The sequence below is a fragment of the Arachis stenosperma genome, chromosome 9 (genome assembly GCF_014773155.1).
Source record: "Arachis stenosperma cultivar V10309 chromosome 9, arast.V10309.gnm1.PFL2, whole genome shotgun sequence".
NCBI classification, from domain to species: Eukaryota; Viridiplantae; Streptophyta; class Magnoliopsida; order Fabales; family Fabaceae; genus Arachis; species Arachis stenosperma.
The window spans coordinates 142,948,362-143,020,450 of NC_080385.1; the positions used below are offsets into that span (position 1 = coordinate 142,948,362).

At 37.1% G+C, this 72,089-nt stretch overlaps 3 non-coding genes and 2 pseudogenes across 3 annotated transcripts; 2 read left to right on the forward strand and 3 right to left on the reverse strand.

Moving 5' to 3' along the window:
• Positions 1–2,882: 2,882 nt before the first annotated feature.
• On the reverse strand, positions 2,883–2,990 carry LOC130953426 (small nucleolar RNA R71). The gene has a single exon (XR_009075597.1). It is a non-coding gene; the product is annotated as a small nucleolar RNA R71 (small nucleolar RNA).
• A 23,075-nt stretch (positions 2,991–26,065) lies between these two features.
• Positions 26,066–40,196, forward strand: LOC130950005 (uncharacterized; annotated as a pseudogene).
• On the reverse strand, positions 30,317–30,424 carry LOC130953755 (small nucleolar RNA R71). Its single transcript, XR_009075917.1, has one exon. It is a non-coding gene; the product is annotated as a small nucleolar RNA R71 (small nucleolar RNA).
• Positions 38,785–38,892, reverse strand: LOC130953756 (small nucleolar RNA R71). Its single transcript, XR_009075918.1, has one exon. It is a non-coding gene; the product is annotated as a small nucleolar RNA R71 (small nucleolar RNA).
• A 14,626-nt stretch (positions 40,197–54,822) lies between the features above and the next one.
• Positions 54,823–56,283, forward strand: LOC130950006 (uncharacterized; annotated as a pseudogene).
• Positions 56,284–72,089: the final 15,806 nt, after the last annotated feature.

Here is a 72,089-nt window from a genome sequence, read left to right on the forward strand (position 1 = left end):
CCCAAGCACACACCAAGTGGGCCCGGAAGTGGATTTTTATGTCTTTTACTCATCTTTGTAATTCTTAAGCTACTAGTTCCCTATAAATAGGACCTCTTACTATTGTATTTTCATCTTTGGACATCTAGTTCTTAGATCATGGGGGCTGGCCGTTCGGCTATGCCTAGACCTTGTTCTTATATATTTTCAATGGTGGAGTTTCTACACACCATAGATTAAGGTGTGGAGCTCTGCTGTACCTCGAGTATTAATGCAATTACTATTGTTCTTCTATTCAATTCAGCTTGTTCTTATTCCAAGATATTCATTCGCACTCAAGAACATGATGAATGTGATGATTATGTGACGCTCATCATCATTCTCACTTATGAACAAGTGACTGACAACCACTTCTGTTCTACAAGCAAACAAGGCTCTAATGTTTATCTCTTGGGTTCTTTAACCGGAATCTTCGTGGTATAAGCTAGAATTGATGGCGGCATTCAAGAGAATCCGGAAGGTCTAAACCTTGTCTGTGGTATTCTGAGTAGGATTCAATGATTGAATGACTGTGACGAGCTTCAAACTCGCGATTGTGGGGCGTTAGTGACAGATGCAAAAGAATCACTGGATTCTATTCCGACATGATCGAGAACCGACAGCTGGATAGCCGTGCCGTGACAGAGTGCGTTGAACATTTCCACTGAGAGGATGGGAGGTAGCCACTGACAACGGTGAAACCCTTGCATACAGCTTGCCATGGAAAGGAGTAAGAAGGATTGGATGAAGACAGTAGGAAAGCAGAGAGACGGAAGGGACAAAGCATCTCCATTCGCTTATCTGAAGTTCTTACCAATGAATTGCATAAGTATCTCTATCTTTATCTTTTATTCATATATCATCCATAACCATTGAAGTCTGCCTGACTGAGATTTACAAGGTGACCATAGCTTGCTTCATACCAACAATCTCCGTGGGATCGACCCTTACTCGCGTAAGGTTTATTACTTGGACGACCCAGTGCACTTGCTGGTTAGTTGTGCGAAGTTGTGTTTATGCCATGGTATTGAGCACCAAGTCTTTGGGGCCATTACTAGGGATTATTTGAGTTGTGAAAAGTAGTGATCACAATTTCGCATACCAAGTTTTTGGCGCCGTTGCCGGGGATTGTTTCGAGTATGGACAACTGACGGTTCATCTTGTTGCTTAGATTAGGTATTTTTCAGAGTTCTTAAGAATGAATTCTAGTGTTTCAAGGTGATGATCTTATCATCACCAAAGCTGATTGATTCTCATCAATTTAGCTCTTGAATGCAATGTCCTGCTGAAGCTTGGCCATCCATGTCTAAATCCTTTAGACTGAAGCTTTAGACTAACATTGCATGATTCCTGGAATTCTCATTAAGAATTTTGATACCTTTATTTTCTTTTCCACTTAATTTTCGAAAAAAACCAAAAAAAATTACAAAAATCATAAAAACCAAAAATATTTTATGTTACTTGTTTGAGTCCAGTGTCTCATTTTAAGTTTGGTGTCTTGCATGCATTGTTTATTTGATCTTGGTTCTGTTTTCAAGTCAATAATACAGGGAACTGAAGATTCAGTACATGCAGCAGAGGAATTATACAGAAAAAGCTGGGCGTTCAAAACGCCCAGTGAAGAAGGAAAAACTGGCGTTTAAACGCCAGCCAAGGTGCCTGGCTGGGCGTTTAACGCCCAAAAAGGTAGCATTTTGGGCGTTAAACGCCAGAATGAATACCATTCTGGGCGTTTAACGCCAGGATGGCACAAGAGGGAAGAATTTTGTTTTTAATGCAAATTTTTTTCAAGTTTTCAAAGTTTTTCAAAATCAAATCTTTTTCAAATCATATCTTTTCAATCAAATCTTTTTCAAAATCAATTTCTTTCCTTTTTCAAAAATACTTTCTATCAATTAATGATTTGATTCAACATTTCAAGTATGTTGCCTTTTCTGTTGAGAAAGGTTTAATGTTTGAATCATATCTTTTCTTGTTAGCCAAGTCATTAATTTTTAAAATCAAATCTTTTTAAATTGTTTTTCAAATCAAATCTTTTAAATCACATCTTTTTCAAAAAGTTTTCAATCATATCTTCTTCAAAATCTTTTTCAAAATGTTTTTAAAATTTTTTACTTAATTTTCGAAAAATTTCTTCCCCTCTTCTCACATCCTTCTATTTATGGAGTACCACTCCTCCTCAATGCACAATTCGAACTCTATCTCACTAAGTTCGAATTCTTCTACCTCTTCCTTCTATTTTTCTGTTCCTCTGACACCTCAAGGAATCTCTATACTGTGACATAGAGGATTCCATATTTTCTTGTTCTCTTCTCTTTCATATGAGCAGGAGCAAAGACAAAGGCATTCTTGTTGAGGCTGACCCTGAACCTGAAAGGACCTTGAAGCGAAAGCTAAGAGAAGCTAAGGCACAACTCTCTGTAGAGGACCTAACAGAAATCTTCAAAGAAGAAGAACCCTGGGCAGCCGAAAACAACAACAATGCCAACAATGCAAGGAAGGTGCTGGGTGACTTTACTGCACCTACTCCCGACTTCTATGGGAGAAGCATCTCTATCCCTGCCATTGGAACAAACAACTTTGAGCTTAAGCCTCAATTAGTTTCTCTAATGCAACAGAATTGCAAGTTCCATGGACTTCCATTGGAAGATCCTCATCAGTTTTTGGTTGAATTCTTGCAAATCTGTGACACTGTCAAGACTAATGGGATTGACCCTGAGGTCTACAGACTTATGCTATTCCCTTTTACTGTAAGAGACAGAGCTAGAATATGGTTGGACTCACAACCTAAAGAAAGCCTGAACTCTTGGGAAAAGCTAGTCAATGCCTTCTTGGCAAAGTTCTTTCCACCTCAAAAATTGAGTAAGCTTAGAGTGGAAGTCCAAACCTTCAGACAGAAGGATGGAGAATCCCTCTATGAAGCTTGGGAAAGATACAAACAATTGATCAGAAAGTGTCCCTCTGACATGCTTTCTGAATGGAGCATCATAGGTATTTTCTATGATGGTCTCTCTGAACTATCCAAGATGTCATTGGATAGCTCTGCTGGAGGATCTCTTCATCTGAAGAAGACGCCTACAGAAGCTCAAGAGCTCATTGAAATGGTTGCAAATAACCAATTCATGTACACTTCTGAAAGGAATCCTGTGAACAATGGGACTAATCAGAAGAAAAGAGTTCTTGAGATTGATACTCTGAATGCCATACTGGCTCAGAACAAAATATTGACTCAGCAAGTCAATTTGATTTCTCAAAGTCTGTCTGGAATGCAAAATGCACCAGGCAATACTAAGGATGCTTCATCTGAAGAAGAACCTTATGATCCTGAGAACCCTTCAATGGAAGAGGTGAATTACATGGGAGAACCCTATGGAAACACCTATAATTCTTCATGGAGGAATCATCCAAATCTCTCATGGAAGGATCAACAGAGACCTCAACAAGGTTTCAATAATGGTGGAAGAAATAGGTTTAGCAATGGCAAGCCTTTTCCATCATCTTCTCAGCAACAGACAGAGAATTCTAAGCAGAACCACTCTGACTTAGCAACCATGGTCTCTGATCTAATCAAAACCACTCAAAGTTTCATGACTGAAACAAGGTCCTCCATTAGAAATTTGGAGGCACAAGTGGGACAGCTGAGCAAGAAAATTACTGAACTCCCTCCTAGTACTCTTCCAAGCAATACAGAAGAAAATCCAAAAGGAGAGTGGAAGGCCATCAACATGGCCGAATTTGGAGAGGAGGAAGAGACAGTGAACGCCACTGAGGAAGACCTCAATGGACGTCCACTGACCTCCAATGAGTTCCCCAATGAGGAACCATGGGAATCTGAGGCTCACACTAAGACCATAAAGATTCCATTGGATTTACTTCTGCCATTCATGAGCTCTGATGAGTATTCTTCCTCTAAAGAGGATGAGTATGTCACTGAAGAGCAAGTTGCTAAATACCTTGGAGCAATCATGAAGCTAAATGACAAGTTATTTGGTAATGAGACTTGGGAGGATGAACCCCCTTTGCTCACCAAAGAACTGGATGACTTGTCTATGCAGAGTTTACCTCAAAAGAGACAGGATCCTGAAAAATTTTCAATACCTTGTACCATAGGCACCATGACCTTCAAGAAGGCTCTGTGTGACTTAGGGTCAAGTGTAAACCTCATGCCTCTCTCTGTAATGGAGAAGCTAGGGATCTTTGAGGTACAAGCTGCAAGAATCTCACTAGAGATGGCAGACAATTCAAGAAAACAAGCTTATAGACTTGTAGAGGATGTTTTGGTGAAGATTGAAGACCATTACATCCCTGCTGATTTCATAGTCCTAGAGACTGGGAAGTGCATGGATGAATCCATCATCCTTGGCAGACCCTTCCTAGCCACAGCAAAGGCTGTGATTGATGTTGACAGAGGAGAATTGATCATTCAAGTGAATGAAGAATCCTTTGTGTTTAAGGCTCAAGGATATCCCTCTGTCACCATGGAGAGGAAGCATGAAGAGCTTCTCTCAAATCAGAGTCAAACAGAGCCCCCACAGTCAAACTCTAAGTTTGGTGTTGGGAGGCCACAACCAACTTCTAAGTTTGGTGTTGAACCCCCACATTCAAACTCTAAGTTTGGTGTTGGGAGGTTCCAACATTGCTCTGAGCATCTGTGAGGCTCCATGAGAGCCCTCTGTCAAGCTACTGACATTAAAGAAGCGCTTGTTGGGAGGCAACCCAATGTTATATTTTAATCTATTTTCTTTGGATATTTTATGTTTTCTTTAGGTTGATGATCATGAGAAGTCGCAAAATCAATTGAAAAAGAAAAAACAGAATGAAAAACAGGAAGAAAAACAGCACACCCTGGAGGAAGATCCTGCTGGCGTTTAAACGCCAGTAAGGGTAGCAGTTGGGCGTTTAACGCCCAGTCTGGCACCATTCTGGGCGTTTAACGCCAGAAAGGGGCACCAGACTGGCGTTAAACGCCAGAAAAGGGCAAGAACTTGGTGTTAAACGCCAGAAATGGGCACCAGCCCGGCGTTTAACGCCAGAATTGGTACATAGTGCATTTTTGCACAATGCTTGGTGCATGGTTGAATTTGCCTTGACACCTCAGGATCTGTGGACCCCACAGGATCCCCACCTACCCCACCACCCTCTTTCTTCTTCTTCACCCATTCACCAATCACCTCAACACCTCTTCCCCAAAAACCCTTCACCTATCAAATCCCATCTTTCTCTTCACCACTCACATCCATCCTTCATTAAACCCCACCTACCTTACCATTCAAAATTCAAACCACTTTCCCTCCCAAACCCACCCATAATGGCCGACCCCTACCCTTCTCTTCACCCCTATATAAACCCATCTTCACTCCTTCTTTTTCACACACCCTACCCACTACTTCTTCCCCCTTTGGCCGAATCACAAAGCCACCTCCATCTCCTCCATTTCTTCTTCTTCTACTCTCTTCTTTCTTCTTTTGCTCGAGGACGAGCAAACCTTTTAAGTTTGGTGTGGTAAAAGCATTGCTTTTTGTTTTTCCATAACCATTTATGGCATCCAAGGCCGGAGAAACCTCTAGAAAGAGGAAAGGGAAGACAAAAGCTTTCACCTCCGAGTCATGGGAGATGGAGAGATTCATCTCAAGGGTGCATCAAGACCACTTCTATGAAGTTGTGGCCTTGAAGAAGGTGATCCCCGAGGTCCCTTTCAAACTCAAAAAGAGCGAATATCCGGAGATCCGACATGAGATCCGAAGAAGAGGTTGGGAAGTTCTTACCAACCCCATTCAACAAGTCAGAATCTTAATGGTTCAAGAGTTCTATGCCAATGCATGGATCACCAAGAACCATGATCAAAGTGTGAACCCGGACCCAAAGAATTGGCTTACAATGGTTCGGGGGAAATACTTAGATTTTAATCCGGAAAATGTAAGGTTGGCATTCAACTTGCCCATGATGCAAGGAGATGAACATCCTTACACTAAAAGGGTCAACTTTGATCAAAGGTTGGACCAAGTCCTCACTGACATTTGTGAAGAGGGCGCCCAATGGAAGAGAGATTCAAGAGGGAAGCCGGTTCAATTGAGAAGGCATGACCTCAAGCCCATGGCTAGAGGATGGTTGGAGTTTATCCAACGCTCAATCATTCCCACTAGCAACCGGTCCGAAGTTACCATAGACCGGGCCATCATGATTCATAGCATCATGATTGGAGAAGAAATAGAAGTTCATGAGGTTATAGCCCAAGAACTCTATAAGGTGGCGGACAAGTCCTCTACCTTGGCAAGGTTAGCCTTTTCTCATCTCATTTGTCACCTCTGTTATTCAGTTGGAGTGGACATAGAAGGAGACATCCTCATTGATGAGGACAAGCCCATCACTAAGAAAATGATGGAGCAAACAAGAGACCCCACTCATCATGAAATCTCTGAAATACCTCAAGGGATGCACTTTCCTCCACAAAACTATTGGGAGCAACTGAACACCTCCCTAGGAGAACTGAGTTCCAACATGGGACAACTAAGGGTGGAGTACCAAGAACATTCCATTCTCCTCCATGAAATTAGAGAAGATCAAAGAATCATGAGGGAGGAACAACAAAGGCAAGGAAGAGACATTGAGGAGCTCAAGCACTCCATAAGACCTTCAAGAGGAAGAACAAGCCGCCATCACTGAGGTGGACCCGTTCTTTAATCTCCTTGTTCTTTATTTTCTTGTTTTTCGAATTTTCATGCTTATGTTTATCTATGTTTGTGTCTTATGATCATTAGTGTCTTAGTGTCTATGCCTTAAAGTTATGAATGTCCTATGAATCCATCACCTTTCTTAAATAAACAATGTTCTTAATTGAAAAAGAGAAGAATTGCATGAATTTTAAATTTTATAACAGATTAATTATTTTGATGTGGTGGCAACACTTTTGTTTTCTGAATGTATGCTTGAACAGTGCATATGTCTTTTGAATTTGTGGTTCATGAATGTTGGCTCTTGAAAGAATGATGAAAAAGGAGACATGTTACTGAGGATCTGAAAAATCATAAAAATGATTCTTGAAGCAAGAAAAAGCAGTGAATACAAAAAAAAAGAAAAGAACGAAAAAAGAAAAAAAAAACAAAAAAAGGGGAGAAAGAGAAAAAGAAAAAAAGAAAGAAATAAAGTTGTGATCCAAGGCAAAAAGAGTGTGCTTAAGAACCCTGGACACCTCTAATTGGGGACTCTAGCAAAGCTGAGTCACAATCTGAAAAGGTTCACCCAATTATGTGTCTGTGGCATGTATGTATCCGGTGGTAATACTGGAAGACAGAGTGCTTTGGGCCACGGCCAAGACTCATAAAGTAGCTGTGTTCAAGAATCATCATACTTAACTAGGAGAATCAATAACACTATCTGGATTCTGAATTCCTAAAGAAGCCAATCATTCTGAATTTCAAAGGATAGAGTGAGATGCAAAAACTGTTCAGAGGCAAAAAGCTAAAAGCCCCGCTCATCTAATTAATACTGATCTTCATAGAAGTTTTTGGAATTCATTGCATATTCTCTTCTTTTTATCTTATTTGATTTTCAGTTGCTTGGGGACAAGCAACAATTTAAGTTTGGTGTTGTGATGAGCGGATAATTTATACGCTTTTTGGCATTGTTTTTAGTATGTTTCTAGTAGGATTTAGTTAGTTTTTAGTATATTTTTATTAGTTTTTAGTTAAAATTCACTTTTCTGGACTTTACTATGAGTTTGTGTGTTTTTCTGTGATTTCAGGTATTTTCTGGCTGAAATTGAGGGACCTGAGCAAAAATCTGATTCAGAGACTCAAAAGGACTGCAGATGCTGTTGGATTCTGACCTCCCTGCACTCAAAGTGGATTTTCTGGAGCTACAGAAGCCCAATTGGCGCGCTCTCAACGACGTTGGAAAGTAGACATTCTGGGCTTTCCAGCAATATATGATAGTCTATACTTTGCCCAAGATTTGATGGCCCAAACTGGCGTTCAAAGTCACCTTCAGATTTCCCAGCGTTAAACGCCGGAACTGGCACCAAAGTGGGAGTTAAACGCCCAAACTGGCACAAAAGCTGGCGTTTAACTCCAAGAAGAGTCTCTACACGAAAATGCTTCAATGCTCAGCCCAAGCACACACCAAGTGGGCCCGAAAGTGGATTTTTATGTCTTTTACTCATCTTTGTAATTCTTAAGCTACTAGTTCCCTATAAATAGGACCTCTTACTATTGTATTTTCATCTTTGGACATCTAGTTCTTAGATCATGGGGGCTGGCCATTCGGCTATGCCTAGACCTTGTTCTTATGTATTTTCAACGGTGGAGTTTCTACACACCATAGATTAAGGTGTGGAGCTCTGCTGTACCTCGAGTATTAATGCAATTACTATTGTTCTTCTATTCAATTCAGCTTGTTCTTATTCCAAGATATTCATTCGCACTCAAGAACATGATGAATGTGATGATTATGTGACGCTCATCATCATTCTCACTTATGAACAAGTGACTGACAACCACTTCTGTTCTACAAGCAAACAAGGCTCTAATGTTTATCTCTTGGGTTCTTTAACCGGAATCTTCGTGGTATAAGCTAGAATTGATGGCGGCATTCAAGAGAATCCGGAAGGTCTAAACCTTGTCTGTGGTATTCTGAGTAGGATTCAATGATTGAATGACTGTGACGAGCTTCAAACTCGCGATTGTGGGGCGTTAGTGACAGATGCAAAAGAATCACTGGATTCTATTCCGACATGATCGAGAACCGACAGCTGGATAGCCGTGCCGTGACAGAGTGCGTTGAACATTTCCACTGAGAGGATGGGAGGTAGCCACTGACAACGGTGAAACCCTTGCATACAGCTTGCCATGGAAAGGAGTAAGAAGGATTGGATGAAGACAGTAGGAAAGCAGAGAGACGGAAGGGACAAAGCATCTCCATTCGCTTATCTGAAGTTCTTACCAATGAATTGCATAAGTATCTCTATCTTTATCTTTTATTCATATATCATCCATAACCATTGAAGTCTGCCTGACTGAGATTTACAAGGTGACCATAGCTTGCTTCATACCAACAATCTCCGTGGGATCGACCCTTACTCGCGTAAGGTTTATTACTTGGACGACCCAGTGCACTTGCTGGTTAGTTGTGCGAAGTTGTGTTTATGCCATGGTATTGAGCACCAAGTCTTTGGGGCCATTACTAGGGATTATTTGAGTTATGAAAAGTAGTGATCACAATTTCGCATACCAAGGATACATGAAGATAAACTGTACTAGTGATTAATAACCGTCTTATGCCTCTTTTTCAAAAACAACATTTTGCAATGGAAGAGAAATCCGAAATCTTTTCTAAAAGAGGAACCGTTCAATTCTCAAAACTCAAAAGCCTTTCAAAAGGTTTATCTATACTGAACCAAAATAGCCTTTCATATTTTTCCAAATCAGAACCACAAAACCGAAACCAACCGTCGGTCCATCTCAATTCAACCACGGCTAGCCACTGCTTTCTCCCAGGGAAACTCGCATCTCCGATAGTAAAAGTGCAACATCACAACTTATCAATACCTCAGCAAATATGCTTTCATTCTCAGTCATGGATCAATATCCATATCAGCCATCCGGCTCACGGTTCAATCCAGAACCAGCCAATATTCATATCATAAACAGCCATTCTGGCTCACGGTTCAATCCAGAACCAGCCAATATTCATAATCATACACAGCCATTCCGGCTCACAACAAAATAGCACTTCTACCATTCAACATCATCAAATTCATAAAATTGGCATTTAAGCCATAAATAACTTTTTCTCAAATCATTTCACTTTGAAATCAAGTTTCAACTCTTTTTAGTTTTGGCTTTAAAAATCTCATTTCTCAAATCATCTCAGGCTCATAAGCCAAATTTACTCAAAGTGAGTTTCCTTTTTAAAACAAAGCCACTCTCGGCATTCTCTTTCCAAAACTTCCAAAACCATGGCAAGTTAAAGATTTATTTCAAAGTATTCAAAATCACCCATCCAACAATGGAATTTTATAACAAAAGTTTCTCGACAAAGTCCCAAGTCTTTAGGGAAGGTCAACCTATATCAATTCCTTAAAATTCATTGAAACTCTTAAAATCATAGATTCTTGGTTCAAGTAAATAAAACTGAATTTATTATGAAACCGACCATACAAAATCACAAGTTCTAACCCGTTCCAAAAATAAACTCATTTGAAACGGAACCGGTTCATTTGAATCAAACCACTTTTAGGTTTCTTTTTGGAACCCATTTTTCTAACTCTTCCAAAATGCCTCAAACTTAATTACTCAATCAAAAGTCTAGATTCTTTTAAAATCACTAAAAGCTCCTTTTTATATTGAAATCAATATTAGAACATCATTCTTTCCTTCAGTGATTCAAACGGTAAAAATAGTTCATTTCTAAATAAGCCGAACTCAACGCATAAAGTTCATTAAATAAATTAAGCTTGAAAACAAATATTCTCTTAATAAATCAAATAATACAATTTCTCAAATCAAACCCTTTTTAAATAACTTTTCAAACAAGACTAGGATTTTATAGAAATTTCGGCAACACCTCCCCTAAAACTTGGACTTTTGCCACCCGGTTCGGGTCCCAACTAAACCGTTCTACAATCCTTTTCAACAACCCAAATTCCAAAATCAGTTCAAGGCAAGCCAAATCCAACAGTCATCTCAATTCCATATTTCAAAGAAATTGTTTCAAAAATCAAATCGTTATCAGCCGAATAAACTCATTTCTAAAGCTTTAAAGAAACGGTTCAGCAACAGTCATTTATCAAACCAGATCATTTAAAGTAAACCAGGCTGAATTCAAGAGTATATTCTATTTTTCACATTATCAAGAAAATCAACTCAACTCAAATCAATTCCCAACAGATTAAACTCAATTTCAAAGCTTTAAAAGAATCAACTTCAAAAGCATTTCATTTCACAAAACCGCACAACAATCCATTCATCAAAACCAAATAATAATCCATTCAAACATATAATTACATTCATCCAGGACAATCAACATCACATAAGACTTATACAATCTCCAAATACATTATCTCATATAAGTATCCATATGTAATAATTCCATTATATAAAATATAGTTTTCGGAAAGCGCCCCTACCTCAAAACGCAAATCCATAACCCAAACGTCTCACAGAGTCATTTCCGCCTCAATCGGAACTGATGGCAACCAAAACCTCAGCTCCCAGCCACTTGCGCAATATCCATAGCAACACTAATCGCAACATCCACTAATCAGGACTTGACCCCATGTTACCAAAACTCATATTCATTAACCAAACACAACCGAATACTAACGCGAGGCTTTTCGAACCATAAAATACTTACTGCAATACGAAAATGAAACAGCAACTACCTCTAAAACGGTTTGGCGGTAGCCTCGGTAGCCACCTCAGGTGGCAGCGGCGACGAATAACCCCGACAACCGCGACTGCACAACAACGTCATGACGATAAAAACCCAGGAATAGGAAGGAATGAAGACCAAATGCAAGGACCCTTACCGGCAGTGTTTTTTCTGGCGACTGAGCTGCATTCTTCGGCAACAGAGGCGGCGGAGCAGCTTGAAACAGCCAGCAGCAGTGGCGGATGAAGCCCCGTCAGTGAACGGCCACGATTCTGGCTCCCTCTTCGTGCATCCCCTCTCTCCCGGCGAAACCCCTTTAACAGCGTCGACCTCCACAATCGGCGAGCTCGGCCACGCGGCGGCGCCGGCAACCCCGCGACGGCTCCCTCTCGCGTCTCATCTACCTCGGCGCGCGAGTTCAATGATGGCGTTACAACCCCTGCCAAGATCCGTTTGCCATCTAAAGAACGCCTCTCTTCCCGATCTCCTGCAGCAGATCCGGCTAACACGGCTCCACCGACGGCACCAGAAGGCGTGAGGCTGACAGCGACGCGACTGGAACTAGGTGCGGATCCACCAACCTTGCGTCTTCTCCCTCAGCGACGTCCATGGCTCGCGCCTCCAACAGTGACAGGCAGATCGACGAGGAGGCCCGGCGGTGTGACACTGGCAGTGCTAGCTTTCCCCTGGCGATGTCAAGGACGCGTGGACTGCCGCGGTGGCTGATGATTGAATTTTTGCCGGTATAGAAATTATCAAGTAATCAATCGTAGTATAGTCTAAACCGACGCAAAATCCATCATCAAACAAATCTACAATCTATAATCGAGAGTATCAGTCCCGAGTCGTTCTTCCCTAGGAATGTTACAAGGATGCATGTTATTGGTTAAGTGGTCTTTTGTGGCTTGAAGAGTGTGGCATAAAAATGCTAATAAAAGAAAACAACAATCAATCAATATTAAAAGCCTTGGCCAAGGTTGAACATCGGAAGTCCTATCACTATAGCTTCCTTCAATTGTGATAACAAAGGAGTGTTGCTTCACTTAGTTAACCCCTAATTATAGAGGAAAGTCAAGTAAAAGTAACTAACTTGAGTCACAAGTCCTAGTCTTACCCTAGGGAAGTCTAGCTTTAGTGCACTCTAAGTCAATTAGCAATTCTCAATTCTTAATCAATAATTGACATCCATTATTCAAGTGTCTCCAATGACTCAACCACTAGGCCAAGTGAGGGGATGCTACTCCATATCTAAAGTTGGCATTTTCTCAAACACTTAGAGAGCAAGAATGAAAGACATAGTAAAATTGAGAAGAGAATTAGAATCAAGGTAATTCAACACAAGAGATTAACAAGAATCAACAATGAACAACAATGAAAATGAGATCTTCAATGAATTAATAGAATCCAAAAACAACAAAGTTAAACCTAAGATCTATGAGAATTGAACAATTACAAACACTAATTGAGATTAGAGAAGATGATCTACAATATGAACAAAGTAAATTGAGTGTTGTAATAGATCTCACCAAGAAATGGTTGAGAATTGACAAAATGAAGATGAATCCTAGAGAGAGGTTGGAGTCTCTCTCTCTACAAATGTAACTAACTAAAAATATCTACAAAAGATGTAAAAAATGAGTCTATGGATGTGAATGTGTCTCAATCCCCTTCAATCCTTGGTTCTTATATGCAAATAGGCGCCAAAGTTGGTTGCTGAAACCTTCCAAAATCGCCAGGCACGTGTTGCAATAACAAAATCACGTGCGGACTACGACGCGTGCGCGCACGGTACGCGTGCGCGTCCCTGGCTTATTCCACAATGTGCGCGCGAGCGCCTTGTGGGCGTGCGCGTGCTTGGCCGAGATTAATTCTTTGGCTTTTTGTGCTTCTCTCCACTTGCATGCTTCCTTCCTTGCTCCTTTGATCCATGCCTAGCCTATTTCAACCTGAGATTACTAGCAAACACATCAAGGCATCTTATGGAATCAAGGATGAGTTAGAATTCATCAAAATAAGGCTTAGAAAGCATGTTTTTACACTTAAGCACAAATACGGGAGAGATTACAAAACCATGCCAATTCATAGGTTAAATGCGAGAAAAGGTTATCAAAATACTCTAAATTCAATACAAGATAAACCCTAAAAATGGGGTTTATCAACCTCCCCACACTTAAGCCTTAGCATGTCCTCATGCTAAAATAAGAAGGAACTAAGGGGTATGACATTTATCAAATGCAACTAAGCTATATGAACTTATCTAAATGCAGTACCTAAAGCAATTGGAAATGCTTAGTTCAAACAAATCAATTCCCAAGAGACATGCATAAGCACAAGAGCTAGGGCAATAGGAATTAAGTCCCAACCACAATTGTATTGAATTATCAAAAAGAGTTCAAGCTTGCAAGAATATAGATAATATGGGTGAACACATGTTATTGAACTTTTGAACCCTCACTGGATGTGTATCCGCTCTATTCACTCAAGTGTTTAAGGGTTAATTCACTCAATTCTCTTCTAATCATGTTTTCCAAAATTTGGTTTTCTTCTAACAATCAACACCTATTCCATGCATGAATACATTCATCATGAGGTCTTTCATTTAGGTTGTAATGGGGCTAGGGTTAAGGTAGGATCATTTATGGTTAAGTGGACTAGAATTTGAATCTTTGATTAGTATAGACTTTCCCACTAACCTACATAATGACCTATACAAATTCAAACTACTCTAACCACCCATTCTTCACTTTTTCTTACATACTCATGCATTCTTAATTGATTCACAACACCTATGCATCGATTCCCCCTTTTTTTTATTGACTTCACTTTGGGGCATTTTGTCCCCTTTTATTATTTTTCTTTCCTTTTCATTCTTTTTTTTTTCTTTTTTTTCTATATACATTTTTTTCTTTTCTTTTCTCTTTTTTTTCTCTTTTTTTTTTCTTTTAAACTGTATACAAGAACATCAATGCATAAGGTCTATACATTTAATCAATACATGAGTATGTACCCAATTCCTAAACATGAAAGTGTACTACCCCTTTATCCCATCCAATGTTCCCAAGCCTCACCAACTTTGAATAATAAACACTCTCACTAGCCTAGGCTAATCAAAGATCCAAACAAGGACTTTCATTGGTTTTCCGCCTTAGGCTCGTAATGTGCTAAAATGAGAATAAGTTGGTTAATCATAGGCTCAAATTGGCTAACAAAGGAAGATAAAAGGGTTGGCCATTTGGATAAGTGAGCTAATGAAGTGATGGCCTCAATCATATAAATGCATAAATACAAGAAATAAATGGACATATAGAATCAAGCAAATCAAGGATCATAATCATAGAAAGAGAACAATTTCACACAAGAATGGAAGATAAATGGTCATAAAATGTAACCACATCAATAGGCTCAAGTCTCACAAGCTTGTGTTCTCAATTCAATACATGCTTCACAAAGTATGAAATTCAAGCAAGTTTCAACAAAAATTTTCTTTCAATCAATTGGGTTAATGCCCTATGTTTAAACTTCTTGAAAAATCTCAATGTTTGACTAAGCATTGTTGTGATTGAAAAATCCAAAAATTTCCTTAGTTTACCCTTTCCTTTTGCTTAAAACCAATTTCTTATGCAAAAAGGGTGACACTAAGTTTGCAATTCAAAGCATGATTTCTAATCACAACCACAAACTAAAAAAAGAAAGATAAGCAAAAATGCATAAAGAAAAATCCAACTAAAAGTATGAAATCTATCATCTAAAACATCTAAAAATATCCATAAGCATCAAAAACATCAAAATATCTAAAATCCAAAATAAGCAGTAAAGGTGTCCAAAATAAACTCAAAATGCATCAAAATATATACAATAGGTATGCAAAATGCATCAAAATATATACAATAGGTATGCAAAATAAGATAACTAGGAGAGTAGCCGAAAAGTTCACCGGTCCCCAAATAATGCTACCGGTGCCCTCCCCACACTTGAAATCAAGCATCGTCCTCGATGCTAAACCGGCGGATCAGTGGGATGTACAACGGTAGGCTCTGGCTGTGGCTGTGGGACCGGCTCCGCATGAGTCTGAGCCGTCTCTGTGGTGTCCAGAGCAACTGGAGGGGCATCCTGCTGAATCGGTGCCTCCCCATCCTCCTCCTGATGATCCTGCTCATCGGAGGCTGGAGAGTCGGGAAGCGGAGGTAACTCAGCTCCCAGAGAAATGAGCGCCTGGTCCATCCGATCCAGTCGGCGTCTGACATGGCGCCTCTCGCGCTCTAAAAACCGAAACAAACGCTGGACCAGTAGGTAAGTAGGCTCAGGTACTGAAGGTGGAGCTGTCGATGATGAGGGAGCTGCTGGTGTAGCAGAGGATGGGGCTGCTGTAGGGGCTGATGGTGAAGGTGTCCCCACTACTGCTCTAGCCCTAGAACGACGTCTAGCTGGCGGCCTCTCGTGTACCCAACCACCCCAAGGAATGGTAATCTCTCTGTCATCTGCATCAGGTGGTGGTGGTAACACGTCATCATCGTGGCTAGGAACATCCGCCAGTGATGCCATGCTGGTAATCAGGACAGGAAAAGGTAGGAGGCCACGAATATGGGCTCGCCACATGCTCTGTCGGATCAATCGGGGAAAATAAACTTCCTTTCCCTCCATAACACAGCCAATCAAGAGTAGCATCTCCATAGGGATCTCAGAAAAGTGAGTGGTGGGCAAGACGTAGTGAGCGAAGATCATCTGCCAAGTCCTGGCCTCTCTAGTCAAGTGAGCAAATAACATCCCCTTAGGCTTGGTGTTGGTCGCATCCATGACCCATGCAGCATCCGGTAACCCAATCACGCGCCTAAGCGCCTCATAATCAAAGGTCATGGTATGGATAACCATCTTTGCCTGCTGATGGGCACACATGTCATCAGGAATGTGTCGGCACTGTAATGCCTCCCCAATGGCAGTCTCCGTAATCATGATCTCTCTACCCCTCACCTGAACCGAATCCAAAGTGGGACGGAAGAAGTTGCAGTAGAATTCCTTCACCCAAGAGATGTTAATATCCCCCAAATCTCTGTCAACAAAATCGAGACCCAACTTAAGGATCCGGCTAGTAATGGACTGTCGGGCATCATTGGGTAGGAGCAATTTCTTCTCGATATTCAGCATTGTTGTTCGATATTTGGAAAATCGAAGCTCACAGTAAAGATTGGGAAATTTGGTTGGATCGGTAGAAGGTAACTGCTGATTTTCTTTTTCTTCGTCATTCAGTGGATTCTTAGCATAATGCTTGTAGATGGAGGGAATGGAGGGGGTAGAGTGTTTCCTCTTCTTGGAAGAGGTGGCAGTGGCTATAGCCTTTCCTTGTCTGACATCCTGAAAAATATGATAGAATATAAGCAATGAAACACTTAGCATGTAACAGAGAAGGGATGTTCAGGATATCAATTGGCTAATAACAATCATGATGTTGAAATGAACTTGAAAAGAATTTATAACAAGTAAGCATAAGTGAACAAGTAAACCAAGAATGTAATCTTCATTAAAGTCAACAACTCCTATTCATGAAGCATAAAATCATCATACTTTAGAAAGAATGGTTAAAGATGGTTAAAAATGAGTAGAAGTTAAATGGTTAAAGAAATTAGCGAGTTAGAAAAGTGGATTAGTGGTATGACGATATTTAGGCTCAATTAAAAGGGAAGTTGTGGTTCATGTTCACAATGAATGATGCAAATCCGGGAAGTGGAAAGGCAACGGAAATTAGCCCAAAATTGAAATAAAGACCAAAATGAAACTAATTTTCTTGAAAATCGGGCAGTATTCCGGCTTAAAATTGGACATTTTCGGATAGCAAAATAGCACAAATAGCAAGAAGGCAACATCAAATAAACACAGCAGCAGTGAAATAGTATGCAGGCAACACAAATTGCACAAAATAGTACCCCAAAAGCAGCATACACACCCAAGGAAACAGACAGCAAAGATGCACATACGGAGCACTTATCAGGCCTAGAATCCTCTATCCAGTCCTAGCTACCTAACAGCAAATATTTCTATCTACTCCTAACATGCAACATTTGAATTCAACTAACTAATAGACAATTACAGTAACTAACAGAAATGAACAATTAAAAAAGAAAAACAGAAAAATAGAAATTGAGCAGGAACCTGGGAGCTGGGATGAACTGAGAATAGTAAGGGGGACTAGGGAGGGGTGGTGAATTGTGCCGCCGTGGGTGGTGGCAGTGGGGATGGCCGGCTGCGGTGGTTTGGCCGAAAGGAAGATGAGGTAGGGAGTGATAGGGGAATTTGAAATGATGAAAGAGAGGGAAGGGGGCCACCGAGTGTTGCCGCCGGCAGTGATGGTGGAACGACGGCGGTGGTGGCTAAGGACAGCGGTGAGGGTGAGAGACTGAGGCGGAGAGAGAGTGGATGAGAGAGAGAGAACGAAGTGAGTGGAGGAGAGAGAGAGGGTCGATGGGAACCGGTGGTGGTTGCCGCTGCTGCGCGGCGGTTATGGCAGAAGAGGAGAAGAAGATGAAAATGGAGGTTGGGAGGGGGAAGAGAGAAGGTGCGCGACTGCGCAGTGTGCGTCGCGCATTAGGGTTGTCCTATGTTTTGAATCGACGCGAGCGCGCACCTTGCGCGTCCGCGTACATTGAGGAAAATGGAGATCCACGCGTGAGCGTGGAGTGCGCTCTAGCGTGGGTTGGCAGATCATGCAAGGGCGCGTGCGCGTACAATGCGCGCACGCGTACATGGGATTGGGCCTGAGGCTTAGAGTGGGCTTGAGGCACGCCCAACTCTCGGGTCAGAAGCCTAGAGTGGTGGCAGCATGTAAGGGACGCATGCGCGGCAAGCGCGCGTCCGCGTATATTGGTAATACGTGATAAGGCGCGTTAGCGCAATGCGTGCGCTCGCGTCTGTTCCTTCCTGGCCACATGGGTGCGCACGCGGCAAGTGCGCGTCCGCGCAGATCGAATTGGGCCAGGGGCTTAAAGCTGGCCCAGATCCGGCTCAACTCTCTGTGGCTTGGCTCAAAAATTTGCAGCAGCAGATCGACGCGGGCGCGGCAGGTACGCGTCCGTGTACATGTCCTTGTTCTCATGATCGGCGCGCACGCACGTAGTGTGCGTCCGCGTGGGTCATGTTGGGCTCAGGGCATAATGTTTGCCCAAGAGGGGCCCAACTCTCGGTTACGTGGGTGATGATGCATCTGCACAGGGACGCGTGCGCGTACATGGTGCGCACGCGTCCACCCTTTTTTTTTTTTTAAGAAAATGCCTAAAAGTTCTAAATTGCCCAAAGACTCCCCATGATGCCTACAACTCCTTATTTAGTTAAAAACCACACACTTTCTAAAATGTAAGTTGGTTTTGAGATTTATTCCATTTCTACTAAGCACAACATACATGTTAATATGCTAGCAACTAATGTACACAAACAAGCTAATTATGAGATGAAAAACTACCTACAATGGTAACTCAAATCATTTATTAAACAAAATTAGAAGAGAGTGGAAAGAGTTTACCATGGTGGGGTGTCTCCCACCTAGCACTTTTAGTTAAAGTCCTTAAGTTGGACATTTGGTGGAGTCCTTGCTAGGGTGGCTTATGCTTGAACTCTTCTTCGAATCCCCACCAATTTTTACACTTCCAATAGCCTCCGGGGTCCCAACTTAATCATACAAGGCTTCCAAGGGGGCCTAAGCAAGTAACAAGGCTCCTAAGTTGATAGTGGTCTATGTATGTTCCAGGGTCCCATACTTTATTTGTCAACCCCTTTTCTTCTTGATCTTTATGCTTCCAATAGGGTGACAAACTTATTGAATTCTCTTTTTGACTCATACTCATCATCCTAATTCCATTGAATTTGGCTTCACTCCACTTTTGAAACTCTAAGTTTGATCTTCCATCCTTTATGCACCTTGATTTAAATTGTCCACCAACATCTAATCCGTTCTTACTCTCTAGCCCACAAAGAGTTCTAAGTTGACCATCCGTTTCTAACAACGCATATTGATATGGCCCAAGAAAATTAAAGGATGAGATGATTGCCCACTCAATTTGTAATTGGGATGACGACTTAGCAAGGAAGATATCCAATGGTCTTGACATTGTAGGTTCCACTTCTTTTGGCTCCTCCATGATGATTCCCATCTTTTGATAACTTTCTTTAAATTCTTCTTGTTTGCCAACTTCCTCCAAACTTTTATCATTGATCAATTCATGTGTTAGAGGTTGCGCACCCTCCTCAACATTGGTTTCACATTCGATGGGAGAAGCTTCAACAAGATCACCATTGTCACTTGATGTAGAGTTATTTTCGTTGATGGAGCTTCCTTCTTGTTCAACCTCCTCTAGGTCTTCTTCCATTTCTTTATCTTCAACAATCTTCATTTCCTCCGCTTGTTGCAACACACACTCCATTTCCTTATGCTCAACTTGAGACTCTAAAGTCTCCCTCCTACCTCCCTCTTAGGTTGCTTTTTCACAATCATCCGTGAACCCATTTTGCTTGTGATATGAATCCCAAGAATCCATCTTTTGACGGATGGTTGCTTGAAGCCGATCCATTTCTTCCTTGAGAGGATCCTTTGACTCTTGTTTCTCTTCATGAACATAAGTAGGATCATACGGCTCTTGGATTGATGGACATGGATTTCTTTCCGTGGAGGTTTGTGGCGAAAAGGAGAAATCATGATATGGTTGGAAAGGAGGTTGATCAAAGCTTGGCGGTGGAAAGGCATCTTGGTTGTTGGTAGAAGGTGGGATTATACGGGACATAAATTCTTGGAGAGTATAGGTGAAACAAGTGAGTGCGGTTTGGAGCTCTTCTTGCTCCTGAAGAATGATACCAAATGTATCATCCATGGGAACTTGGTGTGGAGGGTAAAGATGTTGGAGTGGTGGTGATTCAAGGGTTGCTTGCTCATAATCGTCACAAGGGTATGCATAGGGGGAATATAGATTTGGATCATATGTAGGAAATTGGTGGAAATAAGATGTGGGTTGAGAATATGGTGTATAGAATGATGGTGGTTGAGTGGTATAACCATGATAAGAATCATCATGTCCATAGGAATGATATGCATTATAGGAAGGATTACCATCGTAGTAACTTGAAGGGGAAGGTTGCCATGATGATTGCTCATATGGATATGGCTCCCTTCCTAAGAATTCATCTCTCCCATAATGTGAGCCATCATTCAAGTTTTCATCGCCTACAACATAGTCATAGTCATATCCAAAACCACAAGGATGAGAACTCATAGTGGCAAATAGGAACAAAACTAGTAGAGATCTAAAACTAATGAAGACTAACAAATAAACAAAAGAAAAGCATATTCACAATATTCACATATTTACATTAACCAAAAATATGGCACTCATGTGCATTCCCTGGCAACGGCGCCATTTTGATGATTGAATTTTTGCCGGTATAGAAATTATCAAGTAATCAATCGTAGTATAGTCTAAACCGACGCAAAATCCATCATCAAACAAATCTACAATCTATAATCGAGAGTATCAGTCCCGAGTCGTTCTTCCCTAGGAATGCTACAAGGATGCATGTTATTGGTTAAGTGGTCTTTTGTGGCTTGAAGAGTGTGGCATAAAAATGCTAATAAAAGAAAACAACAATCAATCAATATTAAAAGCCTTGGCCAAGGTTGAACAACGGAAGTCCCATCACTATAGCTTCCTTCAATTGTGATAACAAAGGAGTGTTGCTTCACTTAGTTAACCCCTAATTATAGAGGAAAGTCAAGTAAAAGTAACTAACTTGAGTCACAAGTCCTAGTCTTACCCTAGGGAAGTCTAGCTTTAGTGCACTCTAAGTCAATTAGCAATTCTCAATTGTTAATCAACAATTGACATCCATTATTCAAGTGTCTCCAATGACTCAACCACTAGGCCAAGTGAGGGGATGCTACTCCATATCTAAAGTTGGCATTTTCTCAAACACTTGGAGAGCAAGAATGAAAGACATAGTAAAATTGAGAAGAGAATTAGAATCAAGGTAATTCAACACAAGAGATTAACAAGAATCAACAATGAACAACAATGAAAATGAGATCTTCAATGAATTAATAGAATCAAAAAACAACAAAGTTAAACCTAAGATCTATGAGAATTGAACAATTAGAAACACTAATTGAGATTAGAGAAGATGATCTACAATATGAACAAAGTAAATTGAGTGTTGTAATAGATCTCACCAAGAAATGGTTGAGAATTGACAAAATGAAGATGAATCCTAGAGAGAGGTTGGAGTCTCTCTCTCTACAAATGTAACTAACTAAAAATATCTACAAAAGATGTAAAAAATGAGTCTATGGATGTGAATGTGTCTCAATCCCCTTCAATCCTTGGTTCTTATATGCAAATAGGCGCCAAAGTTGGTTGCTGAAACCTTCCAAAATCGCCAGGCTCGCGTTGCAATAACAAAATCACGTGCGGACTACGACGCGTGCGCGCACGGTATGCGTGCGCGTCCCTGGCTTATTCCACAATGTGCGCGCGAGCGCCTTGTGCGCGTGCGCGTGCTTGGCCGAGATTAATTCTTTGGCTTTTTGTGCTTCTCTCCACTTGCATGCTTCCTTCCTTGCTCCTTTGATCCATGCCTAGCCTATTTCAACCTGAGATTACTAGCAAACACATCAAGGCATCTTATGGAATCAAGGATGAGTTAGAATTCATCAAAATAAGGCTTAGAAAGCATGTTTTTACACTTAAGCACAAATACGGGAGAGATTACAAAACTATGCCAATTCATAGGTTAAATGCGAGAAAAGGTTATCAAAATACTCTAAATTCAATACAAGATAAACCCTAAAAATGGGGTTTATCAGTGGCGCGACGCGGTGAGGGCGATGGCTGCGCAGTGAGCTCCCCTCCCCCTCCACATCGACGAACCCCTTTTTCCTTCTCCCTCAAGTTCATTTTCTGCTTCTATTTCTTGTTCGCGTGGAAGGAGGAAAGAAAGAAACCGTGTGAGCTGCTGCTGGGTTGAGTGAGAAGGGAACCGGGTCATGGTAACAGGTTACTGGGTTAGGATTTTCTTATTTTGAAAAGTAGGGTTAGGAGGATTTTAGTAATTTCACATAAAATTAGAAATAACATAGTAATTGAAACTCAATTAAATACAAAACTAATTATATATTGAAAATACTATTTGTTCATCACTTTCAAATTATTTTCAATAAAATGTCTAAATCAAATAATTAGAAATAATATACTTAATTTATCTATTTTCCAAAATAGCAATATCAATATATTAAAATATTGATTATTTAGTCCATGTCATATAAAATTCCTATTATTTCATAACTGCCGACTTTATAATTTAAATATAGAAAATAATCTAATAATTGTAAAATTGGATAATATTCTCAATTTATTTCAAATTCAATAAATCAAAACTTGCTTTAATTTTCTTTAATAGAGAAATTTCTGAAATTAAAACTACAAAAATACTGAATTTGAAATTAGCTAATGATAGCCCTTTTTCAAAGGTTTTGGGTCTTACAAAAACAAAAGCTGAAAATTGCTATACCTACAATACATGTGTCATTATAGTAAGGTTCTGAAGCTAAATCGGACATCGAATCGCTCTAACTACAAATTTATTGGTTCAACTAATTCGATCGTAGTTCAACCAAAACCCCATTTTCAATAATATATACATATACACACACACATACAGTAAAACATAATTATAGTCTAATATAAACTTTAAAATATTATCCAAAGTAAAAATATTACATAAACCACATTGTAATATTCTCTTTCAAATACAAACTCAAAAGTCAAATTATATTAAAAAAAAACTCAACCATAAATTGCCATATGATAAACTATTCAAGATTATTCACAATCCTACACCACACAGTAATGAAAAATCAGAGTTCACGGATTGACTAACAACAATGACAATTAAAATAAATACCTAAAAGAGAGCAGGCTGAGTAGTGAACACACAAGGGGACAAGGCACGACTGGAGGGGCTAACGCGGCTGAAGGGGAGGAGCGCGGTGGAACAGAGTTGGTGCTAGCAGGACAGTGCTACGTGAGGGAGGCAGGAAGTGAGACCAGTTGTAGCAGTAGCAATGGTTGCGCGATGAAGACAACATCCAGAAGTTACGATGGCAACCGTAGCAGGGTGGTGGCTGGACGGAAGTGAGGGAGTGAGGGAGGAGATCGATGAGAGGAAAGAGATGGAGAATGAGACTATGAGATAGGCGAGGCACGAGGGTGTTACTGAGCGTTTTGGACTTTGGTTGTTTGGTTAGAGTTCCTCTCCTCTAATTCAAACAGCGGGATTTTGGACTTTTGAAAAAAAAAACAGCTGAATCTCAGTTCAGTTTGACTGACCGACTGTGGTTTCTGAATCTTCCAGTTATAATATTTAACTGATTCGTTGTTTCCACCTGTTTACGGCTCGATCGGCCAATTTGAACTGATTTTCAAGACCTTACATTACAATAATAACTAAATGAGAATATCTGTATATTTATACAAAGTTACCTCTTTATCTTATAATTCTTCATCACCATCATATATATATATATATATATAATGTTTAATATTGATAATAATAATAATAATAATAATAATAATAATAATAATAATAATAATAATATTTTATGAATTCAGCTATGAAGTATACTTGAAACTTAACATATGTTTAATTATTCATGTACTTAATTTAATTACATTTTTTTATTGATACTTTAAATATTTCTAATAGTATGTTTGATAATTTAGTTTTCATGTTAGTACACATATTAAAATGGCTTAAAAATTAAAAAGAATTGAAATGGTGGTTTATTTCAATGTTTATTTTTGAAACACAGATAAATAAATTAAATGAACACTATTTTGATACTAACGTTTTGTAGCAGTGAAGCAATGCGTTTTTTCTTTAGTATGTTAATAGAGAAATAAAATAAATGAACAATTAATTAATTATAATTAAATTTTTATATAGATTTTACAAGTATTTCGTATATATATAGTATTTTCATATGGATGGATTTTGTATATAAATTTTTAAATTTTTTTCTAATAAAATAAGTTTGAGAAAATAAATAAATTTAATAACTTTATAAATAAATAATCTTTAAATAATATTAGTCAATTTTAATATTGATTTTGTTCATATAATAACAACCTATTTTCTTAATTTTATTTTTTAATTTAAATTTTTTTATTTTATATATTTTACATGTTAAATAACTTTGAATATTTTATTTTTTAAAATTTATTTTCAATTTTAATATTAAATTTATAATTTTAAGAATTAAAATATAAAATTCATTGTTTAAACTCAATAGAAAAGTGGTAGAATCTATTGAGTCACTAATAAAAAAAAATAAAGCCAATTAAGTGTGTTACATATCTAATTAATTCATTTAAAAAAACTAATAACAAAAATAGAACATTTTAATCAAAAAATGCATATAAAAATTATTGATATAATTTTTAACAAATTTTTTTTTGAAATATGTTACTTTACTATATTTAAAATATACTATTTAGAATAATTATATTATTTTAATTAATATATATTATTTAAAAGAACATTTAAAATTTATTATTTTGTATTAAAAGTATTAATAAAAATAATTTATTAATTTTTTTTAAAATAACATTTTCTTTTCTTTTTCATAGATGAAAGAAGTACTCTTAATTATATATTAAAGAAAAATTTTCAAATGTACCGGTGCATTGGTATTTCAGTAATTTTTTAATCATTGATCTTAATTATAAAAAATATATATAATATATATAATTAAGATCAACGGTTAAAAATTTTTTCTATATTAACTAGAATAATTATTTAATTTTATATTTGTAATATTTTATATTAATTAGCTTCAAATTTTAATAACTTTTTGAATAAATTAATAACAACGTAATGCGAATAATTGTTTAATATAATTTCATTTTAATTTTTGATTCTATTACCCACTTATGTGAACGTTGAGGATATTCTGAAATTAAAAATAATAGACTTGTTGTAACTACCATATATTCTGTGCTTTGACTGCGTCATGCGCTTCATGTAACTGTCGCTCGCTCTTAGTGGGCAGTATCATAACTCTGTATACATAAGAACCCCTTAACTGTGAAAAATATTTTCATTTCCGTTGATAATTGACTATTATCCTCTTAAGAATGGAAGTGGACAATAATACCTCCAAGTGTGTTGATAAGAGCATCAATAATAACCAATCTTGTTAGGTTGAAACCCTCCACTCCAACACTGTTGTTGATGGCATAGTTGCCTCTTTGAAGGTGAGATGTGTTTCAATCTAAGTGTATCTGTTATGCATGATTGCAACTAAATATTCTTTAATATTCATATACTATTTTGCAGGATTTATTTGCACATTAAAATAACGAGTTAATACTCAAATTGGTCCCTGAAATTTAACTCCTGACTCAATTTAGCCCTCAAGGCTTCAATTGACTCTAATTGTACCTTGAAATTTTTGCTCGTGCCTCAATTTGGCCCTTCCATCGTTATCCTTCACCAGAAAGCTGTCCTTCAAATTTTGGTTGACACCTAGCACCCTAACAGTTAGATGACGTGGCAAAATATTTGAAGGCATCAATTTATCCCCTAAAAATTTCAAATAAAACCTAAAAGTCCCAATTTCTCCAAATCGCAAGAGTGTCTCCAAGAGTTGAGAAGAATGTTAGAAAGCAGCAGCCAAGGCTCAGGTAGCTCTAGTAGAGCTCGTTCGCATGGTGGCTGGGTGATGAACCCATACCGTGACAGAGGTGGGAAGGTTTTGCATTGGTGTGGTTGTGGGTTGCATCCTATTCTTCGGTGGTCTAGGACGGATTCCAATCTAGAAATACCCTTCTATGGATACTCTAACTATAATGTGAGTTGGTTGAATTGTTGCAAGTTGATTGTGTGTCTTATTTCTCAAATGCTTGTTGGTTTTGTAGTTGTTCTTCCTCTCAATTTTTTTTAGATTTTTGGTGTTGTAGACTACCGGTAAGAGATATTGCGACTTTTTTAAATGGGTAGATGTTGAAGAAAAAGAAGCCATAGTTGGTAGAAATGAAAGTTCAGTTAGTGAAGACCATTGGAAAATATCTCTAGAATAAAAAATTAGTGCAATTGAAGCTGAAATTAGAATATTAAAATGTGGAACATTATGTTGTCTGTGTTTGTTATTATTATTTGGAATTGTGATTGTAGCTTATGGATTAGTGATGAGCGGATAATTTGTACGCTTTTTGGCATTGTTTTTAGTATGTTTTTGGTAGTTTTAGTTGAGTTCTTAGTATATTTTTATTAGTTTTTAGTTAAAATTCACTTTTATGGACTTTACTATGAGTTTGTGTGTTTTTCTGTGATTTCAGGTATTTTCTGGCTGAAATTGAGGGATCTGAGCAAAAATCTGATCCAGAGACTCAAAAGGACTGCAGATGCTGTTGGATTCTGACCTCCCTGCACTCGAAGTGGATTTTCTGGAGCTACAGAAGCTCAATTGGCGCGCTCTCAACGGCGTTGGAAAGTAGACATCCTGGGCTTTCCAGCAATATATGATAGTCCATACTTTGCCCAAGATTTGATGGCCCAAACCGGCGTTCAAAGTCAACCTCAGAAATCCCAGCGTTAAACGCCGGAACTGGCACCAAAATGGGAGTTAAACGCCCAAACTGGCATAAAAGCTGGCGTTTAACTCCAAGAAGAGTCTCTACACGAAAATGCTTCATTGCTCAGCCCAAGCACACACCAAGTGGGCCCGGAAGTAGATTTTTATGTCATTTACTCATCTATGTACACCCTAGGCTACTAGTTCTCTATATATAGGACCTTTTACTATTGTATTTTCATCTTTGGACATCTAGTTCTTAGGTCAGATCTTGGTTCTTCTGGTTCCCTCTCTGGGGCCGAAACCAATGATCACACTATCACTTATGTATTTTCAACGGTGGAGTTTCTACACACCATAGATTAAGGTGTGGAGCTCTGCTGTACCTCGAGTATTAATGCAATTACTATTGTTCTTCTATTCAATTCCGCTTGTTCTTTGTCCAAGATATTCATTTGCACCCAAGAACATGATGAATGTGATGATTATGTAACGCTCATCATCATTCTCACTCATGAACAAAGTGACTGACAACCACTCTTGTTCTACAAGCAAACGAGGCTCTAGTGTTTATCTCTTGGATTCTTTAACCGGAATCTTCGTGGTATAGGCAAGAACTGATGGCGGCATTCAAGAGAATCCGGAAGGTCTAAACCTTGTCTGTGGTATTCTGAGTAGGATTCAATGATTGAATGACTGTGACGTGCTTCAAACTCCTAGCAGGCGGGGCGTTAGTGACAGACGCAAAAGGATCGATGGATTCTATTCCGGCCTGACCGAGAACCGACAGCTGAATTCCGCTATGCTGTGACAGAGCATATGCAATCGTTTTCACTGAGAGGATGGGAGGTAGCCATTGACAACGGTGAAACCCTACACAAGCTTGCTATGGAAGGGAGTAAGAAGGATTGGATGAAGACAGTAGGAAAGCAGAGAGACGGAAGGGAAGGCATCTTCATGCGCTTATCTGAAGTTCCTACCAATGAATTACATAAGTATCTCTATCTTTATCTTTTATGTTATTTTCGTTCATCACCATATCCATTTGAGTCTGCCTGACTAAGATTTGCAAGATGACCATAGCTTGCTTCATACCAACAATCTCCGTGGGATCGACCCTTACTCACGTAAGGTATTACTTGGACGACCCAGTGCACTTGCTGGTTAGTTGTGCAAAGTTGTGTAGTGATCACAATTTCGCACACCAAGTTTTTGGCGCCATTGCCGGGGACTGTTCGAGTATGGACAACTGACGGTTCATCTTGTTGCTTAGATTAGGTATTTTTTTTTCAGAGTTCTTAAGAATGAATTCTAGTGTTTCAAGGTGATGTTTTTATCATCACCAAAGCTGATTGATTCTCATCAATTTAGCTCTTGAATGCAATGTCCTGCTGAAGCTTGGCTAGCCATGTCTAATTTCTTTAGACTAAAGCTTTAGACTAACATTGCATGATTCCTGGAATTCTCATTAAGAATTTTGATATCTTTATTTTCTTTTCCACTTAATTTTCAAAAAAAGCCAAAAAAATTACAAAATCATAAAAACCAAAAATATTTTATGTTTGAATCTAGTGTCTCATTTTAAGTTTGGTGTCAATTGCATGTTTCTGTTCTTCTTGCATTTTTCGAATTTATGCATGTGTCTTCATTTATCTTCAAGTTGTTCTTGATGATTTCCTTGTTTTGATCTTTGAATTCTATTGACTTGAGTGCTTTGTGTTTCTCATATGCATTCTCATGTTGTTAGTGTCAGTAGTATACAAACTGCTAAGTTTTGTGTCTTGCATGCATTGTTATTTGATTTTAGTTGCATTTTGATTATTCCTCATTATTAAAAAACCCAAAAATATTTTTAATTTGTGTCTTTTCAAGTCAATAATACAAAGAATTGAAGATTCAGAACATACTGTAGAGGAATTACACAGAAAAGCTGAGCATTCAAAAATGGCCAGTGAAGAAGACAGACTGGCGTTTAAACGCCAGCCAGGGTGCCTGGTTGGGCGTTTAACGCCCAAAAAGGTATAGTTTTGGGCGTTAAATGCCAGAATGGATACCATTCTGGGCGTTTAACGCCAGGATGGCACTAGGGGGAAGATTTTGTTTTTCAAATCAATTTTTTTTAAGTTTTCAAAGTTTTTCAAAATCAAATCTTTTTCAAATCATATCTTTTCAATCAAATGTTTTCCAAATCAATTTCTTTCCTTTTTCAAAGATACTTACTAATAATTAATGATTTGATTGAACATCTCAAGTTTGTTGCCTTTTCTGTTGAGAAAGGTTTAATGTTTGAATCATATCTTTTCTTGTTAGGCAAGTCATTAATTTTTAAAATCAAATCTTTTTGAAATTGTTTTCAAATCATATCTTTTTTTTTTAAAAAATTGTTTTCAAATCATATCTTCTCAATCACATCTTTTTAAAACCAATCATATCTTCTTAACCACATCTTTTTCAAAATAGTTTTCAATCAAATCTTTTTGATTTCTAATTTCAAAATCTTTTTCAAAAATCACTTTACTTCTTTCCCACTTTTGTTTTCGAAAATCAATTAGTGTTTTTCAAAATGTTTTCAAAATCTTTTACTTAATTTTCGAAAATTACCTCCCTTCTTCTCACATCCTTCTATTTATGGACTAACACTATTCCTTAATGCAAAATTCGAACTCCATCTTCTTTGATAAATTCGAATTTTCTACTTCTGCCTTCTATTTTTCTTTCCTCTGACACCTCAAGGAATCTCTATACTGTGACATAGAGGATTCCATATTTTCTTGTTCTCTTCTCTTTCATATGAGCAGGAACAAAGACAAAGGCATTCTTGTTGAAGCTGACCCTGAACCTGAAAGGACCTTGAAGCGAAAGCTAAGAGAAGCTAAGGGACAACTCTCTGTTGAGGACCTAACCGAATTCTTCAAAGAAGAAGAACACATGGCAGCCGAAAACAACAACAATGCCAACAATACAAGGAAGGTGCTGGGTGACTTTACTGCACCTACTCCCGATTTCTATGGGAGAAGCATCTCTATCCCTGCCATTGGAGCAAACAACTTTGAGCTTAAGCCTCAATTAGTTTCTCTAATGCAACAGAATTGCAAGTTCCATGGACTTCCATTGGAAGATCCTTATCAGTTTTTAGCTGAGTTCTTGCAAATCTGTGACACTGTCAAGACTAATGGGGTAGACCCTGAGGTCTATAGACTTATGCTATTCCCTTTTGCTGTAAGAGACAGAGCTAGAACATGGTTGGATTCTCAACCGAAAGAAAGCCTGGACTCTTGGGAAAAGCTAGTCAATGCCTTCTTGGCAAGGTTCTTTCCACCTCAAAAATTGAGTAAGCTTAGAGTGGAAGTCCAAACCTTCAGACAGAAGGATGGAGAATCCCTCTATGAAGCTTGGGAAAGATACAAACAATTAATCAGAAAATGTCCTTCTGACATGCTTTCTGAATGGAGCATCATAGGTATTTTCTATGATGGTCTCTCTGAACTGTCCAAGATGTCTTTGGATAGCTCTGCTGGAGGATCTCTTCATCTGAAGAAGACGCCTACAGAAGCTCAAGAGCTCATTGAAATGGTTGCAAATAACCAATTCATGTACACTTCTGAAAGGAATCCTGTGAACAATGGGACAAGTCAGAAGAAAGGAGTTCTTGAGATTGACACTCTGAATGCCATATTGGCTCAGAACAAGATATTGACTCAACAAGTCAATTTGATTTCTCAAAGTCTGTCTGGAATGCAAAATGCACCAAGCAGTACTAAAGATGCTTCATCTGAAGAAGAAGCATATGATCCTGAGAACCCTTCAATGGAAGAGGTGAATTACCTAGGAGAACCCTATGGAAACACCTACAATTCTTCATGGAGAAATCACCCAAATTTCTCATGGAAGAATCAAGAAAGACCTCAATAAGGTTTCAACAACAATAATGGTGGAAGAAACAGGTTTAGCAATGGCAAGCCTTTTCCATCATCTTCTCAGCAACAGACAGAGAACTCTAAGCAGAACCCCTCTGACTTAGCAACCATGGTCTCTGATCTAATCAAGACCACTCAAAGTTTCATGACTGAAACAAGGTCCTCCATTAGGAATTTGGAGGCACAAGTGGGACAGCTGAGCAAGAAAGTTACTGAACTCCCTTCAAGTACTCTCCCAAGCAATACAGAAGAAAATCCAAAAGGAGAGTGCAAAGCCATAAACATGGCCGAATCTGGAGAGGAAAGAGAGGAAGTGGACGCCACTGAGGAAGGCCTCAATGGGCGTGCACTGACCTCCAATGTGTTCCCCAATGAGGAACCATGGGAATCTGAGGCTCAAAATGAGACCATAGAGATTCCATTGGACCTACTTCTGCCATTCATGAGCTTTGATGAGTATTCTTCCTCTGAAGAGGATGAGTATGTCACTAAAGAGCAAGTTGCTAAATACCTTGGAGCAATCATGAAGCTAAATGACAAGTTATTTGGAAATGAGACTTGGGAGGATGAACCTCCTTTGCTCACCAAAGAACAGGATGACTTGTCTAGGCAGAAATTACCTCATAAGAGACAAGATCCTGGGAAGTTTTCCATACCTTGTACCATAGGCACCATGACCTTCAAGAAGGCTCTGTGTGACTTAGGGTCAAGTGTAAACCTCATGCCTCTCTCTGTAATGGAGAAGCTAGGGATCTTTGAGGTACAAGCTGCAAGAATCTCACTAGAGATGGCAGACAACTCAAGAAAACAAGCTTATGGACTTGTAGAGAATGTTTTGGTTAAGATTGAAGATCAATACATCCCTACTGATTTCATAGTCCTAGAGACCGGGAAATGCATGGATGAATCCATCATCCTTGGCAGACCCTTCCTAGCCACAGCAAAGGCTGTGATTGATGTTGATGGAGGTGAACTGACCATTCAAGTGAATGAAGAATCCTTTGTGTTTAAGGTTCAAGGATATCACTCTGTCACCATGGAGAGGAAGCATGAAGAGCTTCTCTCAAATCAGAGTCAAACAGAGCCCCCACAGTCAAACTCTAAGTTTGGTGTTGGGAGGCCACAACCAAACTCTAAGTTTGGTGTTGAACCCGCACATTCAAACTCTAAGTTTGGTGTTGGGAGGTTCCAACATGGCTCTGAGTATCTGTGAGGCTCCATGAGAGTCCTCTGTCAAGCTACTGACATTAAAGAAGCGCTTGTTGGGAGGCAACCCAATGTTTTATAATTAACTATTTCCTTTTGTTATTTTATCTTTTTTGTAGGTTGATGATCATGAGAAGTCACAAAATCAAGTGAAAAAGCAAAAACAGAATGAAAAACAGGAAGAAAAATAGCACACCCTGGAGGAAGAACTTACTGGCTTGTAAACGCCAGTAAGGCTAGCAGATGGGCGTTTAACGCCCAGTCTGGCACCATTCTGGGCGTTTAACGCCAGAAAGGGGCACCAGACTGGCGTTAAACGCCAGAAAAGGGCAAGAACCTGGCGTTAAACGCCAGAAATGGGCACCAACCCGGCGTTTAACGCCAGAATTGGCTCAAAACGTGATTTTGAAAGCCATTTGGTGCAGGGATGACTTTTCCTTGACACCACAGGATCTGTGGACCCCACAGGATCCCCACCAACCCCACCACTCTCTCTTTTCTTCACCCATTCACCAATCACCTCAATACCTCTTCCCCAAAAACCCTTCACCTATCAAATCCCATCTTTCTCTTCACCACTCTCATCCATCCTTCATAAAACCCCACCAACCTCACCCTTCAAATTCAAACCACTTTCCCTCCCAAACCCACCCATAATGGCCGAACCATATCACCCCCTCTCTCCTATAAATACCCTTCTTCATCCCTTCATTTTCACACAACCTAAACACCACTTCTCCCCCTCCTTGGCCGAACACAAAGCCACTCCCTTTTCTCCTCATTTTTTCTTCTTCTACTCTCTTCTTTCTTCTTTTCCTCGAGGACGAGCAAACCTTTTAAGTTTGGTGTGGTAAAAGCGTTGCTTTTTCGTTTTTCCATAACCATTTATGGCATCCAAGGCCGGAGAAACCTCTAGAAAGAGGAAAGGGAAGGCAAAAGCTTCCACCTCCGAGTCATGGGAGATGGATAGATTCATCTCAAGGGTGCATCAAGACCACTTCTATGAAGTTGTGGCCTTGAAGAAGGTGATCCCCGAGGTCCCCTTTTCACTCAAAAAGGGTGAATATCTGGAGATCCGCCATGAGATCCGAAGAAGAGGTTGGGAAGTTCTCACCAACCCCATTCAACAAGTCAGAATCTTGATGGTTCAAGAGTTCTATGCTAATGCATGGATCACCAAGAACCATGACCAAAGTATGAACCCGGATCCAAAGAATTATCTTACTATGGTTCGGGGGAAATACTTGGATTTTAGTCCGGAAAATGTAAGGTTAGCATTCAACTTGCCTATGATGCAAGGAGATGAACATCCTTACACTAGAAGGGTCAACTTTAATCAAAGGTTGGACCAAGTCCTCACAATCATATGTGAAGAGGGCGCACAATGGAAGAGAGATTCAAGAGGGAAGCCGGTTCAATTGAGAAGGCATGACCTCAAGCCCGTGGCTAGAGGATGGTTAGAGTTTATCCAACGCTCAATCATTCCTACTAGCAACCGGTCCGAAGTTACTCTAGACCGGGCCATCATGATTCATAGCATCATGATTGGAGAAGAAGTGGAAGTTCATGAGGTCATAGCCCAAGAACTCTATAAAGTAGCGGACAAGTCTTCCACCTTGGCAAGGCTAGCCTTTCCTCACCTCATTTGTCACCTCTGTTATTCAGTGGGAGTTGACATAGAGGGAGACGCCCTTATTGATGAGGACAAGCCCATCACCAAGAAAAGGATGGAGCACACAAGAGACCCTACTCATCATGAGATCCCTGAGATACCTCAAGGGATGCATTTTCCTCCACAAGACTATTGGGAGCAACTAAACACCTCCCTAGGAGAATTGAGTTCCAACATGGGACAACTAAGGGTGGAGCATCAAGAACACTCCATCATCCTCCATGAAATTAGAGAAGATCAAAGGATCATGAGAGAGGAGCAACAAAGACAAGGAAGAGACATTGAGGAGCTCAAGCACTCCATAAGACCTTCAAGAGGAAGAACAAGCCGCCATCACTAAGGTGGACCCGTTCTTTAATCTCCTTGTTCTTGATTTCCTTGTTTTTCGAAAATTATGCTTTATGTTTATCTATGTTTGTGTCTTATGATCATTAGTGTCTTAGTGTCTATGCCTTAAAGTTATGAATGTCCTATGAATCCATCACCTTTCTTAAAAGAAAACTGTCTTTATTACAAAAGAACAAGAAGTACAGGATTTCGAATTCATCTTTAAAACTAGCTTAATTAGTTTGATGTGGTGACAATACTTTTTGTTTTCTGAATGTATGCTTGAACAGTGCATATGTCTTTTGAATTTGTTGTTCATGAATGTTAAAATTGTTGGCTCTTGAAAGAATGATGAAAAAGGAGACATGTTACTGAGGATCTGAAAAATCATAAAAATGATTCTTGAAGCAAGAAAAAGCAGTGAATACAAAAAAAAAAAGAGAAAGCAAGCGAAAAAAAAAACCGAAAAGAAAAAAAAAAGAGAAGAAGAAAAGAAAGAAAGAAAGAAACAAAGTTGTGATCCAAGGCAATAAGAGTGTGCTTAAGAACCCTGGACACCTCTAATTGGGGACTTTAGCAAAGCTGAGTCACAATCTGAAAAGGTTCACCCAATTATGTGTCTGTGGCATGTATGTATCCGGTGGTAATATTGGAAGACAGAGTGCTTTGGGCCATGGCCAAGACTCATAAAGTAGCTGTGTTCAAGAATCATCATACTTAACTAGGAGAATCAATAACACTATCTGGATTCTAAGTTCCTAAAGAAGCCAATCATTCTGAATTTCAAAGGATAAAGTGAGATGCCAAAACAGTTTGGAGGCAAAAAGCTACTAGTCCCGCTCATCTAATTTGGAGCGATGTTTCATTGATAATTTGGAGTCTATAGTATATTCTCTTCTTTTTATCTTATTTGATTTTTCAGTTGCTTGGGGACAAGCAACAATTTAAGTTTGGTGTTGTGATGAGCGGATAATTTGTACGCTTTTTGGCATTGTTTTTAGTATGTTTTTGGTAGTTTTAGTTGAGTTCTTAGTATATTTTAATTAGTTTTTAGTTAAAATTCACTTTTCTGGACTTTACTATGAGTTTGTGTGTTTTTCTGTGATTTCAGGTATTTTCTGGCTGAAATTGAGGGATCTGAGCAAAAATCTGATCCAGAGACTCAAAAGGACTGCGGATGCTGTTGGATTCTGACCTCCCTGCACTCGAAGTGGATTTTCTGGAGCTACAGAAGCTCAATTGGCGCGCTCTCAACGGCGTTGGAAAGTAGACATCCTGGGCTTTCCAGCAATATATGATAATCTATACTTTGCCCAAGATTTGATGGCCCAAACCGGCGTTCAAAGTCAACCTCAGAAATCCCAGCGTTAAACGCCGGAACTGGCACCAAAATGGGAGTTAAACGCCCAAACTGGCATAAAAGCTGGCGTTTAACTCCAAGAAGAGTCTCTACACGAAAATGTTTCATTGCTCAGCCCAAGCACACACCAAGTGGGCCCGGAAGTGGATTTTTATGTCATTTACTCATCTATGTACACCCTAGGCTACTAGTTCTCTATATATAGGACCTTTTACTATTGTATTTTCATCTTTGGACATCTAGTTCTTAGATCAGATCTTGGTTCTTCTGGTTCCCTCTCTGGGGCCGAAACCAATGATCACACTATCACTTATGTATTTTCAACGGTGGAGTTTCTACACACCATAGATTAAGGTGTGGAGCTCTGCTGTACCTCGAGTATTAATGCAATTACTATTGTTCTTCTATTCAATTCCGCTTGTTCTTTGTCCAAGATATTCATTTGCACCCAAGAACATGATGAATGTGATGATTATGTGACGCTCATCATCATTCTCACTCATGAACAAAGTGACTGACAACCACTCTTGTTCTACAAGCAAACGAGGCTCTAGTGTTTATCTCTTGGATTCTTTAACCGGAATCTTCGTGGTATAGGCAAGAACTGATGGCGGCATTCAAGAGAATCCGGAAGGTCTAAACCTTGTCTGTGGTATTCTGAGTAGGATTCAATGATTGAATGACTGTGACGTGCTTCAAACTCCTAGCAGGCGGGGCGTTAGTGACAGACGCAAAAGGATCGATGGATTCTATTCCGGCCTGACCGAGAACCGACAGCTGAATTCCGCTATGCTGTGACAGAGCATATGCAATCGTTTTCACTGAGAGGATGGGAGGTAGCCATTGACAACGGTGAAACCCTACACAAGCTTGCCATGGAAGGGAGTAAGAAGGATTGGATGAAGACAGTAGGAAAGCAGAGAGACGGAAGGGAAGGCATCTTCATGCACTTATCTGAAGTTCCTACCAATGAATTACATAAGTATCTCTATCTTTATCTTTTATTTTATTTTCGTTCATCACCATATCCATTTGAGTCTGCCTGACTAAGATTTGCAAGATGACCATAGCTTGCTTCATACCAACAATCTCCGTGGGATCGACCCTTACTCACGTAAGGTATTACTTGGACGACCCAGTGCACTTGCTGGTTAGTTGTGCAAAGTTGTGTAGTGATCACAATTTCGCGCACCAAGTTTTTGGCGCCGTTGCCGGGGACTGTTCGAGTATGGACAACTGACGGTTCATCTTGTTGCTTAGATTAGGTATTTTTTTTTCAGAGTTCTTAAGAATGAATTCTAGTGTTTCAAGGTGATGTTTTTATCATCACCAAAGCTGATTGATTCTCATCAATTTAGCTCTTGAATGCAATGTCCTGCTGAAGCTTGGCTAGCCATGTCTAATTTCTTTAGACTAAAGCTTTAGACTAACATTGCATGATTCCTGGAATTCTCATTAAGAATTTTGATATCTTTATTTTCTTTTCCACTTAATTTTCAAAAAAAGCTAAAAAAATTACAAAATCATAAAAACCAAAAATATTTTATGTTTGAATCTAGTGTCTCATTTTAAGTTTGGTGTCAATTGCATGTTTCTGTTCTTCTTGCATTTTTCGAATTTATGCATGTGTCTTCATTTATCTTCAAGTTGTTCTTGATGATTTCCTTGTTTTGATCTTTGAATTCTATTGACTTGAGTGCTTTGTGTTTCTCATATGCATTCTCATGTTGTTAGTGTCAGTAGTATACAAACTGCTAAGTTTGGTGTCTTGCATGCATTGTTATTTGATTTTAGTTGCATTTTGATTATTCCTCATTATTAAAAAACCCAAAAATATTTTTAATTTGTGTCTTTTCAAGTCAATAATACAAAGAATTGAAGATTCAGAACATACTGCAGAGGAATTACACAGAAAAGCTGAGCATTCAAAAATGCCCAGTGAAGAAGACAGACTGGCGTTTAAACGCCAGCCAGGGTGCCTGGTTGGGCGTTTAACGCCCAAAAAGGTATAGTTTTGGGCGTTAAACGCCAGAATGGATACCATTCTGGGCGTTTAACGCCAGGATGGCACTAGGGGGAAGATTTTGTTTTTCAAATCAATTTTTTTTAAGTTTTCAAAGTTTTTCAAAATCAAATCTTTTTCAAATCATATCTTTTCAATCAAATGTTTTCCAAATCAATTTCTTTCCTTTTTCAAAGATACTTACTAATAATTAATGATTTGATTGAACATCTCAAGTTTGTTGCCTTTTCTGTTGAGAAAGGTTTAATGTTTGAATCATATCTTTTCTTGTTAGGCAAGTCATTAATTTTTAAAATCAATTCTTTTTGAAATTGTTTTCAAATCATATCTTTTTTTTTAAAAAATTGTTTTCAAATCATATCTTCTCAATCACATCTTTTTAAAACCAATCATATCTTCTTAACCACATCTTTTTCAAAATAGTTTTCAATCAAATCTTTTTGATTTCTAATTTCAAAATCTTTTTCAAAAATCACTTTACTTCTTTCCCACTTTTGTTTTCAAAAATCAATTAGTGTTTTTCAAAATGTTTTCAAAATCTTTTACTTAATTTTCGAAAATTACCTCCCTTCTTCTCACATCCTTCTATTTATGGACTAACACTATTCCTTAATGCAAAATTCGAACTCCATCTTCTTTGATAAATTCGAATTTTCTACTTCTGCCTTCTATTTTTCTTTCCTCTGACACCTCAAGGAATCTCTATACTGTGACATAGAGGATTCCATATTTTCTTGTTCTCTTCTCTTTCATATGAGCAGGAACAAAGACAAAGGCATTCTTGTTGAAGCTGACCCTGAACCTGAAAGGACCTTGAAGCGAAAGCTAAGAGAAGCTAAGGGACAACTCTCTGTTGAGGACCTAACCGAATTCTTCAAAGAAGAAGAACACATGGCAGCCGAAAACAACAACAATGCCAACAATGCAAGGAAGGTGCTGGGTGACTTTACTGCACCTACTCCCGATTTCTATGGGAGAAGCATCTCTATCCCTGCCATTGGAGCAAACAACTTTGAGCTTAAGCCTCAATTAGTTTCTCTAATGCAACAGAATTGCAAGTTCCATGGACTTCCATTGGAAGATCCTCATCAGTTTTTAGCTGAGTTCTTGCAAATCTGTGACACTGTCAAGACTAATGGGGTAGACCCTGAGGTCTATAGACTTATGCTATTCCCTTTTGCTGTAAGAGACAGAGCTAGAACATGGTTGGATTCTCAACCGAAAGAAAGCCTGGACTCTTGGGAAAAGCTAGTCAATGCCTTCTTAGCAAGGTTCTTTCCACCTCAAAAATTGAGTAAGCTTAGAGTGGAAGTCCAAACCTTCAGACAGAAGGATGGAGAATCCCTCTATGAAGCTTGGGAAAGATACAAACAATTAATCAGAAAATGTCCTTCTGACATGCTTTCTGAATGGAGCATCATAGGTATTTTCTATGATGGTCTCTCTGAACTGTCCAAGATGTATTTGGATAGCTCTGCTGGAGGATCTCTTCATCTGAAGAAGACGCCTACAGAAGCTCAAGAGCTCATTGAAATGGTTGCAAATAACCAATTCATGTACACTTCTGAAAGGAATCCTGTGAACAATGGGACAAGTCAGAAGAAAGGAGTTCTTGAGATTGACACTCTGAATGCCATATTGGCTCAGAACAAGATATTGACTCAACAAGTCAATTTGATTTCTCAAAGTCTGTCTGGAATGCAAAATGCACCAAGCAGTACTAAAGATGCTTCATCTGAAGAAGAAGCATATGATCCTGAGAACCCTTCAATGGAAGAGGTGAATTACCTAGGAGAACCCTATGGAAACACCTACAATTCTTCATGGAGAAATCACCCAAATTTCTCATGGAAGAATCAAGAAAGACCTCAACAAGGTCGCACCTCATCACCACTGGCCTGGAGCACGCCGTTCGAGTCCCGTCGTGTCACCGCCAGCCGCGTCCAGCTCGCTGCAGTTGCGTCGCCATCAAAGACCAGAACTGAGAGAGATGCGTCTGAGAGGGGGGACGAGTGCGAGAGAGGAGACACGAAAGAAGGATTGCCACCGTTCTGCCTCGCCACCGTCAAACTGCTACAGCCATCGCGCCTTGTCTCCGTCGCCACTAAGCTTCAACCGCCGCCATCTCTGTTGGGGGTCACCGTTATTGCTGAATGAAGAGGGAGAGTTTGAGTCGGCCAGTGAAGGGAGGAAGAAAGAGTCGCGATGGAGGAGTCGTTCACCATCGTCGCGTCTGTTGCCATCAACGGAGCTCGTCGTCAGGGGAGCATCACCGATGTCACTGCTAATGAACCGTTTCCGTCCCTGTTTTGATCTTGTCAGCCCCACACCCCCTTCATTCTTGTCTCTAAATCAGCACAAATTTTCCCCTGTTTGGACTCCATTTATAAAACTGTAATGCTTCCACCTTTACTCTGCTATATTTTCTTCTTTTCTTACATGCTCTGATTCTAATTGCGATAATATGTCTTTGTTTTAGTATTATCGCCCTACTTTTGTTGCGTTTCTGCTGGAAATTATCTTGAGTACTGGTATTAGTGCTATCATGGAACGATTAGAGCTATTGATGTTATGATTACATCTGTCATGTAGTCGTGGAAGTTGCTGCCACCGTCTCGATCCAAATTCTGCACTCATTCGTTTCATTTTACTTCAATCCTCCTCACCTTGGATTATGGCACTCGGGTTTGATATCTTCGGTCCCTTAGGACCATGTTGTGAGTAGGCTCTACATTTATAATTATTTGGCTTTGTTATAATTATTTTGATATACAGTGACTGAGTTTATATTATACTTACAAAGATTTTTATCAAAAGATTTTAAATTAGTTTGAATGATTGATTTATTAGGACTAATATTTCTCCTTGTTAAACTCATTTTAATATGCACATGAGACTATATTTTTATGAGACTATATGTATGTTTGAAAAAGTTTTATATTATTTTAAAGCATTTGATTTTACTCGAATATGTATTTTTGAAACATTGAAGTATTTGTTAGTATTCACTTATTTTAAAATTGTGAAATATATTTGAAATGCCTTAAGATTGAGAAAATATAATTGAATATGATTTGGATGAGAAAGTATTATTTGATTTGATTTGATACCTCATGTTTGAAAGACCGAAGAATTTGTTATAGTTGAAATTATATGTTTGAATTGGTTTGGGAGGCTCGTATTAGAAAACCGTAGTTAGCGGCAGTTATGACGTTAACCTAGATGCATCTGGCTCAGACCTCAACTAGTAGGGGCGTTGCTAGCCTAACGTGTAGGCCACACGTTGGATCTGTTATTCCGTACGGACACACGAGAGGAAAGGGCTACCCTTAGAGGTGGAGCCGCCCAAGTGTGGACTATTTGATTTGATTTCTGTATGAGAACTCCCTTATTGATTCACTCATTCATATAAATTGTTATTTTCTAAATAAAATTATTTTTATAATAATGTTTATATGGTCTCATGTGAATTATAGATGTAATGTCTAGTCACTGGGTTGCAAAACTCACTCCGTTTTTTTTTAAATATTTTTTCAGGAATAAATATTTAATTATGTGAGTATTTCTATTCAAGAGTAATGATCTGCAATTGATATCTATTCCTTGTTGAGTTCTTAGGTGTCATCTGCTCCATATGTCACAAGCAGGATCCATTCATATTTATTTATTTTATTTTTGTTAAAAATATGTAATTATTTATTAAAAAAATTGTAAAATTTTCAAAAATATGTGTAACCTTCTTATTTATCTTATATTCGAATCAGTTAGGCTTGCTGGAGAACTATTTTCCTTAGCGCCAGTCATGGCTCATTTTGGGCTGTGACAAAGTGGTATCAGAGCTTAGGTTTAGTCTGTGTAATATGGAGCAAGTGTCCTATGATAGGATCACAATTGTATAAATAGAAGCGCGCCTATTTGTACAAATTGTGGCACTATCAAAGGCCTATAGAAATGTCCTCTTTGTCCTCTATGTCATTGTTATCTTCGGATTATTGAGAGCATGCGTCCTCTGCCGCTTCTTACTACTCTTGTCCTTTTGTACCCAATCATGACATATCCTTTCATAGATTTTCTCGAATGTGTTTTTGCAAGGGTTTCAGTTTTGGTTCCGGTTCGCGATTCCTCTCCTAGCTAGTTCTAATTTTCTCCGATTTTGTGAATGTGTGCTTTAATCTTCTTCATCTTTGAGTTGTTCTCTATGATTCCTAATGTCAATAGTTCATGAGTGGTGCACGAAATTGTGATCATCAATGGCGCCATCAACATGGTACACTCAATTGCAATCTCAACTCTTTATCACAACTTCGCACAACTAACCAGCAAGTGCACTGGGTCGTTCAAGTAATAAACTTTACGCGAGTAAGGGTCGATCCCACGAAGATTGTTGGTATGAAGCAAGCTATGGTCATCTTGTAAATCTCAGTAGGCAGATTCAAATGGTTATGGATGATTTATGAATAAAGCATAAAATAAAGATAGAGATACTTATGTAATTCATTGGTGAGAATTTCAGATAAGCGTATGGAGATGCTTTGTCCCTTCCGTCTCTCTGCTTTCCTACTGTCTTCATCCAATCCTTCTTACTCTTTTCCATGGCAAGCTGTATGTTGGGCATCACCATTGTCAGTGGCTACAGTCCCGTCCTCTCAGTGAAAATGTTCAACGCGCTCTGTCACAGCACGGCTAATCATCTGTCGGTTCTCAATCAGGTTGGAATAGAATCCAGTGATTCTTTTACGTCTGTCACTAACGCCCAGCCTTCAAGAGTTTGAAGCTCGTCACAGTCATTCAATCCTTGAATCCTACTTAGAATACCACAGACAAGGTTTAGACCTTTCGGATTCTCTTGAATGCCGCCATCAATTCTAGCTTATACCACGAAGATTCTGATTAAGGAATCCAAGAGATAAGCATTCAAGCTTTGTTTGCTTGTAGAACGGGAGTGGTTGTCAGGCACGCGTTCATAAGTGAGAATGATGATGAGCGTCACATAATCATCACATTCATCATGTTCTTGGGTGCAAATGAATATCTTAGAACAAGAATAGGCTGAATTGAATATTAGAACAATAGTAATTGCATTAATACTCGAGGTACAGCAGAGCTCCACACCTTAATCTATGGTGTGTAGAAACTCCACCGTTGAAAATAGATAAGAACAAGGTTCAGGCATGGCCGTGAGGCCAGCCCCCAAAACGTGATCAGAAGATTCAAAAATCTCAAGATGATCAAAGATCCAAAGATGATAATACAATAGCAAAAGGTCCTATTTGTAGAGAACTAAATAGAAAAGATGCTAATACAATAGCAAAAGGTCCTATTTACAGAAATGAGTAAATGACATAAAAATCCACTTCCGGGCCCACTTGGTGTGTGCTTGGGCTGAGCATTGAAGCTTCTATGTGTAGAGACTTTTCTTGGAGTTAAACGCCAGCTTTTGTGCCAGTTTGGGCGTTTAACTCCCATTCTTGTGCCAGTTCCGGCGTTTAACGCTGGGCAGTTTTGAGCTGATTTGGAACGCCGTTTTGGGCCATCAAATCTCGTGAAAAGTATAAACTATTAAACATTGCTGGAAAGCCCAGGATGTCTACTTTCCAACGCAATTGAGAGCGCACCAATTGGGCTTCTGTAGCTTCATAAAATCCACTTCGAGTGCAGGGAGGTCAGAATCCAACAGCATCTGCAGTCCTTTTCAGCCTCTGAATCAGATTTTTGCTCAAGTCCCTCAATTTCAGCCAGAAAATACCTGAAATCATAGAAAAACACACAAACTCATAGTAAAGTCCAGAAAAGTGAATTTTAACTAAAAACTAATAAAAATATAATAAAAACTAACTAAAACATGCTAAAAACATACTAAAAACAATGCCAAAAAGCGTATAAATTATCCGCTCATCACAACACCAAACTTAAATTGTTGCTTGTCCCCAAGCAACTGAAAATCAAATAAGATAAAAAGAAGAGAATATGCAATGAATTCCAAAAACATCTATGAAGATCAGTATTAATTAGATGAGCGGGGTTTTTAGCTTTTTGCCTCTGAATAGTTTTGGCATCTCACTCTATCCTTTGAAATTCAGAATGATTGGCTTCTATAGGAACTCAGAATCCAAATAGTGTTATTGATTCTCCTAGTTAAGTATGATGATTCTTGAACACAGCTACTTTATGAGTCTTGGCCGTGGCTCAAAGCACTTTGTCTTCCAGTATTACCACCGGATACATACATGCCACAGACACATAATTGGGTGAACCTTTTCAGATTGTGACTCAGCTTTGCTAGAGTCCCCAATTAGAGGTGTCCAGGGTTCTTAAGCACACTCTTTTTGCCTTGGATCACAACTTTATTTCTTACCCTTGCCTATTGGCTTTTTCTGCTTTCTTTCTCTCTTTTTCTCTTATTTTTTTTCGCATCTACTTTTTTTTTGAATTCACTGCTTTTTCTTGCTTCAAGAATCATTTTTATGATTTTTCAGATCCTCAGTAACATGTCTCCTTTTTCATCATTCTTTTAAGAGCCAACAATTTTAACATTCATGAACCACAAATTCAAAAGACATATGCACTGTTCAAGCATTCATTCAGAAAACAAGAGTATTGCCACCACATCAAAATAATTAATCTGTTATAAAATTCAAAATTCATGTAATTCTTCTCTTTTTCAATTAAGAACATTTTTCATTTAAGAAAGGTGATGGATTCATAGGACATTCATAACTTTAAGGCATAGACACTAAGACACTAATGATCATAAGACACAAACATGGATAAACATAAGCATGAAAATTCGAAAAATAGGAAAATAAAGAACAAGGAAATTAAAGAATGGGTCCACCTTAGTGATGGCGGCTTGTTCTTCCTCTTGAAGATCTTATGGAGTGCTTTAGCTCCTCAATGTCTCTTCCTTGCCTTTGTTACTCCTCTCTCATGATTCTTTGATCTTCTCTAATTTCATGGAGGAGGATGGAATGTTCTTGGTGCTCCACCCTTAGTTGTCCCATGTTGGAACTCAATTCTCCTAGGGAGGTGTTGATTTGCTCCCAATAGTTTTGTGGAGGAAAGTGCATCCCTTGAGGTATCTCAGGGATTTCATGATGAGTGGGATCTCTTTTTTGCTCCATCTTTTTCTTAGTGATGGGCTTGTCCTCATCAATGAGGATGTCTCCCTCTATGTCAATTCCAACTGAATAACAGAGGTGACAAATGAGATGAAGAAAGGCTAACCTTGCCAAGGTAGAGGACTTGTCCGCCACCTTATAAAGCTCTTGGGCTATAACCTCATGAACTTCTACTTCCTCTCCAATCATGATGCTATGAATCATGATGGCCCGGTCTATAGTAACTTCAGACCGGTTGCTAGTGGGAATGATTGAGGGTTGGATAAACTCCAACCATCCCCTAGCCACGGGCTTGAGGTCATGCCTTCTCAGTTGAACCGACTTCCCTCTTGAATCTCTGTTCCATTGAGCGCCCTCTTCACAAATGTCTATGAAGACTTGGTCCAACCTTTGATCAAAGTTGACCCTTCTAGTGTAAGGGTGTTCATCTCTTTGCATCATGGGCAAGTTGAATGCCAACCTTACATTTTTCTGACTAAAATCTAAGCATTTTCCCCGAACCATTGTAAGCCAATTCTTTGGGTCCGGGTTCACACTTTGATCGTGATTCTTGGTGATCCATGAATTGGCATAGAACTCTTGAACCATTAAGATTCTGACTTGTTGAATGGGGTTGGTAAGAACTTCCCAACCTTTTTTTTGGATCTCATGTCGGATCTCCAGATATTCACTCTTTTTGAGTTTGAAAGGGACCTCGGGGATCACCTTCTTCATGGCCACAACTTCATAGAAGTGGTCTTGATGCACCCTTGAGATGAATCTCTCCATCTCCCATGACTCGGAGGTGGAAGCTTTTGCCTTCCCTTTCCTCTTTCTAGAGGTTTCTCCGGCCTTAGGTGCCATAAATGGTTATGGAAAAACAAAAAGCAATGCTTTTACCACACCAGACTTAGAAGGTTTGCTCGTCCTCGAGCAAAAGAAGAAAGAAGATAGATGAAGAAGAAGAAATGGAGGAGATGGAGGAGGTTTTGTGGTTCGGCCAAGGAGGAGAAGTAGTGTTTAGGGTGTGGGAAAATGAAGGAGTGAAGATGGGTTTATATAGGGGTAGAGAGAGGGGTAGGGTTTGGCTGTTATGGGTGGGTTTTATGAAGGATGGATGTGAGTGGTGAAGAGAATAGTGGGATTTGATAGGTGAGGGGTGAAGAAGAGAGAGAGTGGTGGGGTAGGTGGGGATCCTGTGGAGTCCACAGATCCTGAGGTGTCAAGGATAATTCATCCCTGCACCAAGTGGCGAGCGAAAATGCTCTCTATGCCAATTCTGGCGTTAAACGTCGGGCTGGTGCCCATTTCTGGCGTTTAACGCCAGCTTCTTGCCCTTTCCTGGCGTTTAACGCCAGTCTGGTGCCCCTTTCTGGCGTTAAACGCCCAGAATGGTGCCAGACTGGGCGTTAAACACCCATTTGCTGCCCTTACTGGCGTTTAAACGCCAGCAAGGTTTTCCTCCAGGGTGTGCTATTTTTCTTTCTATTTTTTATTCTGTTTTTGCTTTTTCAATTAATTTTGTCACTTTCCATGATCATCAACCTACAGAAAACATAAAATAACAAAGGAAAATAGATAAATATAACATTGGGTTGCCTCCCAATAAGCGCTTCTTTAATGTCAGTAGCTTGACAGTGGGCTCTCATGGAGCCTTACAGATACTCAGAGCAATGTTGGAACCTCCCAACACCAAACTTAGAGTTTGAATGTGGGGGTTCAACACCAAACTTAGAAGTTGGTTGTGGCCTCCCAACACCAAACTTAGAGTTTGACTGTGGGGGCTCTGTTTGACTCTGTTTTGAGAGAAGCTCTTCATGCTTCCTCTCCATGGTAACAGAGGGATATCCTTGAGCCTTAAACACAAAGGATTATTCATTCACTTGAATGATCAATTCTCTTCTATCAACATCAATCACAGCCTTTGCTGTGGCTAGGAAGGGTCTGCTAAGGATGATGGATTCATCCATGCACTTCCCAGTCTCTAGGACTATGAAATCAGCAGGGACGTAATGGTCCTCAACTTTCACCAAAACATCCTCTACAAGTCCATAAGCTTATTTTCTTGAATTATCTGCCATCTCTAGTGAGATTCTTGCAGCTTGCACCTCAAAGATCCCTAGCTTCTCCATTACAGAGAGAGGCATGAGGTTTATGCTTGACCCTAGGTCACACAGAGCCTTCTCAAAGGTCATGGTGCCTATGGTACAAGGTATTGAAAACTTCCCAGGGTCCTGTCTCTTTTGAGGTAATTTCTGCCTAGACAAGTCATCCAGTTCTTTGGTGAGCAAAGGGGGTTCATCCTCCCAAGTCTCATTACCAAATAACTTGTCATTTAGCTTCATGATTGCTCCAAGGTATTTAGCAACTTGGTCTTCAATGACATCTTCATCCTCTTCAGAGGAAGAATACTCATCCGAGCTCATGAATGGCAGAAGTAAATTCAATGGAATCTCTATGGTCTCATTATGAGCCTCAGATTCCCATGGTACCTCATTAGGGAACTCATTGGAGGCCAGTGGACATCCATTGAGGTCTTCCTCAGTGGCGATCACTGCCTCTTTCTCCTCTCCAAGTTCGGCCATGTTGATGGCCTTACACTCTCCTTTTGGATTTTCTTCTGTATTGCTTGGAAGAGTACTAGGAGGGAGTTCAGTAATTTTCTTGCTCAGCTGTCCCACTTGTGCCTCCAATTTTCTAATGGAGGACCTTGTTTCAGTCATGAAACTTTGAGTGGTTTTGATTAGATCAGAGACCATGGTTGCTAAGTTAGAGTGGCTCTGCTTAGAATTCTCTGTCTATTGCTGAGAAGATGATGGAAAAGGCTTGCCATTGCTAAACCTGTTTCTTCCACCATTATTGTTGTTGAAACCTTGTTGAGGTCTCTGTTGATCCTTCCATGAGAGATTTGGATGATTTCTCCATGAAGGATTATAGGTGTTTCCATAGGGTTCTCCCATGTAATTCACCTCTTCCATTGAAGGGTTCTCAGGATTATAAGCTTCTTCTTCAGATGAAGCATCCTTAGTACTGCCTGGTGCAGCTTGCATTCCAGACAGACTTTGAGAGATCATATTGACTTGCTGAGTCAATATTTTGTTCTGAGCCAATATGGCATTCAGAGTATCAATCTCAAGAACTCCTTTCTTCTGATTCGTCCCATTGTTCACAGGATTCCTTTCAGAAGTGTACATGAATTGGTTATTTGCAACCATTTCAATGAGCTCTTGAGCTTCTGCAGGCGTCTTCTTCAGATGAAGAGATCCTCCAGCAGAGCTGTCCAATGACATCTTGGACAGTTCAGACAGACCATCATAGAAGATACCTATGATGCTCCATTCAGAAAGCATGTCAGAAGGACACTTTCTGATCAATTGTTTGTATCTTTTCCAAGCTTCATAGAGGGATTCACCTTCCTTCTGTCTGAAGGTTTGGACTTCCACTCTAAGCTTACTCAATTTTTGAGGTGGAAAGAACTTTGCCAAGAAGGCATTGACTAGCTTTTCCCAAGAGTTCAGGCTTTCTTTAGGTTGTGAGTCCAACCATGTCCTAGCTCTGTCTCTTACAGCAAAAGGGAATAGCATAAGTCTGTAGACCTCAGGGTTAACCCCATTAGTCTTGATAGTGTCACAGATTTGCAAGAATTCAGCTAAAAACTGATGAGGATCTTCCAATGGAAGTCCATGGAACTTGCAATTCTGTTGCATTAGAGAAACTAATTGAGGCTTAAGCTCAAAGTTGTTTGCTCTATTGGCAGGGATAGAGATGCTTCTCCCATAGAAGTCGGGAGTAGGTGCAGTAAAGTCACCCAGCACCTTCCTTGCATTGTTGGCATTGTTGTTATTTTCAGCTGCCATGGGTTCTTCTTCTTTGAAGATTTCTGTTAGGTCCTCTACAGAGAGTTGTGCCTTAGCTTCTCTTAGCTTTCGCTTCAAGGTCCTTTCAGGTTCAGGGTCAGCCTCAACAAGAATGCTGTTGTCTTTGCTCCTACTCATATGAAAGAGAAGAGAACAAGAAAATATGGAATCCTCTATGTCACAGTATAGAGACTCCTTGAGGTGTCAGAGGAAAAGAAAAATAGAAGGAAGAGGTAGAAAATTCGAACTTATCAAGGAAAGATAGAGTTCGAATTGTGCATTGAGGAGGAGTGTTAGTCCATAAATAGAAGGATGTGAGAAGAGGGGAAGAAATTTTCAAAAATGAATTAAAAAGATTTTAAAAACATTTTGAAAAATACTAATTGATTTTCGAAAACTAAGAGTGGAAAAGAAATCAAGTGATTTTTGGAAAAAGATTTTGAAATTAGAAATTAAAAAGATATGATTGAAAACTATTTTGAAAAAGATGTGATTAAAAAGATATGATTTAAAAGTTATGGTTTTAAAAAGATATGATTGAGAAGATATGATTTGAAAAACAATTTAAAAAGATTTGATTTTAAAAATTAATGACTTGGCTAACAAGAAAAGATATGATTCAAACATTAAACCTTTCTCAACAGAAAAGACAACATACTTGAAATGTTGAATCAAATCATTAATTGTTAGCAAGTATTTTTGAAAATGGAAAGAAATTGATTTTGAAAACATATGATTGAAAAGATATGATTTGAAAAAGATTTGATTTTGAAAACTTGAAAAAAATTTGAGTTAAAAACAAAATCTTCCCTCTTGTGCCATCCTGGCGTTAAACGCCCAGAATGGTATCCATTCTGGCGTTTAACGCCCAAAACACTACCCTTTTGGGCGTTAAACGCCCAGCCAGGCACCCTGGCTGGCGTTTAAACGCCAATTTTCCTTCTTCACTAGGCGTTTTGAACGTCCAACTTTTTCTGTGTAATTCCTCTGCTGTATGTTCTGAATCTTCAATTCTCTGTATTATTGACTTGAAAAGACACCAAGAAAAAAACTTTTTTAAATTTTTAATGATGAGGAATAATCAAAATGCAACTAAAATCAAATAAACAATGCATGCAAGACACCAAACTTAGAAGTTTGTATACTACTGACACTAACAAATTGAGAATACATATGAGACACAACAAAACACTAAAGACAAGAGAATTTAAAGATTAGAACAAGGAAATCATCAAGAACATCTTGAAGATCAATGAAGACACATGATTGAATTCGAAAAATGCATGCAATTGACACCAAACTTAAAATGAGACACTAGAGTCAAATAAGAAACATAAATATTTTTGGTTTTTATGATTTTATAATTTTTTTTGGATTTTTTTCGAAAATTGAGTGAAAAAGAAAATAAGGATATCAAAGTTCTTAATGAGAATTCCAGGAATCATGCAATGTTAGTCTAAAGCTTCAGTCTAAAGAAATTAGACATGGCTAGCCAAGCTTCAGCAGGACATTACATTCAAGAGCTAAATTGATGAGAATCAATCAGCTTTGGTGATGATAAGAACATCACCTTGAAACACTAGAATTCATTCTTAAGAACTCTGAAGAAAAATACCTAAGCTAAGCAACAAGATGAACCGTTAGTTGTCCAAACTCAAACAATCCCCGGCAATGGCGCCAAAAACTTGGTGCTCAATACCATGGTCTAAACATAATTTCACAACTTCGCACAACTAACCAGCAAGTGCACTGGGTCGTCCATGTAATAAACCTTACGCGAGTAAGGGTCGATCCCACGGAGATTGTTGGTATGAAGCAAGCTATGGTCATCTTGTAAATCTCAGTCAGGCGGATTCAAATGGTTATGGATGATTTATGAATAAAGCATAAAATAAAGATAGAGATACTTATGTAATTCATTGGTGAGAATTTCAGATAAGCGTATGGAGATGCTTTGTCCCTTCCATCTCTCTGCTTTCCTACTGTCTTCATCCAATCCTTCTTACTCCTTTCCATGGCAAGATGTATGTTGGGCATCACCGTTGTCAGTGGCTACAGTCCCGTCCTCTCAGTGAAAATGTTCAACGCGCTCTGTCACAGCACGGCTAATCATCTGTCGGTTCTCAATCAGGTTGGAATAGAATCCAGTGATTCTTTTGCATTTGTCACTAATGCCCAGCCTTCAGGAGTTTGAAGCTCGTCACAGTCATTCAATCCTTGAATCCTACTCAGAATACCACAGACAAGGTTTAGACCTTCCGGATTCTCTTGAATGCCGCCATCAATTCTAGCTTATACCACGAAGATTCTGATTAAGGAATCCAAGAGATAAACATTCAAGCCTTGTTTGCTTGTAGAACGGGAGTGGTTGTCAGGCACGCGTTCATAAGTAAGAATGATGATGAGCGTCACATAATCATCACATTCATCATGTTCTTGGGTGCGAATGAATATCTTAGAACAAGAATAGGCTGAATTGAATATAAGAACAATAGTAATTGCATTAATACTCGAGGTACAGCAGAGCTCCACACCTTAATCTATGGTGTGTAGAAACTCCACCGTTGAAAATACATAAGAACAAGGTTTAGGCATGGCCGTGAGGCCAGCCCCCAAAACGTGATCAGAAGATTCAAAGATCTCAAGATGATCAAAGATCCAAAGATGATAATACAATAGCAAAAGGTCCTATTTGTAGAGAACTAGTAGCCTAGGGTTTACAGAAATGAGTAAATGACATAAAAATCCACTTCCGGGCCCACTTGGTGTGTGCTTGGGCTGAGCATTGAAGCTTCTATGTGTAGAGACTTTTCTTGGAGTTAAACGCCAGCTTTTGTGCCAGTTTGGGCGTTTAACTCCCATTCTTGTGCCAGTTCCGGCGTTTAACGCCGGGCAGTTTTGAGCTGATTTAGAACGCCAGTTTGGGCCATCAAAGCTCTGGCAAAGTATGGACTATTATATATTGCTGGAAAGCCCAGGATGTCTACTTTCCAATGCAATTGAGAGCGCACCAATTGGGCTTCTTTAGCTTCAGAAAATTCACTTCGAGTGCAGGGAGGTCAGAATCCAACAGCATCTGCAGTCATTTTCAGCCTCTGAATCAGATTTTTGCTCAGGCCCCTCAATTTCTGCCAGAAAATATCTGAAATTACAGAAAAATACACAAACTCATAGTAAAGTCCAGAAAAGTGAATTTTAACTAAAAACTAATAAAAATATAATAAAAACTAACTAAAACATGCTAAAAATATACTAAAAACAATGCCAAAAAGCGTATAAATTATCCGCTCATCAATGAGTTACTTAAAAGATTCGATTTATGTTTGCTGTGAATTACCATCTAATTTCCTTATAGAATTGTATTTGGATTTGTGAATTGCATGAATTTGCTGAGTTTCTGATCGAGATGCTTTGTTCTGGATTTGATAAGCGATATTGAGATTTTTCTTCTTATGTTGATGATTTTTGAAGCTAACATAATTTTGATTAGCTTTTGATTCTTTTTCAAATCAATAATTTTGAAAAAAGCTATTTAGTTGCTCAAGAAGGACTATGTGATGAAACATATGAATAGAGTGTTATTGTTGTTTGTTCGATTGCTGATTTTCTTTGCTTAAGTGTAGTGAATTATTTGAGTGATAAGTTAGCTGGATCGAAAGTCTTTTTCGATCTAGAAGTTTAGTTTTGTTTTTCTAATTTGATGATCTGTTTTCATTATGGTTCTTTGTTGCTGAATATGACATTTTGTCACGGAACAATTTCCTGCTTGATAAGTTGAGAGAAAGATTGTGAACACATGCCTTTTTGGTTGGTGATTATAAGATGAATTTTGCTTTTGTTTATGATCTGAAACCTGAGAATTTTCTTAACCCTTGCTTTTCTGAAAATTTTCTTATTTTCAACTATTGTTCTTATTCTCAGAGGTTTAAGGAGATTGGTTTTCTTGATTTGTAGTGCCTTTATGATATTTGGATTGTAGATCTTAGAGATTGGAAAGAATTGTTGATGATTTTTGATAAAAAGACTAGATATTTAATTTCTTAAAGCAAAATAAATTACTTATACGAATTTTTTTCTTCATTATATTCAACTAATTATTATAAACCACGCTTTCTTATTATATACCCCTTAATAACTCTAGTTTTAAAATTATCTGATTTCTCAATGAAACCTGATGTTTCATGAATAACATTTAGTTGAGTTTGTGTAAGTAAAATTATGTACTTACTTGAACTATACAATGATACTTTAAATTAAATTTTCACTAGGATTGAAAATATATTATTTATTTTAATGTGATAATATAAGATTTTTGTGAACTTTGTTGCTTTTAAATTTATAAGTGGGAATCAATATTAAAATAGCTTGAGATTTTATTAGGACAATCATAATATATAGAGACTATTTTGGTAAATTTTTCAACAAGTTAGGATTTTTTTTATTGAATGATTAGTAATTTGAAAGTCTTTTCTCTTGTAACGAAGTTATTGCTAATTTTATTATTAGTATTATGGAGTATTTACTTGAATATTTCCTCGCTTTACATCTTAATCATTAGCTTCTTTGTCACGATTATGTAAGCTTTGTTCTCTTGCTTTGCACTCATTTAAATATTTAATTATTATAATTCTTGACTCTTTGCGAAGTTGTTAAAATATTCCAGCAGTTGGCATTTTGACTTCTATCAGAATGTATTGTATACATAAAACATCACCATTACTTTAAGCTTTTTTCTTTCCTTTTTCTTTTGAGAAATTTCTTTTACAAGGATTTCACATCTTCCTCCAACCATTGATGATTATATGCTCTTATTTTTATTTTATTTATTCTTATGCATATTAAAATTTTAAGAGCCATTAATATCGGTTGAAAACTGCTGCAAAGCAGATATAGATATTTGTCTATATAAAATATGTGCATCAGTGTATGCATAATGATTGGTTTACAATTGGCAATTTATAGTTTATAGTTGTTCTCCTTTTCACATAAAAAATAGTCAACCTTTTTCTATAACCATAGTTATACTTGCATGTGTGTTTTCCATATATATATATATATATATATATATATATATATATATATATATATATATATATATATATATTTGTCTTTAGTTCATAAGCTTTAAGTTCAATAAATTATTTATGAATATGAATTTTTTTTTTGGTGTTTTATCTTTAAAAAAATATGATTTCATACTAATTTTCTGAAATTATTTTGCTACATGCTTTGATTATGTTAAAAGCAAATTCATAATTAGAGATTTAGACCAAAAAAAAAAGAGAGAAGAAAGTAGTTATTATAATTGATCCTAGTGTGTTAATTGTCAATATTTTAAATTTTAGTTTTATTATTATTATTATTATTATTATTATTATTATTATTATTATTATTATTATTATTATTATTATTATTTTATATGTGAATTTATTTGTAACTTCATACTAAGTCTAGTTCCATGATTATGGGAAATCATTTAACTTTATTTTACAATAATGATAAAAATGAGTTAAATGTATAGGTGAATTTTGGCCTTGAGAATAATGAGATGATTGCTTGCATTTTCTCGTTATGTTTTACATTATTTATCTATCATTTATAGTCAAAAGCTATTAAATTTTATTCTAGTATACTTAATATTCAAGGTTATGGCAATAATTATTTCAAATGGCCTTTGTCAAAGAATTCTAGATAAGAGAAAATGAGGATGTTAATTTTTGTGACAATTACTGTTTTTAATTTCATAACTGTACAATTGTCTTTCTAAAAGGTGCGGTCAAATCTTCTATTTGTTGTTTTGCTTTGTCCCTCTGTTATTGTCTTTGTCTTGTTGCTTGGGATTTGGATTTATAATTGTTGTGGGTATTTTATTTACGTTGTATATTTGTTGCTGTTTAGTTTTCCTTACCTATAGTGCTGTTGCTTCTTATTGTTTTCTTTAACTTCATTTGTCCTATTGATCTTATTATGCTCGATAAATCTTATAAAATTTTTAGGCCTTATATGTTCTTCCTCTTCTTTGATTCTAAAAGATTGTGTGTTATTTAATTGTGTTCCTAGTCATTCTCTTAAATCTTTGTGAATATTACCGTTGATTTTAGTGGCCATCTCTTGTGAACTTCGTACTTCTTTGATCTAACATAAACTTGTTTTGATTTCATACACCACCTTTTCTTTTATTGTTCTATTGAAGTTTCTTGATTCGGATTTCCTTTCTAAGATGCGATTGATTCTCTTTTTGGCATGCTTCACTGTTTTTGTATATCCTTGTTTAGTTGCGATCCTACGCATCTTCCCGAATTCTTGCGAACACCATCTGTGATATTTGCTCTTTTCTGCCTAAGTTTTGAATCCTTTTAAGCAAACTCGTATTTATTTCAATGTCACGTGCTATTCCCAGATATAGCAAGCGATACGTTAGTTCTTTAGGACACAGCTATCGATGTGGAAGTTCGGAAAGTTGAAATTCGAACACTTGACATAAGACTGGTTGCTACCATGGATATGTACTACAGAACCAAGATTGTATTTAGAAAAGATTGATGAACGATGTGAAGAGGGCTATGTATATCTGAGTTGTCAAGGGAACGAGAGTAGGAAAATGCCAATAACATCGTTTTATCAGGATCCTAGCTTGTAACTTTTGCACCTTGTTATACTCATTTCTCATGTTCGCTAAAGTGCTAAAACCATGTAAAGTTTTGAAGATTATATCAATTTTCGAGGACGAAAATTTTTATAAGGAGGGTAGAATGTAAAATCCCCACAATACCCCTTGTTCCTCTTTTTTCAAACCAAACCCTAACCTTCTTCTAACACACTCACTCACCTCTCACTACCGCACACACTCACTCCCCTCACACCCTCTTCCTCACAGCACACACACCAGACTCTGACAGAAAAAGAAAGAAAGAAAAAGGAAAGAGAGAAAAAGAGAGACCGCGATAAGAGAAGAGAGGAGGAAGGCGGGAGCTGTCCACGCCGAGCCACCATGCAAGAAGAGAGAGAGTCGCACCTCATCACCGCTAGCCTGGAGCACGCCGTTCGTGTCCCGTCGCGTCGCCGCCAGCTGCGTCTAGCTCGCTGCAGTTGCGTCGCCATAAGAGGCCAGAACTGAGAGAGATGCGTCTGAGAGGGAGGACGAGTGCGAGAGAGGAGACACGAAAGAAGGACTGCCACCGTTCTGCCTCACCGCCGTCGAACTGCTACAGCCGCCGCGCCTTGTCTCCGTCGCCACTAAGCTTCAATCGCCGCCATCTCTGTTGAGGGTCACCATCATTGCTGAATAAAGAGGGAGAGTTTGAGTCGGCCAGTGAAGGGAGGAAGAAAGAGTCGCGATGGAGGAGTCGTTCACCATCGTCGTGTCTGTTGCCATCAACGGAGCTCGTCGTCAGGGGAGCATCACCGATGTCACTGCTAATGAACCGTTTCCATCCCTGTTTTGATCTTGCTCAGCCCAACACCCCCTTCATTCTTGTCTCTAAATCAGCATAAATTTTCCCCTGTTTGGACTCCATTTATAAAACTGTAACGCTTCCACCTTTACTCTGCTATATTTTCTTCTTTTCTTACATGCTCTGGTTCTAATTGCAATAATATGTCTTTGTTTTAGTATTATCGCCCTACTTTTGTTGCATTTCTGCTGGAAATTATCTTGAGTACTGGTATTAGTGCTATCATGGAACGATTGGAGCTGTTGATGTTATGATTACATCTGTGATGTAGTCGTGGAAGTTGCTACCACTGTCTCGATCCAAATTATGTGCTCATTCGTTTCATTTTACTTCAATCCTCCTCACCTTGGATTCTGGCACTCGGGTTTGCTATCTTCGGTCCCTTAGGACCATGTTGTGGGCTTTATATTTATAATTATTTGGCTTTGTTATAATTATTTTGATATACAGTGACTGAGTTTATGTTATACTTACAAAGATTTTTATCAAAAGATTTTAAATTAGTTTGAATGATTGATTTATTAGAACTAAATATTTATCCTTGTTAAACTCATTTTAATATGCACATGAGACTATATTTTTATGAGACTATATGTATGTTTGAAAAAGTTTTATATTATTTTAAAGCATTTGATTTTACTCGAATATGTATTTTTGAAACATTGAAGTATTTGTTGGTATTCACTTATTTTAAAATTGTGAAATATATTTGAAATGCCTTAAGCTTGAGAAAATATAATTGAATATGATTTGGATGAGAAAGTATTATTTGATTTGATTTGATACCTCGTGTTTGAAAGACCGGAGAATTTGTTATAGTTGAAATTATATGTTTGAATTGGTTTGGGAGGCTCGTATTAGAAATCGTAGTTAGCGGCGGTTATGACGTTAACCTAGATGCATCTGGCTCAGACCTCAGCTAGTAGGGGCGTTGCTAGCCTAACGTGTAGGCCACACGTTGGGTCTGTTATTCCGTACGGACACACGAGAGGAAAGGGCTACCCTTAGAGGTGGAGCCGCCCAAGTGTGGACTATTTGATTTGATTTCTGTATGAGAACTCCCTTATTGATTCACTCATTCATATAAATTGTTATTTTCTAAATAAAATTATTTTTATAATAATGTTTATATGGTCTCATGTGAATTATAGATGTAATGTCTAGTCACTGGGTTGCAAAACTCACTCCGTTTTTTTTTTAAATATTTTTTTAGGAATAAATATTTGATTATGTGAGTATTTCTATTCAAGAGTAATGATCTGCAATTGGTATCTATTCCTTGTTGAGTTCTTAGGCGTCATCTGTTCCATATGTCACAAGCAGGATCCATTCATATTTATTTATTTTATTTTTGTTAAACATATGTAACTATTTATTAAAAAAAATTGTAAATTTTTCAAAAATATGTGTAACCTTCTTATTTATCTTATATTCGAATAAGTTAGGCTTGCCGGGGAACTATTTTCCTGAGCGCCTGTCATGGCTCATTTTGGGCTATGACATCTTCTTTGTTCCCATGAAAACAAAAATAGATGAGATGTTATGACAAATGAAAATCTAATAGAACCTTTTGTGGTTCTTGCACTTGACAGAAGACCCACAAATAAGTAATTCATTAAGTAATTCATAGTCATTAATCATTGTCAATATCACATCATTAGCAATAGCAGTATATGTATCATACTTCAAATACCCTAGATAACATAGTTTCAAATATCCTAAACCAAAACAGATTACTCTACATAACATAGTAACAAAATATCAAAAGAGCATAGTTTGATCAAATACTCTCTACAAAATATGTTCTACACAACTTTCAGTTAACATTGCAAATCGTTTTTTATTTTGTTGTTGGTGGTTTGAAGCCCGGGGTGGGGATGAATGTCATAAACTCTACCAAGCGTGCAGCTGTCCCAGAACTTGCTCCTTGCATTGGGTCCACATTGAAAGTTGTTTTCCTCTTAGATTGCAGCTTGTCAGGCCTTGTCACCTATTGTGGAGGTGGAGGTGGGTCTGATAGAGGGACCTAGTAAAATTGTTAACAGAATTAGTGACCAATACAACCCAATAAAAACCAATCAATATATTATCAAATAGTATCAATCAATTGGATCTAACCAACATTTTACTCATGTATTATAAACCAATACAAACCAATTAACAGTTAATCAAATATTAAAAACCACTCACTAACTTCAATAAATTGAAAACAGTAATTCAGATTACAGACAATTCAGTTGGGGCTTAGTTCTAATATATTAAACAAATTAATCAATTAAAAGTGTTTTGGCTACTATTAAAAAAAACAAAAATTAAAACATGAATATTTTGTTAAAAGTATTTGGTTTAATTTCAATCTGTCTCATGCAATCCTTAATCATGAAACATGAAAGAATAAAGCAAGTAAAATCAACAATATTTGGATACAATTACAACTTTGCTAATCAAAGTAAATTCAACTTTGGCTCAAGTATCAAATTATTATGCCATACAACCTACCTAACATTGCCAATACGTCACCGAATATAATGAAACAAGTACAATCCCTTTAGTGGAAAGAATGGCCAGAATGAATAGGGACTAGGAGACCAGGGATCTTTAACCATAATAATAATAATAATAATAATAATAATAATAATAATAATAATAATATAATAATAATAATAATAATAATAATAATAAACAGGAAAACCTTCAACAAAACATACCAGCTTGATCTGCGCTTTAATTATTGTTAAAACCAATGAGCATTATTTTCAATCTTCAAGTGGAAAAGCAAATAAGAGAAACTCATTGTCCTATCTAAAAAAAGAAAAGAGAATAAAAGGGCAAATATTTTTCATAACTGATTGCCAAAGTCGAACAAAGAAGTTAAAATCTTCACAAAATCAATTACATAACTAACAGTCACAAGTATTTGAAATAGCTAAACACGAAGGATTATGCTTTTTACAGGGATAATTAATGACAGAGTATTTCAGACACCAGAAGAAAAAACATCCATTTTATTTCCCATTTAAAGGGAATGTTAAAGTGATCATAAGTGATTAATGGGAGGAAACTATTCAAATTAGAACATTAAGAAGGAAAGTTAAAGATACGGTTTAATCCCCATTTACTCAAACTTCTTCAAATATTTCTACCAAAAGAACACATTTTTTCATTTAACAAATTGATATGCCAAGAGTTGAAGTCAACTAATGTTAATGAAGCACATATTAGGACAAACACAAGATTCATGCAGAAAATTTAAGGGAAGGGTTCTTGAGAAATAAAATAGACTCCACTTTAATCATCAAGTCATTCCTTCCTTCGAAGATTCCAACTAGTAATCACACCCTTAAAGTTTATGTATAAAAATAGGATTCTTTTATCAAAATTATATTTTTGTTATGATCATTAGATAATGCAGTACTCCCCTTCCACTATATCAGCACTCTTGTAAACAATAGTACAAGAAGGAACAAGGAAACACATGAAAGCAAAATTGTCATGTGTGTTCATTAGTCGAGGGACGGGAATTCAAGGATCCCATTTTAATATATAAATGCACTGAAATCTTGAATATGATCATCTACGACACCTCCAAGCTATAGTACTAATGTCAATGTCTAAGGAAAATCAAGTAGTTCAGTTCATGATTATCATTAAATTTCAGATGTATAATAAAACACTCATGGTGGTCATTGATGCAGATAATGTTCAACACATAAAATACTTTATTTTTACAAGAAATTACCCAGTTAATAATTAAATTAAAATGGGATATGAAAAAGTAAAATTGTTATTTTAAAATGGAATATGAAGAATCAAAGATTGCTCAAACGGACAAAGAATTGAACGATTCAGTTGATCACAACCACACACTTGCAAAAAAATTAAGCCCTAACATACAAAAACTCTATCATCATCAAAAACCATAATCAACCACATTCTCCCAAAGTTTCACTGATGAAGTAAAGTGAAAAAAATGAAAAACAACCCACAACCAACATTTTGAGAAAAACAGAGCATGGTAGTTGAGAACAACGATTTTGTTACTAACCTATTTTTCAAAAGATGACTCCCAGGTAATTAATCTTCACAATGTGGGGCGAAACAAGTAAGAAAAGTTTCAAACCTCCATTACTACGACACCCATGGTGCTTCTCTGACGGGAACGTATACGACGGGAAAAGGAGGAAGAGAAAGGGTCAATTGGGTTTCACTTTTGAAGTGGTTAATGTTTGGATTTTTATTTAATCCCTTTTCTCATGTCAACGACGTCGTTTCTAAAGATTTCGGCAAACAGTAAAATAACATCATTTTGAGACTGTCAGGTGTCATTTAAAATTGCCAGGTCAGCTCTCCGGTGACGGAAAACGATATAAGGACCAATTTGAGGTGGAGGTCAAAATTTCAGGGTACAATTAAAGTCAATTGAAATTTTGAGGGCTAAATTGAGTCGGAGATCAAATTTCAGGGGCCAATTTGAGTATTAACTCTTAAAATAACTGACCTTGAGAGATTGTACAACAATATGAAGGGAGAGATGGCCATTCTTTAAGTTGCAGTATTAGACCTTGGAGACTGCCCAACAGCTCCTGATCAAATGCCACAACGGCATGTTCCAGCTGACACGGTCAATGGGAAGGAAGTACTTGAGAAAGACTATGCAAATGTAGAAGAAGACACTGATGTCATTCTTGGTGGAAGCGATCCTGAAAATACTGGAACTCCTCTTAATGGAAAATCTCAAAAGATAACTATTATCAACCTGGACGGAGAAATGATAGCACAATCAGGAAATGTCAACTATACTCGTACCTATCTTCGTGAAAAGGTATATCCTTATATTAGCTACTTGTTTTCATTTGCAGCATTAGTATATTTTAGTTACTAATTTTTTAATTATTTTTTTATAAAATTCGTGTAGGCAAAAAAAGCATCTAAAGCTTCCTTGAACTCGTAACCCAAAGGTCACAACTCAAGTGAAAATTTCTGTTCTGGGCGAAAGAGGGGCAGACCAAAGGGATCCAATGGACCTAGAATACTATCATCTGAAATTGGCTGTGTACTCCCAATTGAACTGAAGTCTAAATTCCCTTCAACTAAGAAAATATAGTTGACACTACAAGAATGTCAAATATCACTTTATGTATTTGGCCACGACCTATATGAAGAGTAAAAACATTCAGTTAGCTACTTAACAAAAATAAAACTTATAAATATAAATAAGTTAATTATTGATGTCGAATATTTATTTCTGTGTCTTTTGTATTTGTAAGTTTTTACACAACTACAACTTTATCGTATCTACATATGGAGACTTTGTTCAAAAATAAAAATATTGATATGAGTCGAGCAGATTTTCAGTGTCTCATTCCTGGCAATGAAGTACACTCTAATGTAAGTAAATACGGTAATTTTTCTTAGGTTTGTGAAGAATATGCTTTAGTTATTAACATGTTCATTTCCATGTAGATTTCAATGCTAACTGCCCCTTAAAACAACAACGGCACAACGTATTAATATGATACCTTTGAAGATATGTTCAACAAAATAACAACTTGGTCTCTACCACCACAATTTGGGATAAGAAATTTCGGTAACGGATCCTAAAAAAATATATAGTCTCAATGAAACTAACGATTTATAATAAAAAAATTAGGTTGATGCCCTTAAGCCAGATATGTATGAAAAGTACAAAAACATCTGGATGCCGAAGTCTTCTGCGTTAAAATATGTATTTTATTTTCACTCACTCTGTATTTGAATTTTTTTGTATTTTTTTTAGTTTAATTGTCCATTAATCATGTCCACACAGATATATGTTCCACTCATTGACGACATTTTTCATTGGTTCTTGATGGTAATATCCATTGACGAGGGGAAGGTCTACAAACGTGATTTATATCCAAACCCAAAGCGAGATATCTCCAAAAAATTCGTCATGAGATGGACGGTGATATATTGAATCTTCCTAGTGTATTTTTAGTTGTTGATAGCATAGTAAATTATATATTTTTAAATATTACTTATTATTGCTTACTAATTCATATGATGCTATTATAAATGTATTATGTGTAATAGAAAATAATTTTTTAAACACTTCTTTTAATTTAATTTAAAAATTTTTCTGTGCATGTTATTTAAAGTTCATTCATCATTAACATGTTTTTGTTATTCATTTTATTTTGAGCCATAGTTCGGTCTATTAAATTTCATTTTCTTTGGTCCGTACTCCAGCACTAATATATTAGACAAAAAAAGCATTCCAATGGACAATTGGCCTCTCTGTATGCTCGTGGCATCCCTGATTACAATACAAGGTTTAAAGCCAAGTTTATTGTGATATGCTTGTTAACTAGATCATGAATAGTAATGATCCTAATTAACATGTCTTGTATTTTATAGTGATAACTCGGCAGTTTGGTTGCTTGAGTGGATGGCAATGGAGGACATGTTTCGACCCAATCTCACTACTAAGGTAAGTTAACAAATTTCTACCTTGTGTACTTTTCGTATCTTTTAACACAATAATTAATTTAACTTTTTTGTATTGTAGCCCCCTGACTCCAAAATTCGAATGCTTGCGGCATGTGCAACTTTAAATGGGACTCACAATGAATATAATCACATGGTCAAACATCGTTCTGCAGCTAGGTAGAAAGCATTGGTTGGCAATTTGATGGTCACCGTATTTATTATTAGGAAAGGATAGAATGCATTTGATTTGATTGTTTGGTATTTATGTTGTTTATTCTAAGGTCTATTTGTTAGATCAATTACTTTTTTTATTTACCTTTTATATGTTCTCCTTAATATTTAGGATTTTTTAGTTACACATCTTTTATATAGCATATTATTTTTTTCGTTGAATTTCAATTATGTGTGGTTAAAAATTTAAAAATTACCAATTATGTACTCCCCAGTGCTATCTTACTATTTCATCCCTACTACTATAATTTAAAAACATTCAGTTATTCACTGAACAACATATACAAAACTCACAAAGTCACGTTTTCCAGCCGTTTTTATAATTACTGGAACTTATATATGAATATCTGTTTAATCATTTTTAAGACTCTAATTTGTTTATTCTAAAAGTGTTGAGTATTTTTTATTTTAATAATATGTAAAAAGTAAAAATTTATTTTATTTAATAACTAATAAATTTAGACCCTGATTTATTTTATTGTTTCGCCATAGTTGAATTGACATAGTCCCATTATATGATTCGCAATAAAATTTCTCTTACATTAGACTGAATGTTGGATAATTTTTATTTAATTTATATTGATACGTATATGTTATTTATTTTAATACCTTTAATAAATTAAAAGGAAAATGAAAGTTTGGTGTTCGATTCTTTTTTTCTATTTTACAAAAGTCACGTTTAGTAGAAAAAAATTAACATTGAACCTTTTTAAATAAATACAAATAGGAATTAAGAATCAAAAATTAAGAATTACTGATTTGTTAAGTGTTTTCTAAAAAGAATATTTTTAAATCAATGAACATTTAAATCAATAAAAATTTCTAAAAAAAATTTAAATTATTTTAAATGATTTTTTTAATAACAAATAAAACAAATATAAGAATTATAAATATTCAAAAATAATATAATTTAAAATGTATTATTTTTGTAATGTATTCCCTATATGATTAGACCAAACAGTGATTAGGAATATTCTTAATTTTTGTATCCACCGTAGTTGCGTCATATTTCGTTCAGGTAATAATACCATAATTTTGAAATATTTTTACAATGTGAAAAAGTAAAAATAATTTTAAATTGTATAAATTAATATATCTTTTCATGATGTCTTGCATTAGTAACCATTAAATACAAATGTATCGTTAGAGTAATAGCAAATATAATTTTCACATCTAATATTTCGGGAGTTAACTATAAAAATAGATTCACTTACCATATAATATGTATAACCAGATTTAGCTAATATAGTATGGTTATGCTACTATATTTTTTTATAGAAGTCATCTTAAGTCCGAAAATGTAAATAAATAAAGTAAATGTATCGAAAGAGTAAACTAAGAATAAATAAAAAAAAATAAAATTCATATCCATCTTTCATCCAAGGCTAGACAATAGCAGCTAATGATACTTGCCTTTCTGATTACCGATGGTCACATCAAAATGCTACAAGAACCAAAAAATTAAAATTAGACAACCATGTAATTAATAAGAATCAATATATTAAATACTCACCATTTAATCGATCCCCTCCTCACTTGTTTGACTAGACCAATCGTCATCATCTTCAGGACCTCCTCCATCTCCACTTTCCATTTGATTATGGTCATTTCCACGGCGACAATTTCGGCGATTGTGTCCTATACCGTTACATTTGCTGCACCGAATCTTTCGCTTTTTCTTTTTGTCCCTAGCTTCTTTTGAAGAAGTATTCGTCCGTATTTTGAATTTCTCACCCGCACTATGAGAAATTCCCTCTCTATTCTTTACATGTTTGGCAAATAATTCAGCCTTTTTGTTTCTAACCCACTTCATAACATCTTTAAAATCACCTAAATCTCCTCAAGCAGCAAATGGCAAGCCCTCCAGCTCATCATTCATAGCAGCAATCCTACTCTCATAACTTTCATTTCCAACTAACGATCCCCGCTACTCCAACCTTATATGTGCCTCTTTTGCTTTCATGGTCCACTGCTTCAATATCAGTGACTTAGGTAATTCTGTAATTTGAAGATATATCAAGAGACAAAGGATATGAACACATGGAATGCTAAATGACTCCATTCGTTAACATAAACACCTAAACCCATTGCTGCCAGGCCAATAAGATACAACCCATTTTCGTGTTAACTCACAATATTTTTGTACATCATAGTTCACACTACATGAAGTCTCTCACCAATTAACTATTATCACACTTGACGCTTTAAACAATAATAATCGAAACAAGTAGAACACCTCTCTTGTATAAACAGTTGCACCTGATCGCTCTAATGCTTGCACCTGTGTTTGCATTATCGGATACCCGTATGAGGTGTAATAGTCAGCCTCAGCCTCATTATTCCGCAACAAACCCATCCACTGGCGGAAGTGATGGAAGAATTTCTTAATGTTGTAGCCTGATTTTACAAACCTAGCAACTTACGAATGTAGTGCCTCACATCTCGATGTAGTTCTCAACCCATCAAAGAACTTGCCTTTCATATGTGCTGTAGCCCACATATCTTTAATCCCATAAGTGGTCTCAACCCACTCCATGTCCTTAACCCCAAAACTATTAACCATTGACGCCCACCGCTCCTCAAACTCATCAATCTCATAATCACCAAGCATACATTTCCTGAATTGTTGGGTAAACTTAGGGTTGGAGACATTGGCTGTGGAATTTCTTAACCAATGCCATCCGCACAACCTATGGTGTGCATCTGGAAAGACCTTTTCAATTGCAAGCTTCATAGCCTTGGCACCATTAGTTATCACAACATCTAGTCGTATACCATTCATTGCTTCCACAAATCTCTGTAACAGCCATATGTAAGTTCCTTCTCCTTCATCAGCCACAATTGCACTGCCAAAAACTATTGTTTGAAGGTGATGGTTCACTCCTGAGAAAACTACCAATGGAAACTTATACTTGTTTTTCTTGTAAGTTGCATCAAAGTCCATAACATCACCAAATACTTCAAAGTCAACACAGCTCTTCCTATCCATCTTGATTAGGTGCCGAAACACACCATTGTTATCCACCTCGTAGCTCCAGTAAAACTTTGGATCTAATTTCTTCCACTTCTTTAGATACTTCAACGTTTCGGTCACATCACTTTCCATCAATTACCTTTCCTTTTCTATTTGGTTGTACATATCTTTTCTTCGAAATCTAACATTCTCAAAACCACCAGATTGCTCGACAAAATGCATATATATTTGGATTGTAGAAATTCCAGCATCTCTCATGTCATTCATTCTTCGAATTTCTTCATCAGTCATTCTCTGTTGTGATCTCAACATCCGGCTCAAAGTTGGGGGTCGGGTATTAACTCATGATTATGTTTATTTTGAAATAATATTGTACACCACCAGTCTCTACCAACATCTATGTGAACTCGCATTTGTGCTACACACCCACACCTAGTCTCTGGCTTTGGAGCTCTCTTCCTATTTGTTTCATCGACCCCTCTGAAAATACGATATCCTTGTCTCGAACACACAAATGTTTGCCAGAGTATGCTCTTATCAATCTCATTGTTCCCAACCTTGAACTTCCTAATTGAAAATCTATTGACCCTCCCAAATGCATTGTAAAAGGCATAGGCAACATCAAGGTCTGAAAATACATACTTCTTAGCAGCATCAACGCTCAAACCTACGAAATTAACCCGACCGATACTTCCTATACTATTCAATAGCAGGTCTTTAACATCATTGTCATCACTATCAACTAACAATACGTCTATTTCCTGAAAGACATTAAACAATAATAGACCTCAACGTTCTAAACATAATTTCAAACAATAATAAACCTTAACATCCTAAATGTAGGAATAATCCAGCTAAAAAGATGTACCTCAGCTGAAGCATTTTCTATTTGGTTATGCGATGACTCTCGAATCAAATCAACCAATTTGTCGAATGCTATATTTACTGCATACTATTACAATAAAATAAAATAAAAAATATTCATATTTATGAAATGACAAAAGTATAAAAGATTTGACATATTCACAACTATGAAAGTAAGTACCAAATGACAAAAATAGGCACAAGACACCAAGAAATGAAGTCCAAAATTCTCTTCTTCAAAATACAAAAATAATAAAAGATAAAACAATTACAAATAAATCACAAGGATATATCACAAATAATAAATTTTTACCAACACAACATTCACACTTCCAAAGTACAATAACCAAATCACACAAATAGCATAATAACAAATCATAAAAACAGCATTCATGAATCTATATTATTATAAAATACATTTTCATAATGCTTTCCTTTACTCCTAGCACTTTACTAGAGAAATGAATGCTACTCCACTTTCATATTGTTACTAGCTTTTTGCAATGAATGAAATAATAAAATTATTATTCTAGTAAATATTTTGAAAATAGAAGCTTTGTGTTATTCAATATTATTGTATTTTTCAAGTTTAAAATACTATTATAATGAAATGACTTGAAAAAAAAAGTAACATAGCACAAGTTCTTAAACTCTAGACCAAAATATGACTTGAAACAATAACAATATAACTACATAAAAAAAAACTAACTCTAGTTTTTATTCTTCAAATTTTGAATGTAAAGTAGATAACCGACAATAAATTTAGCAGTGTCGGAGAACTACAGATGTGGCAAAACAAAAGTCTTTCTTAATGAGAAAAATTTTAAATGCCACAAGAGTAAAAAATAAAGAGTAAAACACATTTTTTATATAACTTAAATGTTAGAAGCATCTAAGGGAAAGAATAAAAAAGGTCATGAAAATGAAAAATTTGTAACAAAAATTCTAGAAAAATTCAAGTTTAACACAAGAGGTATTAGTTTATTAAAGAGATAAAGAAAGAAGAGATCCTCGCATCACAATTCTACAAAATTATTGACTAATACATTATAGAAGAGCTCCTAACATCACAAGGGATATTAGTTTATTGTATTACTATATGGGTTATCTTTTAATAGATTAAAAATTTGCGAATCACATGGCAAGAAAGCTGGGACACGTTTTGCCACAAATTTGTAATAACTCAACAAACAGTAAATTGGACAAGCCTTCAATCTTAATTGTTCCTTTATATCTATAGAAAAATTGTATAAAAATGTTATAGAAATTATAAAAAAATTAGACTTGATAATCTAACATTAGCCTTATACAATTTTTGAGCAAGCAAAATACCAGCTTGAGCACTCCTATATCACAAGAAAATCAACCATTCAAAATTTCATAATCATTAATTGATAGAGAAATAAGAGCTCCTATCAACACAATGCTACAAAATTTCTCATTAAAAATTATAGATTATAGAAAAAACCCTAACATTACAATCATAGAATTTCTAGAGATATTGGTTTATGGTATTACTAAAATTCTATTTTAAATAGATTATATATTTGCAATAGTACGTACCAAGAAAAATGTCCGACGCTCTGCTACAAAGTTGCCATAACTCAAACAAGAAATCTAAAAATCCCTCAATTTTTAATTGTCCGGTTATTCTTTTCTACCTGTAAAAAAATATATAACATTTTACAAAAATTATAAAACTAAATTGAACTTGACAATCTAATGTTAATTTCATAAAAAAAATCTGAGCAACCAAGAAACAAGTTTGAACAAGACATATTCACATTCTTATACCAAAAGAAAATCACAATTTGAAATTTCATAACCAATAAATCATAAAAAAAAGCTCCTAGCATCACAATTCTACAAAATTCCTGATTATATATTATAGAAGATCTCCTTGCATCACAAAGGGTATTAGTTTATTGTATCACTAGATGGGTTCTCTTTCAATGGATTAGAAATTTGCCAATGCACATACCAAGAAAGCTGGGACAAGTTTTTCCATAAATTTATAACAACTCAATAAATAGTAAATGGGAGAAGCCCTCAAAGCTTATAGAGAAATTGTATAAAAATGTTATAAAAATTATAAAAACTTAATTAGACTTGACAATCTAACATTAACCTTATACAATTTTTGAACAAACAAAATACCTGTTTTAACACTCTCATATCACAAGAAAATCAACCATTCAAAGTATTATAATCATTAGTTGATAGAGAATTTGAGAAAGAAGAGCTCCTGTCAAGACAATATTATAAAATTCCTGATTATAAATTATAGATTATAGAAGAACCTCTAGCATTACAATCGTAGAATTGTGAGAGGTATTGGTTTATGGTATTACTAGGATTCTATTTTAATACATTATATATTTGCAATAGTACATACCAAGAAATTTGTACCACACTTTGTCACAGAGTTGTTACAACTCAAATAACAAATCTGAAAAAGTCCTCAATCTTCAATTGCCTGGTTATTCTTGTGTGCCTGTAAAAAAATTATATAAAATTTTTACAAAAATTATAAAACTAAATTAAACTTGACAATACTTCATAAAAAAATTTTAGCAACCAAAAATTTAGTTTAAACATGACATTCACACTCTCATACCAAAAGAAAATCACAATTTAAAATTCCATAATCAATAAAAGATAAAGAAAAAATAGCTCTTAACATCACATTACTACAAAATTATTTATTATAGATTATAGATTATAGATTATAAAACAACTCCTAACATTATAATCCTAACCATACAAGAGGTATTAGTTTATTCAATCACTACTTGAGTTCTCTTTCAATAGATTACAAATTCATGATTGGAAATATTAACAAAGTTAGACACACTATATATAAAGTTGCAACAATTTAACAAAGCACAAATTGAAAGCAAAATCCAAAAGATAACAATAAAAAATATAATTATTATAAAAATAAAATTAAAAGCATAAACATGTCAAACAATAATGGAAGAAAAAAAACCAACAGTGGGACTTGAGAATGATATAGGAAGCCGTACCAAACTGAGCAACGAGACAGAGAAAAACAAAAGATCGACATCGCGGCAGCAGACAAGAAGATGCGACACTAATAGCATGAGAGTAGCATAAATGGGTAAAACCTAAAAATAACCTATGTAACCTTTTTTTCTTTACGGTGGGGCTTTGACTGGCCATACCAAAAAACATACCCTTTTCTATTTGCCCTGAAATATAGAATTTGCCAATTTTGTAAAGAGAGAAAAAATCAAAATATTTATCTTTTCATAATAGCCCGTGTAATTAATAATAAATGGGAGGGAATTGGATAGGATTTGGAGCATGAGCCTTCCACTAAAAATCATAGCGGATCTAAAGAGAAACTCAAACACATCAAAATAGGTTTCTTAGCAATCGTTCCAATTTGGGGAGGGTGGAGAAAGGTACCTAGCGAATCCAGGTGTCTTTTTGTCGCCAGTGTAGGTCTAATGGAGTTATGGCGCTTTCATGGAGACAGGGATTCTTCTCTAGAATTGGTTTTACATTTGGAGTTAGCCAGCCAACAGCAACCACAGACAGTCATCTCCCTCTTCCATGGCAGCAATTTTTCGGGCTTGAAAGGTCATTCATGGCAGAGGCGAAAGGGAGTGGGTTCAAGAACGTATAAATCTATTGCCGGCCAGAATGATAGTGGAAGCACCGCTAGCAGTGTAGATGTCTGAAGACATCACATCACTAATAACAGAGTAATGGAGGAGTTCTATCAAGTTCCTGAGTACTTTTCTGGCGTTTGAAAGAGGGGATTAGTTTTTTTGTTTGTGTCAATTTGTTTGTTCAGCCCATGATAATAAAATATAATAATAATAATAATAAATAAATAAATTTAATTTACCTTATAACTTTTGATAGTAGGTTAACTCTTAAAGAGTGCTGTACTCTCTACTTTATCTGGAGTACACTAGCTTTCGCTAATTTTATTGCAATAAAAGGAGTTCTATTACAATTATCACATCAGGGGTACAAAAGCAATAAAACATAAAATAAGGCCACTCCCAAGAAATTAATAATAGCAAGTTTAAGAGATTAGGTCTTCAGACAAAAGGGAAAGAAAAAGTCTTCTTGCATTCTCGTTATTTGATGCTTATGGAAACCCACTTAATTTAATCAAGCTCTTGAATCCTTTCTTCTCTGTGCTTCGCCGAACCCACCATTTCCAAGGGTGCAATTTTTTATTCTTGGGTATCAAAATTCAAGAATCAATTCGGTGCTGCTGATTTTTACTCCTTCTGGATTCTGCTGCGAGATTCATTCCTATCCAGCCAAATATCCCAAAGAAGGTAAGCTATTCCAGTCATGTTGAATCTGGGCTCACTTTCATTTGTCACCGCTGTCACAACATCAATCCACCATTGCCAAGGTTGAGGAAGATTGTTCCTGGGAATTGCAATTGCCATTGGAGAGATGTTCCAGATTTTTACAATTTGTGGACAAAAACCCAGCGCATGCAGGGCTAATTTCAGAGTGGCGGAGCATCGATGACAACGCGGGTTTGCCTGAGGTATGCGCTCATGAAGCTTTTCTTTCACTGGTAGACTGTTGTGAATTAATTTTTAGATAAAAATTCTAATTTTTGGCTGATAGTTAGTCTTCCAGATGGCTTTCCAGATCCCCTTTTCTCTAAATCGTTCATGGAATATCGCTGAAGTTGGATGAAAAAAGAGATATGCAATGTTGTAGACAGATTTTGCAGAGTACTCACCGGAGCTAGTATGTTTCCAGATTAGTCTGTCTTTATCCTCTTCAATCTTTGTTTGGCATATTTTGGAACTAGTTTCACTGTTGAAAATTGCATTAATTTTGTCAAGGTCCCATTTTTCTGAGACATCCATCAGTTGTTTAACCCATAGTAATTGTTGGTTACTCGGCTCATTTGGTGGAATTCGAAAGGGGATTCATCTCCAAACCAAGGATCTTCCCATATCATTACCATCCCTTGCCGAGAGACTGCCCATTTCACGCCTTTTTCGAGGACATTTCTTCCTTCCAAGAGACTCTACCATGCCCAAGATGGTCTACTCCCTTTTTTGCTTCAAGAAAGGAGGTTAGCCTGTAATATTTACTTTTAAAGATTTTGTAGAATAGAGAATGAGGCTTGGTTAATAATCTCCACCCCTATTTTGCCAACATCGCTAGATTGAAAGCTTTTAGGTCTTTGAATCCCAATCCACCTTCCTGTTTATCTCTGCTTACCGTATCCTGGCTAATCCAATGCATCTTCCTTTCATTATGTTTCTGTCCCCACCAAAAGTTCATCATCAACCTATGTAGGTCATCAATTAATGTCTCAAGCAGCTTAAAACAACTTAGTGAGTATATAGGAATAGCAGTGCCAATTGCTCTGATTAGGACTTCTCTTCCGCTAATAGACAATTGATTTCTTTTCCAGTAGTTCAGTTTTTTAGTGACTTTGTTCTTCATGTAAGCAAAAGTTTCCTTCTTTGATCTATTAACCATGGAGGGCAAGTCTAAATATTTATCTTGACTACCCACATTAGGAACTCCAAGTAGAACCGCCAACTTGCTTCTTACCTCCTGTTGTGTATTCTTGTTAAAAAACACCGCCGATTTATTCAAATGGACTTCTTGGCCACTTAGACTACTGTACTTGGTG